General features: G+C 40.5%; 1 protein-coding gene across 1 annotated transcript; it reads left to right on the top strand.

The window, feature by feature from the left end:
* Nucleotides 1-33,179: 33,179 nt before the first annotated feature.
* On the top strand, nt 33,180-65,651 carry cpeb4b (cytoplasmic polyadenylation element binding protein 4b). Its single transcript, XM_046058221.1, has 10 exons — nt 33,180-33,670; nt 34,463-35,700; nt 45,779-45,869; nt 50,978-51,028; nt 56,890-57,060; nt 57,288-57,377; nt 57,837-57,955; nt 58,129-58,243; nt 59,309-59,490; nt 60,953-65,651. The coding sequence occupies exons 2-10, from the start codon at nt 34,510-34,512 to the stop codon at nt 61,178-61,180; spliced, it is 2,238 nt and encodes a 745-aa protein (XP_045914177.1). The 5' UTR covers nt 33,180-33,670; nt 34,463-34,509; the 3' UTR covers nt 61,181-65,651.
* The last annotated feature ends 6,438 nt before the right edge of the window (nt 65,652-72,089 follow it).

Below are 72,089 nucleotides of genomic sequence, written 5' to 3'. Positions count from 1 at the left end.
TCCCTTTGCTCCTTTCAGCTTCTTTCTAATCTTTTTACGCAGAACAGAAAGAAGCTGACAATAGGGAGGGACACATGTCTCAGATGCACTAATGTCCATGTCAAAAGGGACAGAGGGGGCAGATAAGAGTTTGTCTTTGATGTTTCACATCAGGCGTGATATCACATGAGAGAGAAAGAGAAAGTAGTAGAGCAGATTCTGCTGTCGGCTGTCAGCCTGTGCTTCTCACTTCCAGACCTTGGTCAAAGAGTGTCTGCAAGTGTGTTTATGTGTGAAGGGGACCAGTGCCGAGACATTTTCAAAGCTAATTTAATATACTTCATGTGATTGACAATTCACTTGACAAAATGGGAGTCACACTTAACCAAGCATTTTATCTATTAATATCACAGCTGTTTGACTCTGCCGTGAGGAGCAGCTTCTGATTCTGTCTGACATTTGTGCATTAAACTGAGAGACTGATAATTGCTGAATATTACAGTAGGCCTTGGCTGACATATCCCTTGCCTATTTATAGGTTTGGACTTGCACACGTAAAGTTTCAGTGTTTTGACACGGGGGAACAGGGGAAGGGTTTTAGCTTCAGCTCCAGGGTCTGAGTTGACAACTTAAACCATTATTTTGCAGGAAATCGCCCTGCTTCGTTTTTGGCAGTGAGGCTGTCTCTGGTTAGTTATATAAGGGAATTAACACTGTCATATTTACACCTTAAATTCATGCCTGGAAAATCTCATGTTCTTCTTGTGCCTAAATGAAACATTAATTGATCTGCTTACTATTCAAATGAGAGGATCAGGAGTGTTGCCAGTGGATTAAAAATGCCTACCTTTCCCTGAGCAGCTGACACAGAGCCTCAAGTTTCCACCATGAAAGAGATGTCTAACAAATGCTCTGCCCAGACTCTAAGGAAGACATTCCATTAGCAAAAAGGGATGACCTCTTCTCCGTTTGGAGGCATATTATCGTTTTCTGAATCATTTACTGTGAGATAAGCCATCTGTAGCATGGGCAGGCCTGTGCCGTCGAGAAGAATTCCCCTGACAAGCTGCACCGTCTGGCCCAAACAATGAAACAGATGCCTCCTCCTCAGAGAACTTGCGATAGCACAGGACATCAATGAGGCAATCAGGGAGACTGCGTTCAAGTGCTCCTTGGAAACTCCATTTCAAGTTTGGGAGTCATAAAATTGAATTCAAATGCATCTTAACAGAAAATGATGTAAATGGCAAAATCTAGGTTTATTAAGTTAATAGCACAAGAAATTAATTTGGCAGATGCATTTGCCCAAAATCCCCACCCACATACAGAACACACATATCAGTGGTTGCTAAATTTTCAACAGAGGGAGGCAGGATGTGAACACCAATTATGACCAGTCTGAGCAACCACCTGAGCTACTGCTTCCCTGGGAGGCATTTTAATTTTTTTGCCACGTGTCCATCAACTACACATTAAACAGAGTGAACATGAAAACATATATCACTGCCATTTACACAAAATGTTTCTATTTCATATTCTACTTTCTTTGCTGCTCTGCTTGTATTTCTGATATTTATTTTTTAATTGAAATGCTTTGCAGTTGCTGCTAAGCCTTTTCCTTCTTTATGCCATTCAGTGCCTTTATGCCTATGCTCATGTTAAATCATTACCTGCCTTTACTACCTTTTTATTATCTTTGACCTTTTTCGGAAGCATTTTTTTCCCGGTACTTTTGAGATGGCATACGCACAGTATACAGGTGTGCATTTATTGTATGTACATATGTATAACCATTAAGGGTTCAGTTTCATGTGCTCTCTTGTGTCAGGTTCCTAGCTCCACTTTCAATACAAAAGTATGATGGGATGGAAAACATCTCTACCAGTTGCTAGACAGATAATGATGAAAATATTCTACACTTCTATTTGACATTTAAATCAGTGTAACCACCTAGTCTACTTTCCACCCATAGGTGTCGCCAAAGCTTTCTCTCGTTCTGTTTTTCTGCTGGAGAAACTGCCAGTGAGATGCATACAGGACATCTGAAAAACATTATATAAATAGATTTACTGGAAGTATGTTTAAGATAAGATAAAACTTTTATTCAGAAAAACAATGATGACAGCACTGAGTTGGTTTGTGTATTATGTGGCCTGCGCCCCCTAAATAGATTACACTTGATTCATTGAAGCAGGTCTGCATACATGTAAGCTGCAGAAGTTTAATAGGATTAACATTTAATATCTCCCCAAACTCAATCAGGGAGTTTAGTGTGCCATCACTGTGGCCAAAGTTTGATTCATGTGTAATGGTGCCAGTGAGACTGCTCAGGGACATCCAGCATAAACAACATCATGAATCAGTAGACGAAAGTTACAAAAAATAAATCAGGTTTTAAATAAGGTCAAAGGCAACATAGGGCAAAACAAAAGTAACCTGTAGAATATTGTTTCTTATGTAATTGTTGAAAGGATGAGCTGACCTATGGTACTATTTCTCTCAACCCTTCAGGATTATATTAGTTTGTAAATCAGTCATCACAGATTAAGACAAGAATAAACCTTTTTTCCATGTAACAGATTTCCTGTATTAGAATGTCAACTATTTCTGGTTTATGTGGAAATCTAAGTTTATCCTTCTATTAATCTGTGCTTATGTTGCTTTCTTTAATATTGGGCACAGCCAGAATATTTTTTTACAGTTCACATGTAATTCTGTCAGTACAATAAAGTATTGTACGCAGAGCCGTACCTACTATTGAAGGTCATGTCCTCAGTATTTCTTCTGAAGACTTGGGGTTTTAGCAACCCGGGGGGAGTTTGCATTCTACACTTAAAAGTAGGCAAACACTTGCATATTTTATAAACTGATTCCAGTATATTTTAGACTTCATATAATTTGTTTACTTTTAGGCAAACAAATAAATACATCAATAAAGGCTTCAATATTTTCCCACCACATTTTGATGAAACAAGTTTATTAAATAGGATAAACCCCTTGAGATGAACCATCTTGTTTTTGAGTGGTTTATAAATTTTCCTGGGGAGGAGGATTTAAAACTGCATTTAGAACTTCATGTTAGGAAATAAAATGTACATATAAATGAATCATTGAATAAATGTGAAAATCCAAATAATAAAAAAAATTGTTAGGGCCTCTCTGAATTGTCTAAATTTCAAAAGCTTTATGAAAAAAAGTTACATTCTGTTAATTTTACAGAAGAATTATTTTACCTTACCTAACGGTATTATCATGGGAAAACAGAAAAGTGCAAAAATGTGCAAGGGCGGTGGTCATTGTTCTGTACGACCAGCTCGACTGGATTTGTTGAAATATTGCTGTTAATGTTGTGCTGTTGTCCCCAACTTTTGTCCATCTTTCCCTAAAATGTAGCCTACAGTTAAGAGGCACTAAATTCGCTAAATTTAGGGAATAAAAGGATCTTATCTTGTTTTTTGCTAACTTGCCTCATTTATTCTGCAAATGTAGTAGCACAATACCTTTTTTTCCTGGAGCAAAGCCCTGCTTAAGTTGATATTTACATAGACAGACTTAAACATTACTCTGTCCTCGCACATCTCCAGTGGTGGAGAGAGCATTCAGATCCTTCAAGCACCGACTCGCCCAGTACGGGGAAGGACAATCAATTTTGCGCAAAATACAAGTGAGAAATCCATGTCTGACCCTAGTATTTTTTCACCCTATCCATGCAGCACACCTCTGTGAAGCTAGGAAGCTCAGCCAGAATCTCAAACAAACCATTTGTATCCATACCAAACACACATCAAACACCAAGCGTCTAAAAGAGCTTATATCACAACATAAATCGCTCTGTAAACACTATACATGGCTGCAGTTATTGCCATCTAGATATCTCTCATCTCATCCTCCATCTCTAGCTCTGATCAGCTGTGTACTCATATCACTCAAATCACCTAACTCACAGATAATAATGATAATATAATAATGCACCAACATCAGACATTCGCCTGGTGTATTTTTGAAAAATTGTGTAATAACTGTTGTATATTAGTTTCTTTTCATCAGATTTACAGTTGTATTTAGGGATGGGGATCGTTAATTTTTATTGATATCCTTATTGACACTGCTTAATGATCTGGTTCTTTATCGATACTTTATTATTATTTAGTGATGGTTATTTGGTAAGACCAGACCCAATGAGGTAGGCCTGCACGGTATGAGGAAAATATTCAATGTGCGATAACGTTATATATTGAGATGACATATCACTTGCGATAAATAAACATATATTGAAGTGTACAAATGAACTGCCTGGTTGTTTTTAATTTGATATTTTAAATATAGCTAAATGTTGTTTCTAGAGCAGCAACATTAATGTTTACAACAGCAAAGTAACTCAATAACTATGTGACATCACAAGTAGTGAGTGACGTTTAGAAAGAATAACATCAGTCTGTATCAGTCCCTCCTCCTCTCTCGCTGGCTGCAGGTAACGTTACCAGGTAGAAGGAGAAGCGGCTGGTTTGTCTCAGGCAGCAGCTGGGTTTTTAAGACTACAGACCAGTCTGTGCTCCAGATAAGACAGTGTCTGGAGCACAGTGTTAGCTAGCTTGTATAAAACATACAGGATGAGATAATGATGACAGAGATGATTAAATTAACCATTTCTTCATTAACGTTACGTTACCTTAGAGACAGGTGTATTGATAAAGTATTGTCTTTTTACTTGCGAAGGTTTTATTGCACGTACTTACAGTAACGAGCGTAGCTGTCATCAACTAATGTCACAGTAGTTTGGAGCTAATTTAACCCTCACCATATTCCACCGCGATGGCGCAGCCTCTCGTTCTGCTGCGCGTGTGTGTGTAGGAGCCGACAGAGAGCAGGCAGAGACTGCAGCCTGATGATTTTCTTAGCCATTGGGTTGCAAAATAAAACCAAATTGACACTCGAGACATAACGTTACATCATAGGACCCGCAAGTCTTGATAGCAGTATCGATAAGCTCCAACCTTATTGATTTTTGGGTTTTGAGAAATTTTGGAATCATAATCCCCATCCCTAGTTGTATTCCAGGTGTATTAGAAGATATTCAGTTGCATTATAATCTACAGGATGATGGTTTTGATGATGATATTGCTACTAAAATTAAAAACTAATAGCGCGGCATTTCAATTTTGCGGTTATCGCAACAGCAACAGTTATTTTAGGCACTTTTCCTGGAAATAGGGGTCTGTTTCCAAGAGGTTAAGTAAAAGTAGCAATACCACACTGTAAAACAGCTGTCAAAATTCCCTATTTTGTAGTGGAGTAAAGTTTCAACATATTCAAGTAAAAAAGTTATTTGAACTTAATGTAATAATTGGATATTTTGAGAAATAAGCTTTTGTACATTCTTGCTGACAGTTAGATGAGACAATTGATACCACTCTCATATCTGTTAAATGTGAATATTATCTTCGCTTAGCTTAGTTTAGCAAATAGCAGAAACAGGTAAACTGCTACACTGGCTCTGTCCAACTAGCACCTCTGAAGCTATAGTAATTAAAACATTTTATCTGATTTGTTCAATTTTTTAAAATGTAAAAGCAACAAGTTGTAGGGGTTAGACTGCAGGTAGTCACTGCACTCTGACAGAAAAATTGGAACATAATACCCTGCAAAACTGCGGCTTGTCATCTTTTTTTCTCATTACGTGGTAATCAGTGAGCTTTAGAGTGCTGGTAGGCAAATTCTATTTTACTTTTGGAATGAGGACTTCCCTTTTGATGATAAGCTAAGCTAACTGGGTGCTAGCAGTAACTTCACATATAGCATATAAACATGAGAGTAGTATCAATCTTCTTGTCTAACTCTCAGCAAGAAAGCAAATAATTATTTCTCAAAACCCAAAACTATTTCTTCAGGTGCAATAGTTGAGGAAATGCAGCACACTATTCAAATCGTCATTTTTTAAGCAAAAACATTTCATGGTTCCAGCTTCATCTAATTAATTATTTTAATAGTTTGAATGAAGTGTTAATAATGTTGAGGTTTGGACTGTTGGTTGGAAATAAGCATTATGAAGTCGTCACTGGGCTATAATTAATTGTGATGGCATTTTTCACCATTTTTTAAGAATTCTTTTACAAACAATCGATTGATGAATAAAATAATCAGCAGGTGAATTCATAATGAAAATTATTATTAGCTGCAGTCCGATACAAAATAGTTCAAAATTAGCTTAAACAGTAAAATCCTGCTTTCACATGAATGCATGAGTGATAATACAGTCACAGGGGAAATTTTCCTGCATTGAGTACTTTAACAACATTTTCCTGATTCTGCTTACATACTTTTTCTTCAGAAACATTTTTAATGCAGAGCTTTTTGTTGTGGGGGCAGCCCGGCTGACGGTGAGTGACCTGTTTTTTTCTCCCTTTTTGTCTGTGGTTCTGTTTTTTCCCTGGTTTTCTCTGTTCTCTGCCTGCCTCCCCATGTCTCCTCCCCTGTGTGTGCTTTCTCTCTCTCTCCCTCCTCTCCAGAGCCCAGCCAACGACCCGCACCTGCACCTCGTCAGCCACATCCTCTGCCTGCCACACCTGCCAGCGATCAGCCTCATCTCCCACAGTATTTCTACCCCGGCTCTCCACTCTATCCTTGCTTGATTGTTGTTGCTCCAAATCTGGTGCCACTCGACCTCTCAAGCTTGCGCACGCATTCAGTAACTTGTTTATTTCCCTGTGCTTTGTCCCCACAGTGTCACTAACCCTGACTTTCTGTCTGTTTCCCTCCCAGGTTCACTCACCCTCGTCCTCCGTTCTGTTGGCTGGGCTCACCCTCCGGTCCTCTCCTCTCCAGACTTCCCCCACGGCATCCTCCCTGTTCTCCCTTGCCTCCTCACTTCCTCGGCCCCAGTGTACCCCGGCTCTCTGGTCCCAGTCTCCTTGGTTCCCCGTGCCCGTGTCTCCCCAGCATCCACCTCTCCCTCCTCTCCAGTCCCTCACCCCCTTTTTCCTTCAATAAACATCCTTCCCTTTGAGCGTTGCGTTTGGGTCCTCTCTGCCCCCACACCACACCATCGTAACAGCTTTTACATGTAACAGAGTAATTTTTACAGAGTGGTATTAGTACTTTTACTTAAAAGGTAAAGGATCTGAATACTTCATCCACCACATAGTAAATGTACTTAGTTATATTCAATCATTGCACATTTCCCCGTAATCAAATACAAACCAGCCCTGATTCAACTGGAGTGAAGAAAGTGACTGTAACTGTCATAGCAGAGTGAAGCCTAATGATCTCATTACATAGCTGCATTATGAACCTGGTTGCAGGTGTTCTCTCAGATGCATTTCCCCTGGTCTGAAAGTATCTTAATGGGACCTCTTCAAATCTTCCCAGGATTTTGTTTTTGACTTGACACTTTTTTTTTTTACTTTTCCTCTGTAGACGAAAACTGCCCAGGTGGGGGTTTGAGATAAGATGAGGTAAAATGACCTAATCCCCAAGGAAATATGACGCCAGCTCCTGCAACAAAAATATTTGGCAGGATAGGGGAGGGTGACGTGATAGTCCACTGCTGACGTAAGAAAGCTATCAAGGCAGGTAACAAATGGGATATGTCAGTGTTCACTTTATTATGTTTCACAGCTGCTGATCTGATACGTGCAGCACCCAGGGTGTGGGGGATCTGTGGAGTTGGCATGCAATCTCATTAAAAGTCCCCTTTAAGCTGATAATTGACCGTCTGAAAGCCAGAACAATGTAGCTTTCTTGATCCAGGCAAAACTTTCATTTATTGAAGAGTCAAAATTAAATCAAAATTTCTAATTTTACAGTGACAGCCCACTAATTTAAGGTTTTATGAGGCGGACATTCTTGGACATGTTGTTAAGAGAGGCAGGAAAATGTGAATGTGCATCTTAATTAGAACGGCATTAAGCTTGCTAGAGGACTTTGCTTTTGCGCACATTAATTTGGGCTCTTGCCAATCCTCTCCAGATCAGTTGACTAATGTGTTGACAAGTGGAGGAAAGTTATCGCAGAATATCAAACAGACCACATTTGCCTTCTGCAGCAGCCTCTAGCACTACCAGCAACAGCATGTGTGTGAAAATGTTTTGAATATTAATTAAAGGGTGCAGGATTTGACTGCAACCCTGGGCTAAAAGCAATAGACATAGATATCAGGCTGCAAAAGGATGATGAATGTATTTCCCTACTTGAGGTTCTTAATATGTATTTACATTTCTAATCATATCAGTGAAGTCAGAATCATATAACCTTTTTCCCCCCCTTTTTCTAATGTAAACCATTCCAATTTAAGAGGCTAAAGCTTCTTATGAATTATAGAAAACACATTTGAACTCTTCTGAAAGCTGAACTGTTCCTTAGCGAAAAACATCCCCAGCCGTGCATGTGTGTGTGAGTATATTCATGGATGTGAGATTTCAGATGCTTTAACTGCAGCTTCTTCCTTCAGAAAATCAATGAATTTGTAATCAAGTGAAAAAAACGGACTGTGCGACAGCCTCACAAATTCCCACAATGGGATAGCTTTTCTCTTTTCATCCCCCCAGCTTTCACTTGTTAAAAAAAATCTGCCTCTCATCTCTTCTTCCTTCCTGTGTTCTTTTTGCTTTCTCACATTTTCTCAGATTTACTGAATAGCAAGCCCTGCGCTCTGCCTGTGGCCTCTCATCATTTGAGTCTAATCTTTCTATCATCAGGTTGCATTTCCTCTAACCCCTCTTAACCCTTGTCTTCATTTCAGACAGTCGTACCTTCCCTCCAGTCTCCACACTGTTCCCCTAATCACCCCCACCCTCCTCCACTTCCTCTTTCCCTCCAGATTTAGCTGTAATCCCTCATTTCTGGTTGCTACATCTGCACAGCACTCAACAGCTGGGGACACACAAAAACAGCAGTAGACTTTGTGCCCTGTGTGTGTGTATGTGTGTGTGTGTGTGTGTGTGTAGACATTTACATTTGCCCACACTTCGGGCATCTGGTCAAAACTTAAGCCCAGGAATAGCTAATGCTTGTCCCCAAAAAAGATGTTGTGAGTATTTATGTCAGGCTGAACGATCAGGATGTTGCAAACTGACACAAATAAATATCAAAAGAAACTGATAGTACAGAAAGCTGCAAAGAGAGTGCATCTTGTCTGGTGTGTAAACAAATCTTAAAAATAAAATCTGATCTAAAGATGTCTTGTTTTATTACCAGGATCTTGGGTTTCTCACTTTTGATTCGCGACTCAAAAAACTGTTCTCTTTCAAAGTTCAGAACAGAAGACCGACATCACTTCATGACACCTCGAGCTTCAGACAACAGGAGACCGTCTTTATAGTTCAAATGCAAGTTGCCAAATGTTTAATATTGATATGTTATATGTTATATGTTAAATGTTGGTAATTGTTTTACTAAACTGATGCCAGCATTAAAAAAACAATACTCATTCAACTTATTTGGATTGAAAGGTAAACAAGCATCTACAGCCATGCTCGCACCTCTGTGATAAGGTGACCAGATTTCTGAAATGAAAACCAGAGACATTTTTGATTTGGTGGTCAGTATATCTTAAAAAATATATTGTAATTATATATGAAATTAAAAAATGGGGACAAATTTGGTTTAATAATCTGTCAAATATAACTCTTCTCAATGAAATCAGAAGTCATTTTGAGGCAGAATCTACCTTTCAGTTAATAAGTACAGGCTGCAGTCACTTTCTGGCAAGTGGAATACTGCATGTTATGGGTTGTATTGGTCATTTAAAGGTATTTCAACAGGTAAAAATGACTGGATTGGTTGGTACAAAACAAGTAAAATAATGTAGAGTAATAAGGATAATTGCAAAAGATATCATGTCTTTATTTTATATGTAGCTCAGCAGTAAGTCATATTATTATGGGCTACATTCCGTTTTCCGAATATAAACAAGCATATTAGACATAGGCCTACCAAACACATTTTCCATCTGCAACAACGGGCTTCAGTAATTGCCTATAATCACATAAATGTCACGCCTGTAAAGGTTACGCTATAAACTGCAAACACTTATTTGGCCACAATTGTGATATTCCATTAAAAGTTTCACAAAGACATACCTATTACCACGGACATAAAGTGATGTTTATTTGCACATTATGTCTGTTTGATCCAAAAGCAGCTGTAGTTGTAAAGAGACTGGGCGATAATGTTACGTGCTGCGCGCACTCCTGCGGGCGGCAATCAGTTTTAGACGTTCACTTTTCGGCACGACACCTGTATGCTCTGCTGTCAAGTTTTTCTGGCCATGTAAAATATGATTTCAGTTCTATTAACACCTTTTACAGTCGGAAACATCTGGTCATCCTACTCTGTGAAGCTTAGACTTTGAGCTAAATGCTAACCATAGCATGCTAACATGCTTACAATGACAATGCTAACATGCTGATGATTGGTAGGTATAATGTGTACCATGTTCACCATCTTAGTTTAGCATGTCAACAGGCTAACATTTGCTAATTACTTAGCACTAAACACAAAAGGGACAGCTTAGGCTGATGGACGTCATTTGTTTTGTAGGCATTTGGCCATGAACTAGAAGTGTTAATAAATAAAATAAATAAAGACCTGGTGGTAGGTGAAAAGTCAGGGGATCACCAAAGTCATTAGTATTCATCATCTGGGCACCGTGGACAGTTGTTCCAAATTTCATAGCAATCCACCATATAGGGCCTATTTGTCAAGACCTTTCACAAAATCAAAAACAAATTGTCAGTTGGCTGTATACTCTATGGACCATGAATGTCTGTACAAAATGTCCTGCTAATCCAAAGCAGAAGTTTTTAAGATCATTCATTCTGAGCCATAGTGATGGACCAACCAACACTGCCATATCTAGAGCCAATGGTAAAAACATAAACTCTGATGTCCAATACAAGCATAAGATTTTACAAATGAATATGAATTAAATTGCTTAAGATCATGTAGCATGTTATATTTAATGGGGGATTTTTAGTTGAATGACACAGTAGTTTTGTCTACTAAACTTTTCAGTCTGATGACGAATAACTTATATGAAGGGGCATTTTATTAAAAGGTAAAGCTTGCTGCACTTCATAACTGTATTTTGTACCTTGTTTAAGCATGTGTCAAATCCACTTACTTCAACTGACTGCTTCAGACGTCATAAGGTATCTTGACTCATCTCCCACGGGGAACGTTTTCCCAAATGTCATATTGACAAACTAATTTTGCAAATGCCTTTCAGTTTAGTTTTTTCAGTTTTCAGTTCTATTTTTTGCAGCCTTTGATGGAAACTTAGGCCGACATATTGTGTGACTTACAAATACACATTCAAAAAGAAACGGAAATATGGATACCGATTTCATGAAAACATTTAGGATTTCACAAACAATCTGTGTTTATAAGTTGTCAGTTGTCATCGTGCCATCATTGACAGCTATGCAGTGGCTTAAACAGAAAACTATTTCTTATTCTGGAGCATAAATAATCTTTGAGGCTGAAGCCAAATACCCATTCACAGCACATAAGACTTGTGTGAGTGCCACATTACACCAGCAGGCTGCAGAGTGTTAATGGCCACAGTGATAGATGTGATGTTGACACAGACTGGTGAAGCTTTCAAATGAAGTGAAAGAACAGACTGACAACCCATTTCTAGAACTTGAATGTGTTGGAAATACACACATTAAAAGTTTTTTTTATTAATCAGCCATATAATCGAAAAGTAACAGTCTTTTCATAAGTATAGCTTTTTTTTTACAATGAGTAGCCAATAACATTTTTTGTAAAGTAGGACTGGCAACATCTATAGATGTAGTGTTTCGCAGTGTTCACGGAGTGCATTGCATGTCGTCCTTACAAATTAATGTTTTTTCCTCAATACAGCATGACTGTTGGTTGGAAGCCAGCAGAGGTCTAGACTTTAAAAAGCTGTGCCTGTGCCTAATCAAACCCCTGCCTTTATATCTATGAGTTTCAGTGAACACTGAGGCTGGGACTGAAGTGAAGAACAACTTTTACTTTAAACCCTTCATGTAAAACTGTGGCACATGTGGTATGTTTCATATGGTACAACCATAGACTGTATATAAAAAGGGTACAACCCCTCCAAACTCTGTTTCTGCGTACTGTGCCAGAGGGCTTTATATAAAACAATTAACCAATAAAATCAACGCAAACATTTAACAATCACTCCCCTCAAACCTCTCCTTAACTGATATCCCACTGGTTTACACTTTTGAACAATGGATCCACTCCAACATTTCGCAGGAAATGTAACAAACTAAAGGAGATAGAATGGGTTGACGTGTTGAATGGTGCATCAATAAGGACAAAGTCTGTCCAGTCGGGGTTTTTGTGGGTGGGAGGGTCATCCTGTGGGCTACTATTCCCTTCTGTAGCCATCCATCTTAAATGTAATTTCATTGTGAACAATAGCAAAGCTACAGCTTACCAGCCTGCAGTCTTTTTCCTTCAACTCTAAAAGTGTCCATAATGTTGAATCAGAACAATGAGACGCAAGCAGATGATTTTATGGCCTCAAGGCAGGTCAGATAATAATAAATATTAAGATTTTTTTTATAAATCTCTGTTATACTTTGTCAACAAATGTATTGCATATACAGTATAAATTTTAGATTTTATAATATTTTATTAAAGGCACAGTACTGTGCAAAGAATAGCCCACTTAAATGCTCTATTTGGCACATTAAATGCTCAACACACTGATCAAAAAGCTTATCAGTAAAACAGGACTGTGGCCATCCCAGCCTGGCTTGCATCTCCGCAGGGTTGGAGGTCATAACAGGTTTTAGTGTCAGATTCATATTAATAACCATTAAAATGGGTTGTAATCCCAATCCCTCCCATTGCAGCATTGATACAGCTATCAGATTTCAGATTTAATTTATCTTTATTTCTCTGTTTGCATATCCACTAGTTAACAATGCTGCATTGTGAGTGCCCTCTCAAAAGAATGTGTATACGGTATGCAAGTGTTGAGGCAGCATTTTAAAGCCATCTCTCATGTGGAATAATGTTTCTGAGAACCTGATTTGTTTAACTGTAAAAAGTCATTTAGCAAATGTTTTTCACCTACAAAGGCTCAGTCTTTGATTTGCTCACTGGAAATTTCTATTAACTCATTCAATAACATCAACATGTCAAAGCTGTCAAATTAATTGTGACACCTTCATATGATTAGACAAATTAAATGACGGAAGAGATGATTAACAGCTTGTGTCTTACATAAGTTGTCAAAATGAAGGCAGCCCTTCCCATAAACATCTTTGTTTCCTGTCACGAAGGATGTTACTACTTGTGCATGTGTGTGTTTTCTTTCCCTTTCCCTTTTTCTTCACCGCTTTCACTTGTTCCACCAGCAGCCATTGTGAAAACTTTGAAAGCATTGGCAACTTCTATCCAGAAAAACTGAGATCTCAAAAGTAATTTTCAAGATTAATTGTTGTTAAAATGGGAGTTTGCACTTTTGGCAATCTCTGGATGGCAATCTCTAATGGATCCAGCATATCTTATTTCACTTTTATATGAAGGATGATGATGATTTTCAAGTATTTCTTATCCATTACATTTCCATGCAATTTAAATAAAAGAGACTGTTAATAGAGAGCATGGGACTTTTCATGTTCATTTCCCCTTAAATGACCCAGAACAAACCTCACTCCCACTGTGGGAGGTCCCAGAATGGGCACGAGAGTCGATACTGACAGACACTGATGACTGCAGGCACAGCCTCAGTTTATCCCCCTACCGCCTTATGCTGCTATCCCCAACTAGACCCGATTAACAAGAGTTTGAGAGCAGTTTTTAATGAAAAACCTAGATGTGGAGAAGCAGTGATTAAAAGTGCTTTATCCATATCCAACTAGCCTATATGTTGTAAGTCCGCAGTCATGACCTCTGCCCAGATATGCATAGTGCCAAGCCCTCTTAGGCCCTCATGTTGTGTTATGAAATACCCTTGATTTCACTGAGTGGGATCAAATGAAGATAAAACTTACACACATATCTGCAGCAGTTTGTTGTGCTTTAAATCTATAAATAGACATTGAAAGAGCAAAGGAGGTAGATGAAGGATGAGTAAAAAAAACCGACATGTGAGATGTGTCTGTGTCAGCGGGGGCTTGTTTGAGTGAGTTGAGTGCAAATGTGGATGTGCATGTGTGTGTGTGCATGTGGATACATGCTCAAGGCAGTACTTATTCAACAGAATGAAAACAAGTCAGAACATGGTTTCATGGTTCACCTGTCCTGGCAGAGCTGTTACACAATCCCTGTTCGGGACTGGAAATGACACAGGCTTTCTGTAGATATTTTCTAAAAGTTATTAGTCTTATTCATATTAGATCATTTTCACTTAATTAGGGTGATCACTGGTAGTGGTAAAGCAATTTTTACAAATACCCCTCCTTTAATTGTACTCTTATTTGTGTTATTGAGGCAAACTTGTCATACTCTTGCCTCCACCCACTGAGGGAGCAGATGATGCCTTCAATTGGGGCTTTGTTTATCGTGTTGATGCAAAGATTTACTTGAACTACTCACTGACAAGGTATTCACAATTTCATAAGTAGAAATTTTCTAATAGCTACAAGTTCATTGGCTATGACAAACACTAGTACCAAAGACAACCGATGCTTCTTTTTAAAATCCTCTTTGTGTTGTTATATACTTGTTTGTTGTGCCTAAACTTGAAGATAAAAGGCAAAGAACAACAAATAATTTACATTAAGAAAAACATCCCCTACAGCTACACAGACCTGCCCAAAGAAATGACAAGGCCCCTGAAAAGGTCCAGTAAATGGGCCCTCTGTAAATCTGCTTTACTCAAGTCAACGCATGCTGTGCTCTCTCTCTATCTCCTACATAAACACAGACATGGCCTGCCGCATGACGTTCACTTTTTATGTTCTGTCATTGTGTACAACAAGCATTACTCATACCATTTTCAGGAGAGGGGGTTTTCATTATGAAATGGGCTATATTTTACCAAAGAAACATTAAATAAATTATATATATATTTTTTTGTAATTTTAATAAGTAATGGTGAGTATTTTGGTTCAAAATACAATTTGGTTATCTTTGCTTATATTTACGATGAACATCATTAGTGCTGGACTGCATGGGCCCCCTTAGCAGCTGGGCCCCAGAAAGCTTTCCCCTTTTTGCAGCTACAGTGTTCTCAAAAAGAGAACTTTAATGGGAGGGAGATTTGCTATCATTGTTACTTTAACCCAGGTACCGTGGTTTGGTGTTATTAAAGCTTGGTCATTAAACATGTATGAACCCCATTTCCAGTTTTTATGCTACACTATGCTAACTGGGTAACTGTCTGGCAGTAGCTTCATATTTAGCACACAGATATGACATTGGTATTGATCTTCTCATCTAATTCTCAGCAAGAAAGTGAAAAACTATATTTCCTCATAATTTTGAACTATTTCTTTAACTTTGGTGAATGTTCCCTCGTGATTTTGAGCCCTCTGACAAACTGCAAAACATCTCTTTATTTCTGACTTTGTATGGATTGGAACAGAGTGAAGTGAAGAGTCCAAAATGGAAGAAGCTACTGTATTAGCTGTGTCTCAGAGCTTCCAGCACCACCTATTTACATTATGACACGTGAATTAATTTAGCTGGGTCACTTTCGGGTGTTACTTGGCAATGACTCAGCTCTCCACACACCTTTACACTGCTGCTCCAGACAACAGACTCTGTTGCAGCAACATCTCCAATCCATTAATAGCAGATTCCCAGTAATGAAGGTCAATCAAAGCTTCATAATACAGACTACCCCACTGGCCAACATGGATACTCCGGTTAATCCTTCACTAATACAATTTTTCACTGGACAGTGAAATTTGCCAATTGAAATGGGATGATTTAGAGCACCAGACTGGGCTGAGCCCCTCATATCTCCTGAGATGAACATAGCTTACTGTATGTGCACTAAATCCTCCTTGAAGCCCAGTGGAGGAAATTCAAATGAGATCACATCATCATCAGATGTATCCATATGTATCAGCATACCAAGATGTCCAGGAGAGGCTGCAAACAGACCATCCAGCTGTTGTGCCAGTTGTGTGGTAAACACAGCAGGGATTAGCCCCTGCTCTTAAGCTCGGAGATAATGATTTGAAATGGCCCGGGGTCAGAGGTTGATTGCATGTGTGCTGTTCTGTGGGCGGCATAATATGCTCCCTGTATCCTGTCTACATTCAAAAATAGAAAGACCTCTGGTCCGGGTCAGTGCCTTATTATCCACCATCACACCACAACTGCCAGGCTCAGATAGACCTTTTGGGATCACAGAAATGATAAACTAATACATACGGTGGAGATCCCATGCACAAGCAAGTAGGCACAAACACAAAACTCACACATAATTAGAGTGAAAGGGAGAGACCTTACAGGCACTCATAACATCTGGATGAAGTGTATAATTCACAGCAGGTCATAAGAGGTCTTTCCTGGCTTAATGGACATTATTGAATGTTCTCAGCTCAGCTGAGTTGAGGTCAACTGATGAATTTGACCTTAATTCCCCTCAAATATTAAATACTATTGCACAATATCAATAGACTGAAAAGACTCCACACTAGCAGTAACAGCTACAGTTATTTCATAGGCAAATTCCACTTCTCTAGAGCTCAGAGAAATACATACAAGGCTATAATGCACCTTTTGGAATCAGGGCTGTAAAAATCTGCAGCATTTGTTGATGGTGATTCTGTCCCAGAATAAGACATGTCCTGCTTCAGTGACATACCTACTTTCATAATATAATATGTGCATAAAAATAAAATAATGACAGTTTTAAAGGATTGGGTTCACAAACTGATGACACTGTTAACTGACCACATCGTGATGGTATAATAGTATCTGCAGTTAGCTGCATTTAGTTAAGTTTTATTAGATTAATGCTGCACTACCCATGTCACATTACCACTGACAAAATTCATTCCAATCCTGACTTCCTGTCACAAACTACTTGTCAGTAATCTGTTTTTTAGCAGAACATTTGTTTTCTGACTACCTTCAGCTCAGCCTCGGATCGAAGTGGTTGTTGAATTTCTGTTTCAGGTTATGACAAAACTGGGTCCACATACGCCCTGCTTTAAGCTCAGCAACCAGCTGTGATTGTTTCTGTGAATTTATCATCTTGCAATTATTGTCACCGGTGAAGGGCTTCAATGCAGAAAGCTACTGATTCAGTGGTGATTCAGTATTCTCAGTTCAGCTTGTGGATTCAGTGATTCATTTGTTTGTGTATTGAACACCACCAGAATGCTAAAAAAAAGGGTCAATTATCTCTTCTTGAAACTAAAACAATTCCAGCTCAAGGTCTATGTACTTGCTTTTTCTTTTTCATCTGTGGCTGTAGTGTCCCGGGTTGTCGTGGAGATGGATCTATTGACATGCTTGCTCAGTTGTTCAACATAATTGTTCATGTAGGCCTAAAATCCAGATCCATCTCAGTGATGAGGGTCATCTGCTTTAGTTGAAAACTCTGGAAATAGAAGACCTACTAATACGTTGGTTTATGACTTAAACCTGCAAAACTGATTACATTTTCACCAGCCTCAGCTTTACTTTTGTGTTTGGTGAACATAATACACATTATACCTGCTTACAATGAGCATATGAGTATTGTTACTGTGACCATGTTAGCATGCTGACATTAGCATTTAGCTAGCTCTGTACAGACTGTCCATACAATACATGCGTACAGCTTCACAAAACTGCTAGCAATGCCGTAGACCCTTAGTCTTGTTCAATATTTTTCTCTCTACCTCATACTATGTTTTTCTACATGTTACATTGCTCTCTCTTTTTTTACTGTTGATGTTCAGACTTGTTTTGAGTTTTTTGTGTATGTTAAAGGTTCAGTGTGTAAGTTTTAGTGGCATCTAGTGGTGAGTGTTGCGAATTGCAATCAGTGGCTCATGGTGCATTCACATGCTCCACGGATTGTCCCATTCATGAGTTGTGAAGTTGTTTTTCCGACTTCAGTGTGTGTTCATGTGCTCTTAAGTCGGAATGTGGAATCAACATGGATGCTACTACACAGATGTTTTGGATTAGCATTATCGGAGCATATAAACAACACGCAGACATCGAGGTCCCTCTACATGGACAGTAAACTAACCGTTACAACCATGTTACAAATTACATGTTTGCAAAATATGTATATGCGATTTTGCACTAATCAAAGTTCTGTATACTTCTTTATGTCCCACTTTATTTATCTTTTTCCAATAACGATTTAAGGAGGAAAAAAGATTCATATTATTCTGACAACCCATGAATGCAGCGCTCACCCCTCCCTTTCCAATCGCACAGGTGAAACTATGGTGGCTGACACGCTCTGTCGGCTCTTGTGCTAAATAATAGGTTTGGGCCTCTGTTTGTTCAAATTTCTCTTGTTTTCTTACTTCTAATAAACCAGTCGACTACTAACTACTAACATTATTTTTTCTTCTTTGTACGTATTCAACGTAGTGACATAACACTCTCTGTAGAGCCGTTTGACCATTTGTGCTACTGTAGAAACATGGCGAAGCAACATGGCAACGTCTGGCTTATTCTAAGGGAATAAAAACATAACTGTTCATTATTTAAGGTCTTTATACACCACTGAAAACATAGTATGGATTTATTGCATTTATGGCTTTTTAGTCCATATGGATAGTATTGCGGGTGGCGCGGTGATACAGTGGTTAGCGCTGTCACCTCACAGCAAGTAGGTCGTGGGATGGATGGATGGATGGATAGTATTGCATTTCTGTGAATAGATCCTCCATAAATATTACACACTGAACCTTTAAAGGACCTCCGTAAGAGCGGCAGAATTTAGTGTGAATCCTATTAATCCTATTAAAAGAGCTATTCAATTAATTAATAATCAAATTCAGATCATGTTGTTTCCAGAAGCTGCACAGCACATGGGAGTTAGCCTACACCTCTTCAACAGCAATGACAAATGGAGGATCAGATGAGCTCTTTGTCAACTCTGTCATGTCCAGTCACTTTCTTCTGAAAAACCTGTTCAACAGACAGGACGTCTCTCATTCCACTCACACAAACAGCTTTCCCTGCACAAACATGTTTATTTTTAAAGAGTCTCCTGTTTCCCCTGAGCCAGTAAGTGAGCATGCATATTCATGACTGCTGCATGTATTGTCATGTTACAACGAAAAACAGGAGAGCAAGTTCCCACTAACCCTTCCCTAAGGGCTTAACAAACACAAATTCATGATGCATAGAGGTGAGGATGCACAGGAGGCCATGCAGAAAGATAGAGTTCGACAATAATGGATGCGTTTTGCCAGCAGGAGAATGCAGCCTGTTTAAGAATGATAGCTGAAAGCCAAGCCATTTTATAGGGGCAGAGCCGTAATGCAGAAATCCCAAAGGGCAGCACCTGCCTGCTTATACAGGCATGAACACACACATTTCTTTCCCCTGCACACACATACAGCATGCAGGGCCAGTGGAGGCTGTTGCTGCGGTGGTGTGAGGTGCAGAGTGGGGCCTCTCTTGGGCAGAGGGGCTTTGTTCCTCTTTCATGGGCTCTGCTTCCTTCTGATGATGGGCCCATTGTCCGTGCTTCCAGTGGACCTGCACCATTCAGGCCTGCTGATAAAGCCCCCTTTCACAAAACCAAAGCAGGGAAGCAGAGAGGGAAAGAGGGAGAAAGGGGAGAGAAAGGCAGTGATAGAAGTGTGGAAAGGCAAAGGAGATGGGAAGAAGAAATGCAGGGAGAATACGAGAGGGTTAAAGGCAGGAAAGAAAGGGTTGTGATGGAAGAGAGCCTTCCCGGAAGGGTGAGCAAGTGTGTGAGATTTTTAGAAGCTGGACTAAAAAGCCATCAGTTAGAAAAAAGAAAAGAACAAAAGAATAACTAGATTGGAGTGGAGTATTTTAAAATGGATGAAAAAAAAAAAAAGGTTTTCACTTGCTTCCCTCATCTGCTGATCTGAGATTAGCTATCAGGCAAACAGAAGCTCTTGTCTCTCCAGTTGTTTCCAGCCTGTTAGATCACACACTGTGCAGTCAAACCCAGCACACATCCGCGTTGCATTGCATGACCCTGAATGTTTTTCCATTTTTCTGAACTTTGGGGAGAGCTTTGCGCCACCCTTAATGAGAGCTAACATCAGTGCTTGACTCGTAATACTCTTGGCTGCAGTTCAGCGAAACACTGTTTACGTAATTATTCAGATTTATTTATTTGTTGTGTGTAACCATGCGACTGAACCAAACATGCCCTTTTTTGCTCTGAAAACCAGGGAAGGACGAGAAAAACAAGGAGGAGGAAGGGAAGGCAAAAAAAGTGGCCACTGTCACTGTCATGCAGAGCCAGAGGGGATGCTGCTGAGAATGTCACACAGCGTTCGGTCATACTAGCAGGGCTTGGCCTTGAGGCAGCCCCTCCCCTTTTTCCTTCACAGGATTAGAGGGGTGAGTGGTGAGCACTCATCATGGTCATGCGTTTTTCACCAGCTTGCTACATAAGTGCACACAGGGAAAACGCGAAAACAGTCAAAACTGGTAAACAGTAGCCAAGTACCACAGGAAGACATGGATTGGGGCCACAGGCCATAGAAGGACAAGGAAAGAGTGAGGCAGCTGGTCACTTCCAACAGATAATGATCCAGTCGCCTTTCACTCTCACTAAAAAGCAAGAGGCCAGAAATAACAGACTTGAGCTGAGAGAGATATTAAAGCATTTACCCCTAAGATTTAATGAGATACTTCACCCATTGAGATCATTTTTACCAAGATGTCCATTAATCTGCCCTTAAAAGTAATCATCTAAAAATAGTCACTCTAATGATGAGAATATGTCAAACTGATTCTGTGTACTATTTTAGAAAAAAGCCTAGTGATGTGGTGCATTGCAGTGGAGGTGGTCATCATAACATAATCTGTACTGAGCCTGTCCGGAATGTTTCATGTCAAAGTGCAATAGCTTGAACTGAGGCGTCACGCATTAATGCTTATGTCTGACTACATAAACATACTCACATTAAATGTAAAATAGGAGAAGTGGAAGAGACCTCAGAGGGCAAACTGATCTGTGTCAACACATGATGAAGATGCCCTTTCAGATACTGTAAAAAGTAAGTTTGACAACTCCAGCACTCTTATTTTGACTTTTAAAAGCTTAAATGTTGACCACATCTGTGAGATAAAACTAACAAATTGCTTTGCACATCCTCATCAGAGGGAGCTCAAAACAGCTTGGTATGTCATGGCATTTAAGGTCATAATAAAAAGTGAACTTTTTATTTTATTTTAAATATTCAGGGATGATTACAAAGCACTGCCAAAAGTCTCCCAGGGTACATTAGTGTGCCAAAGCAATGAGCCATTTCAGAGGCGCAGTGTCTGTAAAGTTTACATTTTCATTCTGTCATTTTAAGCCACTGACTGCACCCGTTACATGTCTGATATGTCACAGACGAATGTGTGTGTGCAGGGTCATTGAAAAAGCCAGAGTAGATTTGACAGGTATAAGTAATAGAACTGAGCAGTTATGTAAGAGACCCACTAAATGAGCATTTGCATAAATCCATATATAAATAAACATTATCTGAAAAAATGATAACCTTCATCACTCACAGTCAGATAAAAAATATCCATTTTGTGAATGGAGAGAGGGTTGCAGATCCATAGGTTACAATGGTAATTACAGGCGGGCTAGAGGGGGAGACAGGAAGCCCTGAAACTGAGCGGCTAGTAAAGCCACAGGGAGGATATGTTTTTAGAGGAGACATGGATGTGCACAGGACTTCCATCCGCACAGCAACAGGCACTGAGACAAAACAACAAGGAGAGAAAACAAGAAATGTGGAGGGAGGAGATGAAAAATCTGAGTGTGAGAAGGAAAAGAGAAAAGACAGAGAGGAGCATGGAAGATCTCATGTGTCTGGGGACTTCAAGGTCATCCTGACAGTTGTGGTACTGTGTGCTACTTGCATTGTGTGCAACAAATAAGGCCCATCCAAAGTATATTTGTATATAAGTATATACATATATAATGCATAAGTATAAGTGGAATCAATGCAAAGTATAGAGACAGAAAGATTAATGTCATTGGAGCAAGGGAGGTATAGAGAGATGGGGGAAGTTAAGGAAGGCAGAGGGAGAGGGACGGAGCAGGAGGGGTAGGTTAAGTACAAATTTGGAACCACACAAGCCAACCACACGCTGAAAGACTGTAATTTGGATTTTCCCAGAATAGCCAGTAAACGAGGGAGAGAGGAGGGACGGAATAACATAAACTCTTTAGCAGCACGCAAAACGCACAACAACAACACACTCCCCAGGACAGTCATCATATCTCACACATATTCATGCCAGGTATATACAGGCGTACATATAAGCAATTAATGCATCACTGCACTTATAAGTATACATACAACCACATGGATAAGGATTACAAATGTACATATGCAGAAACAAAACAGTGTATGGTTACTGTGAGTAATATTTCAATATTTTGAGAAATAAGCTTATTCACTTTCTTGCCGGGAGTTAGATGGGAAGATTGATGCAACTCTCATGCCTATATGGTAAATATGAAGCTACAGGAGAAGCTGGTTAGCTTAGCTTATAGCACAAAGACTGGAAACTGGGAAACAGCTAGCCTGGCAACAAAATCTGCCTACCAGCCCCTCTAAAGCTCACTAATTTAATCAAAAACCAAAGCTCAAAACGGCATGTTTTACTGGGGACCATTTCTTGGTTGGTCACAGTGACTTGACTCTAGGAATTCCCCACAAATCATTTTTATACATTGGGTTTTGAACAGACTAAACAAATGATTTATAACTTGTTAATTAGTGAGCTTTAAATGTGCTGGTAGGTGGTTTTTGTTATTTTTGAACAGTGCTAGGCTAGGTCATTATGTTAACCTAACCACTGCCAGCTTCCCTAAAATAATGACTTCTCTTGGTATGAATGTATGAATTAAACAAATGAAATATATCTCGTTAATTAGTGATCTTAAGCGGTGCTGGAAGGTAGAGCATGCTAAGTTAAGCTAGCTGCTGGGTTGGCTGTGGCTTTGTATGTAGTGTGAAGAAATGAGAGTAGTATCAATCATTTTCATCTAGCTTTCATCACGGAACCATAAAAGTATATTTCCCAAAAGGTGAAACTATTCCTTTAATGTTTACTTTGTCTTTTTTGGCTCCCATCAGGAGATCAACCAAACGCTATGCTTGATGCTAGTCTGCATGTGTTGTTGAGATTTGGGAGGTGAACGTGTTGGCTCTTCTGCAGTCCTCTCCATTACACCCATCACTTCATAAATCCACAGAGACGTTTGCGTGGATTGTCAGAGAACCGTATTTCCAGCCTTATACTTTCCAGTGTCGGTTTATTCTTCAATATTCCAGAAATGTTCCCCTATTTTCTTTGACTTTTTTTGCTGTGGTTATTGTTGTTCTTTACTGACACAAATGTCTCTGTAAGGACACTTACTAACTAATACTTCTGGTACTTTCTAAAACAGCTGAAACCAATAATCTCATCAGCAACAGCAGTACTGTTGCTGTAGTGTCATAGCTGATTTATGACATTGCGTTTAACACTTCTACACTGGCCTGCAAAGTACTGCACACAGTGAGCGCTAGATATCCGTCTCTGTGGAGGTTATGTCCTTGTCAAGACAATTTCAGCTGCATGTCAGTTATGCAGACGATGCACAGACGTGTGGCTTCCAGCAGCCGTCTATTGAACATATACTTTTTAAATATGCATTCAGCATAACTGGACACAGATGTTGTGAAAAAGTCGATAGGATCTGACATGCTGACTAAAAAACACTAACATCACTGATTGGAGAGAAGTATAAACAAAGTGTTATTAATCATACAACACTGAAAAAATAAATCATCTTATATGTCAAGCCCTTCCATATCTGTTTTACATGCAGCTTTACGTCATTATCATAGCAAGTGGATGTTACAATAGCACGATTCTGAGTTTCAATTTTGCTGGGAAAGTCTTAATAGGGGAAAATTTAAAAAATGATCAAAACGTCTCATTTTGATTTCAGTAACTACTGCTAACGTGCCCTTGAGCAAGGTATTATTGTTTAACAGAGATAGGTTACAGGTTAATGAGGCAACTGTGTAATTAAGGCAAAGCAGCAAAACAGTGGTAAGCTTTGCTCCCAACTGCTTTGGGGTTTGACTCTGCAATGTGATTTCTTTTAAACTTCTAGACTTTTCTTTATTCCACAATGACCCCTCAAGGAGGCATAGGGATAACAAAGGAGTCAGAAGTAAAGTGAGTAGAAAGCACCACTTGTTGCCCAGTATTTCAATAAATTAAAAAATGTAAAAAAATTAATGAACAAATATACAAATGAGGAAAAATGCTCTTAGTGCTGAATAATAAAACTGCCAGTTCCATACAATCATTCAGCTACTATGTTTCTCTCTCTAACTTGTAACCTTGATATCCTGTCATAAATAAAATCTTATTTCCCTGGAACATAATCACCCAAATATCTCTTTTTTGAAAATAAATTTAGACAATTAGTTCTCTTCATAGGGCTAAACAAAAAGAGAATTTTTTCCACAACAAAATCAGTCTTAAACAACCTAGAGTAACCGTAACTGAGGGTTACTATTAACTTCATCATGCCAATCTTGTAGATCTACATCCTTGAGATAACCTGAAATTAAATGTCCTCATGCGTGCCATAAATGTGAATACACACATTCATTAAGATGAATATACAGCCTGCTTGTCTTTTTCCATTATATGCGTTGGCTTCACATAGCCTACTGGCAGTAACATTTTCATTGTTGTGCTCTCTCTTGTGTACAACCTTTTATTTATTTTCAACTTGTCTGACTTATTATGCATTAACATCTATTCACTGGTTTGGACAGAGAATAAAAACAGGGAACAAAGCTCACTGCGACTGTGGCAAGGCCAACAGCCCTCCGCACTTCGTTCCTTCACAGCAGGTCAAGCGGAAGATGTAGGTCTGCTGTTGATTGAAAGTCGGTCACGTTGGCCTATTGCTGATGGCCCTCAGGCCAGCCAATGTGGTTATTGTGGCATTAAGTGTACACTGCCCTTATTAAGAAACAATAATTTTCACTCCAGGATTATCACCCTATGATCCTACTTGATGACTTAACCTAAGTGTGATTTTGACTGTAAAAACAAAAGACTTGCTCAAGGATGGAAATAATTTACATTTTTAGATTTTAGGCATTTAGCAGAAACTCTGGAGCGCATCTCTAGAGAAAGCTTCAATTCCTAAATCAGCAAAATTATATTTCATCTTGTGCTGAAAAAAGGTTAAAGATATACAGTAGTTTATGTAAATTTAGAAATGTTGTTTATTCCATTTTTGGCCAAGAGATGAGAAGAGTGATACCACTCCTACATCTGCGCAATATGAAGCTACAGCCAGCAGTCTTAGCTTAGCGTAGCACGAAGACTGGAAATGGCTAGCATGGCTCTGTCCACAGGTAACAACTAAGTCTTTCTACAGATCAAACATACGAGACATAACATATTGGTGGACTAGAGAATTAAACGTGTTAGTAGGCGGATTTTGTTACGTGTGGACAGAGTCAGGCTAGCTGTTTCCCGAGTCCAGTCTATGTTAAGCTCACAGGCTGCTGTTTCATATTTACTGGACACATGAGAGTGGTATCAATCTTATCATCTAACTCTCACCAAGAAAGCACGCAGTTTATTTCCTTAAATGTCAAACCACATCTTTAACACAAATGCTAGAGGAATATTTGAAATGATAATCTGGACCGTGTCTGCCTCGAGCTATGATCATCATGCAGTTCAGGTTGCTGCTCAGATGCCCTATTTCATTAATCGGTGACTTCAACCACTAAGGAAAGCCTTCCTTCTTGTGGGATAGTATTCACTTGCTTAAACACATTTGTGATTTTATTGGCTCGGAGTGAGTGTTATTACCACAATGATCTTCTCTATGGTTTCTAAAAAAGCAGCCTGAAGAGCTAGTCACTGCTGAGATGAGTCAGCTCATCAGAGAAAACCAGTATCACCACCAGCAATGTGTCATTATGTATTCCCTGAACTTTCCTGCCATGGCTCTATCTCTGTCCTTCATGGTGTTTCCAGATTTTGAAAGACATTCAACACATCTGTGATTTTCAACCTTCATTAGGTAAAGCAAATAACCTAAAGGTAGAGCAGCAGGGCTACACCACAAAGATGAGCCAGATTTGGCTTCATTTGTTTTGTTTGATTTGATGTGAGATTGAATTTCTCACCAGCAGTAAACAAGCTGGAGGGCACACTTGGCCGGGGAGTGTGTATATATTTGGGGGGGGGGGGTTGTCATAACTAGTCATGGAGATGGATTTGATGGCATTGTTTTGCAAAATGCGTGGGGCATCATCAGCCAAAATGTTTTTTCGGTTCTCCATTTCTATGATGATTGTTCTTTTGCCATGACACCAAAATTGGTGAGGGGGTGCAGTGGGTAAGCTACATCATATTGGCTTTCTGTTAGTCATTTAGGTCACATTGTAGATTTAATAGGGGTGACATCTACCCTAATTGTTACTGAGGACACTTTGTTTCCATGTGGGACATAATTCTCTTCATGTAGATTTGACCACATAATTTTTGCTATCTGTGAATGCAGTGGCATTTTGTTCTTCAGCAAATACAAGTACCCCATACACAACCAATTATTTCAGTTCCCAAGGTCATTTCATTCTTCAATCCAGAAATAAAGACATTTTTGGCAAGCCCTGAACCATGCTTGGATGTGAATAAATCATTTTAAGAGTGCACACTGACTGTCAGGATTTTTTAGTGGCTTTCATGCAGCTTTGAGCCAAATGTCCAGGCTAATTACATTTGATCCAGAGATCTCCTCATCACATGTTTCTCTGCTCTTTTGAAAACAATTGTGAATAGCCCTTGATGAAAGATTGTTATCAACAAGCTGAATGTGCTCAGGTGTGTTTGTTCCGCCAGCAAAGGTGCTGCAGGCCATTAACACGCCCATTAAATGTGCACGCATGCAGACAAAGCAACATTTAATCACACGAAATGTGCACACATGTTCATACACAGGCCTGTACGCACACACACTTTGTCTACATTACATAGAGGCACATGATTTATTATCAGCCCCTTTTTAAAAACGCTTTTGCTTATATCAATAAAGTTTCAAATATCTCTTTGCTGCAAACTGTTTAACTGGTTGAATTTCAAATCTGTCACAAAGAAAGAGAATATTCTTGGCAAAGGAACAAAACTGCCTTAATTTTTCCACAAAACACATACAAATGCATCACTTCCAAACTGATCTCAAATGTCCTGTCAGTTGCTTGTGTCCTGGTCCTGTCCTGCTGCAAGTAACTGTTAGCTACAGTCACACCCAGCACTCTCACAAAATCAATATCGACAGATGAATTGAACCGGATTTTGAAACATTTCTATCGTATTTTTCTTTGGCTAACTCCCTGCCACAGGCGGTGCTGAGTACTTTTAATCTGATCTTCTCTGTAATATGTCAATAAAGTTTTTAAAGGGTTTAAAGAATAAATCAAATCCAGGAAGGCCTGGAGGATCCTTTATCCAAAAACACATTCTAGGAAAAAGGCTATTAATTGATGCCTCATCCATAAAATATGTACAGAATTTTCTCTGGCTATTCTTCCTAAAAGCATACTGATTGTTTTCTAAGAAGATTGCACATGGACTTTCCACTGATATTCCAGGAGAGTCCATTTGTGTGTTTTTTTCCTAGTGACACCCACATGTATTTTTCTGTTAAAGATAAACCAAGCCATTTTGACTGTATTTACATAAGTTGGTTTTCAGTGTTTTGTGGTCTTTTATGTTTGGTATCACATAGTGAGTGTTTTGTTTTAGCATTTGTAATGTGGTCAGCACTCACACGAGAGACATGTCCGGTAGAGGGTGGATTGGTGATGTTTGCAACCCTGTGAACTAAGCTGGCAACAACTGTACAACTTGCAAATACAGACAATATGATGATGCGCTTAGAGTTGTCAAAAATGTATATATCTCACATTTCTAAACACATGTGCCTCTGCAGTTCTAGGAAGGCTTCTCTTACTTTCCTGCCTCTCTTTGTCTTTCTCTTAAATTTCCATCTGCATGTGTTTGTATATTTGCATTGGAAGAAACCTGGGAAGGGCCAGCGTCTGGACAAACCGTGCAGACAGACGGATGAACATGCCAAGAGAGAGGAAGGCAATGTTAAAAACAAGGGAGGACAAGAGGAGGAAAAGGCAGAGAGAACTTGGACAGTAGAGAAAGTGGAGAGAGACGGGGCCCCTGACCTGACCACACTGACACACTCGGGTCTCTCTCTCCTTGCCAGCTGTGCATTGTGGTTGACTCCGAGAGGACACACTCGCACACACATATACTTATCTACGCATGCTGGCGATGAGGACATACTTGGCCTGTATGCATGTGTCTGTGTGTGTTTGTGTGTGTGTTTGGATGTGACAGCTTATCCATGCGTGCTAAAGCGAGCACGGACGCTACCAAAAATCCTGCCGTCTGTGTTTGTTTTCCTTCCAGCCTTTGTGCCTTTGTGTTCATGCCCCTGAACCTGTATGCACATCTGTGTGTGTATACGTATATTTACATGTCTGCTGGAGTGTGCTGGTGCTCATTTCCATCTGTTTTTCTTGCTCTGCAGCTTGAGCGGGCAGAATATTGGAGTGTCCCCATCTACCACTCCATCATCTCTGCCTCTTCACTGTGTCTTCACATGTGTGTCACGTCTGCGAACCATTAGCAATGTTGAGCACAAATGGAGTAATTAGGACTAAGTGCTCAAAGGTGCAACAGTTAGACCCCGCAACCCCCCAAAGATCCCTTCCCACAATGCTTTGCCGCATTCTGAGGCTGTCGTTCCCACAACTGGAGCCTGACTGTTACCCAACGCTCACATCTCCGCAAATAGAAATGGTGCTGCTAACAGGCAATGTGGGCACCCTATGTTTTCAGAGCAGGGCCCCAGCAAGTGCTGACTGGCCCTCGAAGGGGTTATTTTTACTGTGTGTGGAGTTCTGTTGGATTGGCAGCAGAGAGAGGTGCAGGAAATGCAACATGGTCAAAGAGTCAATGAGTCAAGGAGAGGAAAGTTCCCTCTTTGCACAGCAGTTTGTCATGTCTGTGTATCATTATGAGTGTGTTGTTGTGTACATGCTTTGTGTTTATGTGTTTCTGTGGGTGTGTATGTGTACATTACACTGTAACCAAATGCGGGTGGGCTTTTACAGTATGTGCGGAGCTGTGTTTAGGCAAAAAGAACTGTCCGTGTGTTTGTTTGTACAAGCGTTGTGTGTGTTTGTCTCCCCATTTCTAGGAAACAGGCTTTCCTTGGCAAAGCAGGCAGCCAGCAACTCTACAGTAACTTCTGTAACTCCCACCCACCACCACCATCATCACCACCACCTCCACCCTTCCTCACCCTCCAGGAGAGAAGCTGGAAATCGATTCTCCGCAATCTGAGGGAGGTTTTGGGCATGGAGCGTCAGTCAGATTCACGCGCATGTGAGCATCCAAACATTTACACATTAACACACATGTTAATGTTTTGCATGGACGTGGGGACTTCCCACACAAGCTCATGACATCTTAATTCAGTGGCAAAGTGCAAAGCGGTACATAGCGGGGGGAAAAACGAAATGGAAAAACTGTATCGCTCCAGCTGAGGTCAGTTTTGGAGAGAAACCCCTGGTTGAAAGAGCACAGCAAAAACCTGAAATATGTGCCTTAATCGTTGTCCTCACTCTGCCCTCCAGCGATACGTGCTCCTGTCTGAGTCAAACAAAGGACGAAGAGGGAAATCAGCACAAACATATTTGCATATGCTCACAGTTTACTCCTGAGCGAGTGCAAATGTTGTGTGGAAAATGGAAAATGGATCTAAACAATCATATGTGCAATCTAATTAAGACAACGTTTTTTTGCATTGGTTGCAAACAGTTATACATATAAACAAATCTCCTTGCTATGCATAGATTTTATGGATAAACACACCTACTCACACACACACACACACACACACACACACACACACACTCAGTCATGTATCTTTTTAAACAGTCGTCCTGGCCAGCTACCCGGCGGAGACCTCTTTGGCTTAATTAGTATAGAGACCCCAGGGAGAGCACAGCAGGGCAAAATACACTGGACGCATGAAGGATGTGAAAGGTCTCAGGCTGTCAGAAAAAAACTCACTCAGGAGAGTGAGTTGCTCTCTAATATAAAAAGTGAAACAAGTTTTTTATTTATAATTCAAGTGATAGTATCAATGATTATAAATGATTGATTAAGACAGATCATTATGGCTATGGTAGAAAAATTGGAAAACTGACTGAGGCTCTGCCATATCTATCAAGTCTTTGAGCCTTTGTATGTCAAGATTACCAATAATAGTGTTGAACATAATTGCAACACAACTGAAATTGTTGTCTGAGACATTTAAAACACTTCCAAAACCTAGATAATCTATGTTTTAGTATTTCTTACCAAGAACTTTCATATAGGAGAGTTTACTCACATGTATCAGGTTATTTGTTTTTGCATCCAGCCCTGATCATTATTTGCCACAGCTCTTTTATCCTCCCATCCACCTCTCATATTTGCTTTTTGCATCATCTAATTCACCCCCAACCCCCTACCCCCCAACTTCATCCTGTACCCAGAGGTCCTTATTGTGTCTCACAACCACCCAGGAGCACGTCCACACCATTTTGTTAGCAGCATGTACACTCTGAATATTTCATAGGACAAACACAACCCTACAACAGCACATCACGAGGCTTTTTACATCGTTTAAAAACCATCCATCTTCCTCAGACACCATACATGCAAACAGCTACATAAATTAAACAAATACAATTGCTGTCAAGTCAAAACCTTGTGTTTCCCAAATGCCAACTTGGAAAACAGCCATGTGTTTAGATGGATCACAATGCATTTTTTGAGTTTTTCAGTTAAATAAGTGAGCTTCACAAGCTGTAGCAAAAGGGCTGCAGAATTTTCTCTACCATTAGAGCAGCAGGAAATTGTTCAAATTGAAATTTTAGGATATAAATAATCAACATTTTGCACTTGGGCACCTCTGTGCACTCATACAAATGCACACTCGCACTCGCACTCGGCACACACACACACACACACACACACACACACCCACACACACACACACACACACACACACACACACACTCTGGGAGGACTTGCCCAATAATTATGCCTAAGGTAAAAAGGCGATTAATTTTTTAATGGATTCAATGTTTTATTCATAGCACCTATCCAGTCTTGGATGTGGCAGTACACACACAAAACCATTGCCAGAATGATAACACATGGTAAAACTGGCTATTAGCTATTTCACACTGTAGACGAATTACATATCTCAGTAGATTTGTAGTAACATTTTGGGCTGTGAGTGTAGACATATAGATTCCATAAATAATTTAATAAATAGGTATGCCATTTCCTCTGTGTGAGTGTGAGAATGAAAGGCAGACAGAGAACGGGACAGAGGGAGGAGAGGGTGTTGTCTCCTGAATAAGGCCAGTAAGACCGGTTATTCTGTCCTAGAAATCCATTGACTGCACCAACTGTGCCTAATCACCCACCTCACTGTGAGAGGAATACTCTGCCCTACGCAGGAGGTACTGTAAAGCTGGAGGACATTTAGGACTAGCAAATATTACTCCTTCCTCCTGCTGCTTCACGCCCTCCAGTATGTGATTAAGATTTCACTTGAACACTTTTGTTTGTGGAACAGAATGGATATGAGAAAACGAGGATAGGAAATGGAGGACACAAATAAACCAAATATAAAAGAAATGCATGACACGAGTATAAGTAAGGCTGGACCCATTGACTAAAAAGCAATGCAGGGATAATGATTATTTTTAGACGATAGCTGCTGCATTATTATATCATTATCATTAGAGAATTAAAAGACTAATTATATTATAGCAGAGAAGATAAAGAGGACAGAATATTTTGCACTCTAAATTCAGAGGGTAATAATTTGTCATATTCGGAGGGAATGGACACATTTATCTGGGAGTCTTTTTTGTTTTATCTGGTAGAGTGGTAGAGCTTTGGGCTGATGCTGCTCCATTTAAAAATTGAATCCATCTCCAGTGAAAATCACTTGGGTTCCCTATTGTGGTGGACACAATTGCAAAAGTTTGAATTCCTTACAGTTTCCAGTGCCGTGGTTAAGGAAATTGTAAAAGTAAAAGTAAGAAAAGTGTGACATTAAAGTTTGACGTTTGTCTTCTCTTTTAGTTAGGTCATTTTCTGCTTCAAATTATAACTGTCAGATTCACTTTTGAATCTATTTGCCTACAAATTCTATCGCAGGGGAGGGTATTTGCACAGCTCGCACCAAGCTTTGCAAGCTAAATGTGAATAGTGTTACTATCAGACATCTGTAATCTATTTTTTAAATCGGATTACTTTAAGCCGGTCACTCCCTAACCCTGCCAATACCTGCCATCCACCTCCCCATCGCCAGCTCATCCTTTCTGTACACACTTAATAATGCAGAGCCCCACAGACTCCCCAATTTATCACTCTCTCCCAGCTGGACTTGAAGTGACAGATTTATTAGATAGCCATTTGCAGAGGCATGTAACACTGCCAGTTGAGGGTCGGTGAGACAGGCAGAGTCAAAGCTGTTTGATGACCTCGAGGTGATAATGACCATACAGGAGAGAAGGACACAGAGGAGGACAGAGAGGGAGATAAAGAGACATGGCTAAGAGTGTGGGCGGGTGGAGGAAAGAGATATGAGCCTTCTTGTTTCAATTCCACATTTACGATGCAGCAGGATGAGATCAAAAAGCCTGGGCCAAGGATGCTCGTTTTCTGAGGCATTGCCAGGCATTTCAACGGGGGGTTGGGCATCTCAGTTTTCTCACGACCTGATACCGGCTGCATCGTGAAAGGACAGGACCGTGGTGGGAAGTTTTTTTTTTAACGTTATTTATTTATTTATTTTTATCATTGCTGACCTCAGTGGGCAGTACTTACGGATGGCATGGTTGTGTTATTGGTGCATGGCCGTTAAATGTTGGAGAAATTGGGCGAGGCTGCCGGTCGTCCGGCCAATCGCATATCGAGGTGTGGCTCTCGGAGGGCGTGGTCACGGTGGAAAGGGTGGTGCTAGAAGCGGAAGTGTGTCTCGGCTGATCTCTCGCTGTCATTCGGCCACGGTCGGTTCCAGGAGAGAGGGGCAGCCAAGAAGCATACAGGAATCGGCTGGCTCTGTAGGAAAAGACAGTTAGCGAGAAAAAATATACTGAAATCAAACGAACAATGAAACCGATCGAATAAGGCTTGTGGAAGAACAGCTGCCGGATATATTTCACGCGTTGCCACGTTAACAAAGCTCTTTGATTATAACGTTACAGTCCAGATTAGAGGCAGCAGATAGAGAGCTGTGTCATTGAGCAGGCAGGACACGTCAGGAGAAGGGAGAAAAAAAAGCTGACCGACTGCACTGTACGAGTCAGCTATCAAATCGCCTCCGAAAAGCTTTGCCTGACGTGCTGATTTTTTCAAGGACACAACCTTGCTCTCAACCCGAGGGAAGGATCTCGACAAAGACATCGCCGAGGTCGAAGGTGGTGATCAGAAGGTGAAAAGAGATTTTATTCGCCTGTATTCAGCCTGTCCAGCTAGCTAGCACTGGTGCTAACTGTTAAAAGCTAGCTAGCTAATGTTAGCAACGGATGGAAATGTTAGCTGGCGAGCTATCATATCCAGTTGGTGTAAACCGCTTGACTGTCGACTGTTAACGTTACGTCAAGTGTAAAAATATAATATGAACAATCAAAGTAAACAAGGGTATGACTATGTGATTAATGTCGAGGTTGGACGCTCCATAGATAGACTGACAGCTGTCAAACAAGGTCGAGTATTTCTTTTTGGACGTTATGTCGATTATTGTTAATATATTCAACATTCACTGGTATTTTGTGCTGCTGTCTTCTCTTTAAGGTCCGTATGTTTGCGTTAGGAAAACGTCTCCAAATAGAGAATTTGTCGGGTCGACACAGCAGTGTTTCGAGCTATATTAGTGGCTGCCAGCAGCTCAGCTGTACACTTACAAGCTGGCAACGTCACGGGGTTATAATTAGCTAAAGATGTAACGTCAACTGGTTTGCTTTTGTCAACTTCCCATAGTAATAAGGGTAGATTGTTCAGGGCAAGAATGAGCTCATTCATGACAATGTTGTGTGATTATCATATGTCTGTGAATTCTCTGAGGGAGTAAAACACACCCAACAGAAAAAGAAAATCTTTTATGTCACTAGAAAATGTCTGTGGGCATCACCTAGTTGTTTCTAAATCCCTTGATCTCTAGTGGAATGAGAGGGGCTGACTGCTAACTCGGTGCATGCCATCCTGTGTGCTCTTCTCTCAATAGGACCAAACGATCACGGGATAGAATTTGTGTGTGGGGGGAGAAAACAAATGGGGGATTACGGGTTTGGAGTCCTAGTTCAAAACAACACTGGCAACAAGTCTGCATTCCCGGTCCGAATCCACCCGCATCTGCAGCCCCCACACCACCACCAAAATGTGTCGCAGAGCCCTGCTGCTTTCATAAACAGCACCACAGCCGCAGGGAATGGCACCACGGGAGGCTCTCCCTGGCTCTTCCCCCCCTCTGCCACCCACAACAGCGTGCAAGACGAAATCCTTGGGGGCCCAGAGAAGCCCAAAGCACAGCAGCAACAGGAAATGCAAGAAACGCAAGAAAAGCAGCAGCAGATGTCCCCTGGGAGTCACCAGGAGGGTGGAAGTGGTGGTGGGATCATTTCAGAACTGGAAAAAGCCCGGTCAGAGGACGCCAAGACGGACAGCGGCGTGTCTGAAGGAAGTAATGGAAAGGAGAAGCAACTACGTCTTGAGTCTCCTGTCCTGACGGGTTTTGATTACCAAGAGACATCTGGTCTTGGGGGAACTGGCCCGGTCCAGTCCAGTACAACCTCGTCATCCCTCACTGGCTTCAACAACTGGTCAGCTGCCATTCCGCCGGCACCATCAACCATCATCAATGAGGACGTCAGCTTCTTCAACCCGGCCTCTGCCAACAATGGGCCCCTACTGTTCCAGAACTTCTCACACCATGTCAGTCCCGGGTTTGGTGGGAACTTCTCCCCCCAGATCGGACCGGCGGCGGCCTTGTCCCAGCACCACCCGGCTCCCCCACCACACCCCCACTTTCAACACCCCCACAACCAACACCAGCAGCATCGGCGCTCCCCGGCCTCTCCACACCCTCCACCGCCCTTTCCGCACAGGAATCCGGCTTTCAGCCAGTTGCCGCATTTGTCCAACAGCCTGAACAAGCCCCCTTCCCCCTGGGGTCCAGCCAGCTACCAGAGCCCCTCTCCCTCCCCCGGCTCCTCCACCTCCTGGAGTCCTGGAGGAGGTTATGGTAGTGGTGGCGGCGGCTGGGGAGGGTCTCAGGGCAGAGATTATCGCCGAGGGCTGAACGGGGGGATGACCCCCATCAACTCTATCTCTCCACTGAAAAAGACCTTCCCTAACAACCATGTGGCTTCTCAGAAGTACCCCCGAAACAGCCCTGCCGGCTTTAACCCCAAGTCTTGGATGGATGATGGAGTCGGGCGCAGTGATAACATCTTCCCCTTTCAGGTCAGTTTGCCTGTGATGGTCTCGTTGTATGATTTAGCAATAATTCTGACATACTATTCCTTTTATTTATTTACTTATTGTGCTGTCTGTTTCTGTGTGTTCATGCCTTTGTATGGTACTATTTTTTTTTCAGTACTGGCCGCTTGCTGCCTGAATGATTAAACATCAGTGTGTCATTTATGTTACCTGTTAATTTTATTACAGTATGTGGAATAGCTATTTTTAGACATGGTAGGTGGGACATCGATTTACATGATGCATTTGTTACCGTGTTAGCGTCGTTGGGCTCTGTACTACCACAGCTGTATGTCCCTGATGATGACTAATGTTGCTCTCTCACTGCAGTGGTGTGTGCCACGTAGATGAGCTGGGGGGTGTGGATGGAGAGAAAAAGATGGGGAGAAGGATATGGGGAAAGGGAGTGAGGGTGTGAGGAGAAAGATTGCAGGAATGGACAACTGAGACTGAAAATCTTGGTACACAAGAAGACATCATCATTATCATGGGATTTATTTTATTATAGCCAGAACCCCGCCAAAAAAATAACGGACGTCATACTGTAGATTGATGGCCTGAGCCTAATGCCTAATGATTTTTCAGGATTACGCTTTATTAATCACCCTGCCATAGCCTAGCAACTCTTTTCCCAAATACCAGCCAGTTCATAGTGTAATTTTAATGGCTGGTTCCACACAAAATGAAGATTGCTGGAATAATTGTATTATCAGATGTAGAAAATAGCCGATAGGATTGATGGTCAGAGGTAAAGGGAGTGTGGAGATAAATTAATGTTATTGATCTAGCTCATGATTGATTGTGTCAGTCGGTACAACGAGGCGGGGGTTTAGAGAGGAAGGTTGCTATAGGCCCATCTCGGTCTGATGAAGCGATGAAAGGTTTCTTTAAGTGCTATGCATATCATTTGCCTCGTTACCAATCGACAGTGTTCCTTTTGCTCTCTCAAATAAACTTCTGGTCAGTCGTAAGTACTTGGTTGCCATCAGTTCCCAATGTCATCTTGGAAATAGTAGATAGAATGATTGCTTGCCTTTGTTGTCAATAGCCTAACAGCATTACTAATTGGTCTCAGAGACCACCGGCGAGGGGCTACTTTATTCCCTGGCCATGTTCATCTATAATGCAAGTGTCAAGTCATAATCTCTGTTTTCATTAAGGCATTTTTTCTTCTTCTTTAAAATGCTCCAACCAAGCAAATTAACCCCTTTTAAAATTTAGAAAATGTTGCTTTCCAGTGGCCTTTCCAGGTATTTCCTCAACTCCACTTGCAATAAATGACTCACAGTGCACCAGAGGCCAAACAGTAAGGATTTTGTTCTGACATGTCTTGGGTAATTTTTGCTGAATAAGTAGCGAAGCTTACGTCTAGGCAGCTATTTATCAGTAGCTAACAGCCTAATTGGTGTAGGTAGTCACGGGGTCAGTTTCATATCTGACCTGTTGTAAATCATTAGGGGCTAATCCTAATTTTGGAGTCGTAGTAGTGAAATCAACTCTTACAAGCAGCATATTTCAATAAACAACAGTAAACATTTGTAGATGCTACATAAAAAAGGTATTATGCAACTTGCACTTAACTCTGTGTGTGGATTCTCCATCAGAAATGTAATTCTACGTCCATTTTGAGCGGTGGAAGGTCCCTTCTGTTACACTCCCATGTCAGATTTAAGCTAAAGCTAGCATTAGTGTAGCCGCAGTATGTTGTGGTTGAATCAGATCAGCCAAAGTAGCATTGTCCTCTTGCCCTTTTGATACTGCAAGGGCAGATGGAGGATGGGCATAGAATGGTCTTACTGTGTGTGTGAGACTGATTATGTAAGTGTAACCCATTTACAAAGAACAAAGAATTGATAATATAGGCTTAGATTAGGAAAAAAAAGTGAAGATGGCTGTTAAGCAATGAAATAGGACATCGATTATTAACCTTTAAACTATTGGATTTGTAATCGATTGGTGTGAGGTGATATAAAACGTCACAATAATTTGAGCACCAATGGACAAGTTCCCCGACTAACAATAGAGAGATTTACCGGGACAACAAGCATTGTCTCTGTGTGTGACGTCTCAGCCGGACTGATAAAAATATTACTAGGTTTTCTTCCAGAACCTCTCCTCTCTGCTCCTGTATCAATGCATTTAGATAGCAAAATTAATGTTTGCTCAAGGTTAATTTTAAACTCAAACAGATTCCGTTTTTCCTCACATCGAGCTGCTGTATCGTTTTGCCTATGTTCACATCTTCCAGTGATGTCTGAATTAATGCTTCTAAATATTTCTTCATGTTGTATAATGCAACTGATAGGAAGCCTTCACCACATATACTTTGGAAACCAGGGTTTGATCTAACTAAGGTGTATGTTTCTTGCTTGTAAAAGAAAACTGTAGGTGTGTCAAATAATGAACCATACATTATGTGGTTTCCTGAGTGGACTGTATCGTTCCCCCCTGTGTAATTGAATTGGAAAATGTGTCATTTTGGTGTGAGCATATAGATCATGTTGCAGTGTTGAAGCTGTCATTATACAAAACACGGGCGAGTTATTACACTCAACCAAGTGTCAAGTTTATTTTTCAAAGGCCTCCTCGGTGTAGTTACATCTTTAAGATCTGTAAGCCATTTATTTAGTCATTGTCTTTTCATTCACTCTCATTTAATTACATTTTGCTCAAGAATTTCTCTAGCCAAAACCATTAGAACAATAGCTTTTGCTTTTTTTTGTTTTGTTGAGATGACTGATGACACACATTGCCTTACACAAGGCGCCCCCAGGTTTGGTAATTGAAATACCGTAGCTCTGAACTAAACGGACCCCATGAGGAACTGTTGTCACAATGTTTTACTGTAAGCTTTCTCCAACTGCCTCACACAGTTTCCATTTTAACACTGACACAAGAGACGAAGGATTAGAGGCTTTTGCATTAAACTTCCCAGTGTACAATCAAACTTAGTTTGTCATAGTGTTAGTTTCTTTGTACCCTTTTGGATTAGCTGTGATTGTAACACACGACTTTACAGAGACAAAGCTGGCAGTTAACTCGCATAAAGTAGCATTCCTGTAACATTTAGATGCTATTCAGTAGAGAAGAACACACATTAAAATAGGAATATGCCTCTGGCCCGGTATGTTACAACGTTTAGCTGCTAAAGCTAAGATCGCTCGCTCTGCCTGCATTCATGGAGTTTGGCATTATCTTGCGATTCCCTTGGGCCGTGGCGTTCATTTGTGTGTGTGTGTGTGTGTATATTAGCTAATTTGAGAGCAAGGCCTTTTGCTATTTGGTGGATATTTTATCCACAGCATCATGGCACGCAGAGGGAGAAAATGTTCCGGTACTGTGGCTGTTGCTGCAGCAAGCAGGGCCCCTGCTTTATTAGAGCAGCTTTAGTATTTGGGATGGGCTCCAGGCCAGGCACACTGCTGCTAACTGCTAACACACTGGTCAGCTAGTAACTAGCCTCAGACTAGAAATTTGTGCCTTTTTAAATGCCAGGTACGCCTTCCCTTTTATTCTCCCTTGCTTTGCTTTCTTTTCACCCATCTCCCCACCCTCACATTAACTTTGCATGCAAATCCTTGAGGGTTGCAGGGGGACTGGAGCCAAACCCAGCTGAAGTTGGAGTGAGAGGTGGGGTACCCCCAGGACAGGTAACCAGTCAATCACAAGGCTGACGCATAGAGACAGACACACACATTCACACAAATGGGTAATTTAGAGTCACCAATTAACTTAGCTTGTGTGTCTTTGGACTGTGGGACCCATTCAAATGTTCTTTTTTTTCCTGTTCCCATATTCCTCACCTGCTGTTGTGTCAGGTGTACTGCGCTGATTCGGATTGGTGAACTTAGCCAGTGACCTGCGGGGCCTGCAGGCGAGTAAGCCAGAACAGGATATTGTCTCAGTAAGCTCCTTGGGTAACTGTTGGTTACAGTTCCCTCCTTACTGTTTGTGTAGCTTAGATATACTGTAGCCTTTTCAGCGCTGTTATATGAAAGTACATGATTAAATGACCTCTTCAGGCCTTCGGTGGAAACAAATGTTGAGCACCTGTTGTCTGACTTGAGCATTCTGCCTGTGTTCAACATCTGATTCTTTGAAACTAATCCATGTGACAGGTCTTTAGGCAAGGATCAGTTGGAAAACATATACTGTCAGTGCCTGCGTTTGGCATGAGTCCTCTGTGATGAGGACGGGATCATGTTGAAGCTGACAGGATTACTTTGAAGGACCAAGCTTCATGCTTTTAAGGTAACCTTCCTTTCCATGTTCAGGATGTGTACATGCAAATTCTCTTGCGTGCACGCACATCTACAAACCAACAGTCTGAGCCATTATGCTGTCGAAGCCCAAGGTTTCAGCCATTACCTCTAGTCCTTGTTACACTGGTGTTAAAATGAGAGAAATGTTTTTTAGACTAATGAATGGCCTGAGCTGTGCTGGCAAGCACATAACTCTGCTGCTCATACAGCCTCATTGTGCCCTTCTCACACCCTTGACAGATGCTCTGAAACAGGAAGAAAGAGAGCTTGTGTGCATGCGTGTGTATGTGCACATACCCATGTGTGCATGAGCCCTAATTAGTCCCTGGCCTATGTCTTCTGCACATGTGTCTTAACAAAGGAAGAAGACAAAGCAGAGTCTATGTGAGGTGTCATAGTATATTTAGCCTAGCTCATTGCATACAATAAAGGAGTTGGTTATGTCTAATCCCCCAAGCAGTGCAAATATTGCCAGAACCCCTACCTCTGTCACTCCTACTACGCCCCAAATGCATGCATGCACGCACACGCACACGCACACGCACACACACCATTCAGCCTTTCAGAAAACACAGAGTAATAGGTTGTTTTTGACAGTTGGGGGTATTTAATGTCAAAGCAGGCCTTTGAAATACTTCGACCAGGAAGAAATATAATCACAAGCATCAAAAGCTCAACCTGCTTCCCTTTCCTGCCCTCCTTTCTTGTCTTTTTACTTTGCCATACCTCACTGCTTGCTTTCCCTCTCTCTCCACCATCCCCTTTCTTTCATCTGCCATTTTGCCCCTTCCCTTCTTTGCGTTGGGCTTCCTCTCTCTCTCCCCGTTGTTGTTTTCGGGGATGTGATTAGAGACACAAAAAATTAGGGGGAAAAATGGCAGCCTTCCCACCAATAAAATGTAAGGTATATGTCGAAATAATCTCTTCACCTGTAAAAACCTAAAAACAACTCATACTGCAGCCATGTCCATTACCATTACTTTCTCCACTCTTTCATCCTCCCTCAGCTTCCATTTTTCATTAACAGGCAGGTGACATGGAAGATTAATGTTTCCATTAATCACCCACTCCACTCTGTATTTAATCATTCTTCACTTCCCTACGTGTCAAATCTGATGTAGGTTGTCCTTTGTTTTTGTGGCCTTTAAGATCAAAACATATGTAGAGTTGAGAGACTGGTCCATTTTGTTATTTCAACCTTGTTTTCACTTTATAGTTAATCGGATGCAGCTTTAAAAGTTTCTATTTTGTTAATATTTAGGTAGAGTTGTACAGATGCGCAATACCATCATCTATCAACTGTTTTTATGACTAAAGGTGCAGTATGTGAAGTGACTCTGGCCTAACACTAGCTCGTACAGTCAAAGTGACACTCATTTCATTTCTTCTTCAAGTCTTAGCCCACAAAAGCAACAAAGTTCAGTGTGTGGCATGCACGTCAAATGACTGACGTGTGATGCACCTACACTATACAGCAGGCTCACCCACAGCACCCATATTAGCATTTGGTATTCTTCAAAGTTCAGGTAGCATTGGCTAAGTGGCAAATTAGCATTTGGTGTAACTCCTGGTGAAGGAGGTGGTCTCACCCAAAAGTAATTTTTCAGCATATTCCAAAATGGTAGCAGTTCTATGTTGTCATGTCTTTGACAATAGATGAGCTGTAAATGTGTATGTGCTTTGGATTGACCAGAATGTGAAAAAGTAACACTAAGTGAACCTATAGTTCATGGTAATTGAATTTTAAAAGCCCAGTTTTCAGTTCCATGCCTCCTACTACACCAACACGTTATGATTCATCAGATTTTCTTTTGAGTGTTTTTTATTTTTTTGAACCACTGAGCAGACAAGATAACATAAGATAGATTATTAAGCCCACACTAGGGAAATCCACCTGTTACGCTTCCTTTTTGAAAGGTGATGATTCTATATTTGATGATGCATCACTGTGCAAGTAGATCAGTTCAGTATATGTTTGTTAACTCAGGGTCAAACACTCAGAAATGACGACAAGACTCGGTAGAGGCCACTCTTCTTAATGAAAATCAATGCATCATGCTGGCTTTTTTAATTCACAGTCGTGGTAAAATGGGGTGTCTCTCGCTTTTTAATGCTTAATGAACATGCTTATTCTATTTTTTGTGTTTATCCGAGTAGACTGTGCTTCAATTCACTCTTCCCTGCAAATATTACAATAAGTCATGCCATGGCCTCTGTGTTTATAACTAAGGCCTTGGGTTAGGGTGGGCAAGCTTTCATAGATGCACTGACATGGACTGCACTGTAAATTGTGTGTGTCTTGCTTGCAGCTAGCGTGTGCGTGTGTGTGGACGTGATGAGTGACTATGACTGTGTGTGCACGCCCTGCAATCTGGGATGAATACTTTGCTGGTCAGCTGGCCAGTTGTTGAGAGAGAGAAGGATGCACGATGCACAAATCTGATGATTAATCGCCCTCTGCACCTCTCCAGGCTAATGCTTAGCAACTGCAGAGCGCCAGACAGGCCTCCTGTCCGCCATACAGAGTCCGTCACGGCCACAAAATGAATTCCTATTCTCCTGAAACAATATAATAGGATTACCATGCGATACTCAGCCAAAATATTACTGTACCAAGGAGATGGTACAATAAAGAAGAATGGCACCCAATGAAAGCATAAAATCTTTGAAGCACAAAAGAGCTTTGGCTTACTGCTCCTGCTCAGTTATCATAGTATAATACAGAAATGCCATAAATGCAGTGGGTAATGTGTTGTAGTGTGCTTGCCTATGCAAGAGGTGTGCACCTCTGCTTTCTGCTTCCCTTGTCTTTGAATGTTTGGTTTATTTGACCTAAAGCAATATCAGTAAGTCCACATAAGATACTGAGGCGGATATGAGAAAATAGTAGACATAGTCTGGCCTATATCCCTGTGTTGATATTTGTTTTGAGGGACAGAGTGTGCGCTGGGTGTGTTCTTCTATCTCTCTGTTTTAGCATGTTCCTTCAGTCAGTGTGGGAAATTTTCAACCAGCCAGAACGCTGGTGAAAATTTTGACTACAGCTGGGAAGTTTGGCTGTTTCACCAGCCAGCGTGGCAGACATCCAGCCACGTCTTTGGTGGATCAGATAGTAAAAGTAGCCATTGAATTTTGGGAGCCACGGCAGACACTAGACAGTAGCCTGTTTGCCCAACACTTGGTCAAATGCATCACTGACTGTTTTTCTCAACTCTTTAGCATTTGACCCCTGTTGAGTTCCTGGTGTAACGTAGTATCTTATGAGCTTTTCCTCCCTTGGTGGTTTTCCTTTTAGTCTGCTCTCCACAGACATTGGGCCTATAGTTTTTTTTTATTTTTTTTTTGCGAGGGTGTGACCTGATTACTGGGTAAATAGGTACATACTAGAGAGGTTAATGGAAAAGTGGTGAATGGAAAGAGTGACTGACTGTACAGATAGGTTACTTACAGGTTGACAGACATGTTGGGTAATTCTTGTTGTGCAAGGACCCGTCCTTTATCAGCGAGGTCGAGGGCATGAGCTGATCATGTGGTGTCAGGACGTTTTTCAGACTTTTCAAGAGAGGTGGATTAGACATAAATCTGATTAACAGCCATTTATTCCTATTGTTGAATGTTTGTGTTATTTTTAACCTAGCAACATCGGCCCACAATTGTCACCTCTCACTTGCTGTTTACTTTGAGACAGACTGTAACAGACAAATGACATCTCGTTTTTCTCAGCGTAAGCTGTTGCTGCACTTGACTGGAGGAACGCACCACTTGCAGGGCTGACCCTGGTCTTTGCTTCTGATTTCTAAACTTGAAAAATGGCAGCTATTCACATGCACCAAGTGAAGTTTCTGAATTAAGTTTGGGGGGGGGGGCATGCTGAATCTCTGTTATCTACAAAACCTTATTGTTCACAGGAATTGTACGTTTCAAGAGACTGAGTCATGTCATCATCTAAAAACTCTTGTCAGCATCTTGTCAGGCTCCTCAATCAACTCTTTCGGGAGACATTTTTCCAGACTTTAATCTCGTAGCAATATATGGGCTCATGAGATGTATTCTCAAGCATGTATCTTGACAGTACAGCAGGCTCTCCTTCTCCCTATTGTGTTAAATATGTATTACGCTGGTGTTAAATGGCTTGTGTGTATTTTACAAATTACTCCATATATCATATATCACTGTGTACATAAAATGCTAATGACTGGCTTAGAGTATTGTTTTGACAGTATCTTTGCAAAGAGTTAAATAATGGATTCTACAAATTACATTATTAAATTTTTTTTCCCCACAGCTGTAGGCTACATTTAAAATAACCAAGCAGTTGATCACAATAGCTATGATGCAGAACGTAGGGGGAAAAAAAAGTTTATTTCAGTCGTGACTGGACATTTAAGAACAAAACAATCATGACTAAACATTTAACATTCAAGAGTCACTGGCTCTGTGCAGTATGAGATCTCTGACGCATAAATGAGGAATAGAAATCTTTTTTTAAGGAATTTCTGCTTTTAAGGTGGCGTGCTTGGAGAACGACTGACTGGAAAAAATGGGGAAGAGACAGAGGAAGGAATGAGACAGTGTTCGCGTGATGTTGCGGGGACACGAGCCCATTCAGCACCATTTCTAAATGTAAACATGGAAGAAAAAAGTTTCATTTAGCGGTTTTCAGGAGCTTTGTCCGTCTGAATTGTGGTTGTTTTGGATAGAACGAATCTGAAAGAATTTCAGTTTAACAAGTTGTTGTCAGAGGCTACATATCTTATTTGGCTGGGGTAGAGTCAAGACAGAAGCCTTATCAGCATGGCACTTGTAGTATATGTGTGTGTATTGATGTGTGCGCATATTTCATGTATACACATTGTATTGGGCGGGCGGGCGTGTGTGTGTGTGTGTGTGTGTGTGTGTGTGTGTGTGTTGAACACATGTTGTTTGTGCATACAAACATTTCCAGTATGGTTGGTATGGCAAGGATGCCCCTGTTGTAGGTGACAAAGCTGACTCTGAATTCCATTATGCTGCCTTAGCTGATTAATCAGTTCATTTTGCAAGTAACACAGCAGTTAAACGCACAGTAACCAGGTAAAAAGGGGAACCCTGGTTAGAAATGAGACAAAACCAGATCAAATGCTGACGACAGAAATTAGATTTAATCAACAAAGTAGTGTCTTGTTAAATATCCTCAAATGGTTCACAATGTTTTTTTTGACCTCCTGTTTGGTGGCTAGAAAATAAGAGGCCTAGAAAATTCAAGCAGTTTTGTTTGTCACTGAGGCTATTTAGACCATTGCAGACAGTGCCAGAATCTTAAATTACGTAACCGTCAGGGATTTAAATCCTCACAGTACTTTGCTTTGATAAATGCGATACCAAACTAGGAAGAAATATGTATTGACACAAATTAAACAATCCGTCATGTCATGTCATGTCATGTCATGTCATAAGGGCAGGCCAAAGCAAGAATGAAGTGAGAAACCCTTCATAAATAACTGGGAAAGCATCTGGGTGCTGCCTTTTTATTAACAGCTTATGTTGGTCCCGAATGTGTTTGGAGTTTGAAGGTCAGAACTGCAAAAACAATATATTTTCTTGTGTCAATGTCAATTAAGATGAGTCCTGTTTTCTCCCTTTTTATGTGTGCTCTTTGGTCAGCTTGGGTCAATTGAGGTGGTGTTATATTAAAAGATGTAGATAAATCTAACTGCTCCAGTGGCTCCCGTGGACCTGTTCGATGATAGTCCACCGTGGCTGACACTGAAGCAGGCAAAGAAAAGTAAACGGTGTTTCTCCTCTTACTCTCCTCTCTTTAGGAACGCACCAGGTCCTTTGACAGCTTCAACATGAACACGCTGGAGAGCTCCCTGATCGACATCATGAGGGCTGAGCAGGACACCCTGAAAGGTGACAATCTTAGCTGTCATTCAAGAACATTAAACACTAAGCAGAAGGCTAGCATTTTCATTTTACACTCTGTTGACGGCATAGATACTGTGTATTTTTAACCCACCGGTGATGCACAGACAGTATTAAGTCACCTCTTGCACACTTAAAGATGAGACATATTTCCCTACATAATTATTACATTATTATTAATATTATGAGTGCCCTTATTGTTGGGCTAGTACATGGCTAGGGTACAATTCACATCAGTATGTGATAGAGATATGTGTGTGTTACAATTGTATCTTATTGGCTAAGCATCCCGTAGGAGCGTTACATTTTAGAAGTTAGAGTTGATAACCGTTCCACACACTTGATCACAATTTAACACCTCGGTTCTTAGCAGAGAAGTTTCACTTCCTCCTCAGGTCAGACAACTTGACAGTGTGTCTTGTTTTCTGTGTTATGATGAACAGTAATAAGAAAAGTTAGCCCGTGTAGCAGTCAGCTCGTCACTCTGTCTTCCTCTTCCTTCTCACGTCTTCCCACTTTAAATAAATAATAAAAAAAAAGATTTTGTAAGTTGTGTGCCCGAGGATGACCTCTTTCCCATGCATTTTGAGAAGGCGACGCAGAGAGAATACGGGGCTGATGGAAGCTTAGGCTTTGTATTTAAGAGGGGATTTGTGTGGGAGAGATGGAAGGACTTCCCACTGATCTAAACTGAAGTAGTTGGGCCGTCATTAGTTTCTAATGATCACAGCTGCAGGGCTTTCCATTTTGAAGGATGATAACAATTTCCGACTAAATCTGAACACGATGACGATGCACGGTTGTTTCTGTCCAAAAAAGTCTGGCATGTGGTGTGAAAACGTGTAAATAGGAAGCATTTGGCTTGTTAGCGAACAGAGCTTATAAAGTGATGTAGGCTATATGTGCAGCTTTCAAGAGGTACTTCTGTATTCCTCTGATCTTTGAAACCCTCTACTGAATGTGGATTTGATGATTACCGTTGTGCATTTTTACACACGTATACTCTCAGCTGCCAGTTTATTACGTACACCTAGCTAATGCAGTCTAATATTCTAGTCTAATACAGCATTCCTGCAATAAATCCAAGGTTAATGAAGGTTATAATGTTTAGCTTTTGCTGAAAGTGTTTTAGAGGTGTTGATTCCACTGTCCGATCACTTTGTTGGGTGAAGTTTGTCTGTTGTCGTTACACTGATGGGTGTTTCTGTGATTCAGCCTACCATCATTTGTATAAATGGGTTGGACAAAATAATAACAATAGATACACCTAACTAGTTGTAGAACTGACAAATGAGTCTATAGGCTATACGTTACAAAGTAGGAGCTGACACTTACATTGGACTCATTGATTGATAGAGACTAGCCAATGTCTGTTATTGGCTGACTGGTGTTTGGCAACACTGGTCATTGGTAACCTAGAAATGGGTTATTGAATACAGCAGGAAGCCAGTTATGTATTGGTTCAGAGGGTGTAACTGACAGTAATTACAGATAGAGAGGGCTTAGCTAACCAAAAGGACGTTGGCCAATATTAGCTGTTGGTCAAGAGGGAGCTTGTAGGAGTAGTTCTGGTAATGATCATTGTTTGAAAAGAAACGGAAAAACTGGGGCTTGATTGGTTATAGACTAGAGTTTAAGCTGTCGGCCACATTTCTTAGTATTTTATCTCACCGGAAGGCTTAATATAATGACTACTGCACAACACATCTTTTTTTCCTTTTCTTTTTTTTTTAGGTCATTGCAGTGTAATGGGCTGAGTACCAGGAATCAATTTACTTGGATTTCTGTCTGAGCTTAAACCTCAGTACAAAAGATGCCAAACTGGCTGTGACGAGATGTTTTTTTTCCTTTCCTGGTCTGCATGTGCAGTACATCTCATGTAAATGCTTTAAAGGTCACTGTGCAAAAAAAGAAAATCAAATGTAGCACATGTCCCCAGTTTAATCATATTGAATGTAAATATTGCTGTGGGCTCTACAAAGATGGACCAGCCGTGTAAAACGCACATACGTACCAGTTTCACTACCAAAATAACAAAAAGAGGGAAAACTCTGAGCGCCAGACACTTCACTATCACCTCGTATTTATTTCAGACTCACACCCACTGGGCTCAGCCACATCCAGCTGTGATGTAATGTTCTGCTGTCAAACCAAAGTAAATCTTCCCTCAATATTAAGAGAGAAAGACTGGAAGGTTACCTCATTAGCCACGTTTTGGTGTCTTAGCTCCAGCCACGCTGGCACGGATTCCTGCAACTGTTGGATCCAAGAGCTTGGCACCAGAAGACAAAACAAAGCTTTCTCCTAAATTGAAAACCACAAGCTTCTGCTTCTTTAGAAATCAAACAATATAGGGTTTTGAAATTATGATGACATTACATATAGTTTAGCAGAAGTGTTGTTGACCCCAACTTCCTATAATAGTTGAAAGTGAATCCTCCATTTGTGTTACAGCTCTGTATATCTTTGTTGAGGCAAGATAGACCTGTCTGGCAGTGCTTACACATGATGCAGTAAATTCATCTTTCATCTTTTCAGGTCATTCTATGCTATGCTGTTTATGTTTATTCTTCCACCCACTCCTTTCTTTAGCCATCCTCTTCATTCCTTCTGCCTTCACATGAAGCATCACACTACATCCCATCCCATATTCCTTATCTTTTGTTGTCTTGTGGCCCTTGTCCTGCTACAAAATATTATTCAATTTATTGCTCGTTTTCATAATTATAGTCACTGTGCCAAGTGTAGCAGTGACTTAAGCGAATCCTTTCCTTTTTCGCTCACGGCAAAATAAAAAGAAACATAATTACAGCACATTTTCTTTGAGCGCTAACTCCTCTCCGGGCTGACTGTCTCTTGCACTCTCCTCCTCTCTGTCACACACACTGTACATGCGTGCACACACAAACATAATGTGCACAGACGGTGTGTGCGCACAAGCACATTTTGGTACGCGCAAGCAAAGCGCAAATTCCGCACTCCAGCAGAACATATTGAGCAAAGTGAGAGTGATGAAGCCGGGGAACGGGCGAGGCAAAATGTCTACAGTAGAAGTGGCTTTGAATCGCTTCCAGCATTGTCCTGACTGACAGAAAGGATCCCTCTGTTCAGCCACCGCTCACACACACACACACACACACACACACACACACTCACTGCCTTGTGTGTGCTTGTGTATGCTTGTGCATGTATGTGGTCTAACTGTTACTGTGCTGTCCATGCACACAGCCAGCAGAATGCAAATAAGGTTCACATAACGGGCACGCACATCCCTGCAGACACACAGGGATGTGGTGTGCTGACGTGCCTGCACACTTGTTCCTTGGAGACGATAAAGGCTCTTAAAATCCAATATGACGGGTTGTGCTCAGATGGACTGTGGGTGGTGCACCTATCAGCACATACTGTATATTACTAAGCTAAATTACAGAGGCAGATAAACTGTTGATTTCTGAAGGGCAGTCTAGAGGAATTGAGCTTCTGTGTAATCTGGTTTGGGCTGGCACCTATTTTTTACTGACAGTGTGTTTTGATGCAGACTGTGATGAATGTGCTTGAATGTATAAATCTATAGTATAGTAGCTCCCAAAGCCATGGGTGGTCCGTTCTGGTTTTGGTGAGTCCTGCACCACATCCACAGAGTACTGTGGGGGGCTCGATAGGCGAGGTGTGGGGGAGGGGCCAGCAGATTTCTGTGTGACCGAGGCATCGGAATGCACCAATCACTGTACTCTTACAACAATGGTTGTACTATTTCAGCTCTTTCATCTCATTATCCCTCTGCAGCAAGCGGGCCTTGCATAACTTTGAAGCTTGTTTGGCATCATAATGTGTGTGTGTGTGTTTGCACACGCAGGACAGGCCTGGCTCAATGTAAAATATGATTATATGAGCCTCAGAGCGAGAGAGAGAGGCACACATAGGGAAATGGAGGTCAATGAGAGGGAGAGAGATGGTTGGTGTCCCACAGATGTAGTCTGTAATGAGATTGATGTGGAAGCAACACTCACTGTGCTCATGTCTGTTATAGCCTCAGCCTGTTCTGTATGGACACTCTTAATGAACTGTCTGAAGCAGCTAGTGTTTTATATGTTGTTCTGTACAAATCAGATCAATTTTCAAATCAAAACCTTGCTTTTTTAAAAAATATGTCCTACATTGTGTTCAGAATTGTTAATAAAAAAAACCTTTTGTCACATTACGAACTGCTTAACTGATTGTAGAGCTATCTTTCTCTCAAATTGTTTAGCCTTAATTTCATTTCTGTGTTCTCCACCAGACAAGTTTCTGTTAAAACTCAAAATGGGCTTTAAAATGAAGATTAAAGGGTAACTTTGGTAATTTTTGACTTGTAATTTTACTTCTCAGGACACAGAGTGGGGCTGTGACAGTTTGTTTGTGTTATTGTATGACTTTGGGGTTTTAAAGGGTTAAAAACACCAAAGTCAGACAATAACACAAACTAACCGATCGAGGCAGCGGTAGACCAGAGAGGTAAAATTACTGTTTTTGTCAAGGGAGTCTGGTGGCTTTGATGAGAGATATAGCCACTGTTTCTGGATAAACAAAAATTATCTTACTCTTTTAAAAAAAGGACCATCTCTGTAGGGATCTTTTTCCATAATATTGTCTGACACTTAATAATAATAATAATCTGAGCCTGTCAGTGGCAAAAACAAGTACTTTAGTGGATGTAATTTGGCAGGGCGTAATGGCCCGCAAGGATTAGCCCTGTTTCGCTACTGCCAACTGCAGCAGGCTCGCTTGACCAAATTTAAAAAATGTCCAAATTCATCACATAGATACAAAAACATGAGAAAATAAGGTCCAGGTTGAAAAAGTTACCCTTTAAACAATGATCACTTCATCCATTTTCTGGAGAAATTCCTGTAGTAGTTTCCTTTTCTTCATTCCTACTGAAACAGAGATATTTGTTTAAAATAATCCATCATAGCATAAAACATCAGCCTGATATATTCAGCCTTAATCCATTTGTGGACAGACTGACACAGAGGTTAACTTCTGGATTTCTTTTCATGATTTTAAAACTCTTTCTCACCGTGTTAAATATCTCTGTTCTGTGTCTCCCTGTGCAGGTCGCCTGGGATTCCCCCATCCAGGAGGGGACAACCCTCTGCCCCTCAATGGTATGTAAAGGACCTACACCGGTTTTTAAGGGCCCACTAACGTAAAAAATACAGAATAAAATCATAAGGAGTTTGTGTGCAATATTTAATTGAAACTTATTTTATCAAATTAAATCTAAAAATGTTCTTTAAAAACAATTTGATTAAATGCCAAGCCGTTATTCATTTTATGAGGACATCACTTTTTAAATGTTGTTGTCCTTGGATCTAAATTAAAATCGCTCATTAATAGGAAAATATGCGCCCACCTGGCAGGCTAAACAAAAAGTATGATTCATCCAATTTTAGTGTCACTTGCATAAAGATTTAACAAAGAAAAACTTGAGTTCTGCTGGTGGAGATAGTTGGTTAGTGTGAGATTAACCTTGAGTGTTTGTTTGTGTCGAGTGACTTTGAAGCCTCGTGTGCCCTTGCTCGCCCGGGATTGAATCCAACCAAAACATTTTGTGTCTCTCCTCATTGCCACACTGCTGTGTAAACATGAAATAAAATTTCTACACCTGCCCTCCTTAACTGGAGTTTTAACCAACAAGCATTTCTCTTGATGACCTCTCGCCTAGTCCCTAAAATAAACAGATGGATGAAGAGGGGAGAGAAAGAGGATGAATGGACAGAGAGAGGACGTAGTGGGTTTTGACACCAGGAAAAAAATGGATGGATTGAAGAATCGTATGAGACAGAAATGGCCTTGATGAGACAAGCTGTGTGTATGTGTGGCTAATACCAAAACACTGTTGTTGACTGTCTTTCTGAGTATAGGGTTTTATGTTTGTGGAGTCGATTTGAGGTTGTTTAGGTGTTTTGCTTTTGTTTGATACATATAGTAGCGATAGAGAAACAGACAAGAAATAGATGTGGGGTGACCTGCAACAAAAATCCTCCTGCTGGATTCAAACCAGGGATGTTGCGGTTATGTGCTATGTTAGTACTTGACATTTGTTTTTGTGTTATTCTTTGTACTGGTTTGTTCATTCATTTACTGCTGCGACATGCACATTTTCACCAGAGATAAATAAAGAATGTATCTGTCTGTTTCTCTCTGTCTGTTAGAGCTGGGTATTGTTCAAATATTTTCGATATCGATATGATACCTCGACTTCGATACCGGTTCCTGAACGATACTTTTTTCGATACCAATTTTATTCTCAACAAATGGAGAACCATTGTTGTTTGTATAAAGTAACTTAATTATCACATTATTATCATTAATAGTTTATTTTAATAATTGTTCCTTTGAAAAATGCTACTGCTTTTCAAAACCAAGACATATTTTCAATGTAACATAGGCCTATATTGTGTTTTTGTTGTTTTTATTCGTCTTTCTTTAGTCTTTATAATGTAATTTCATTGTTTATTCATTATATATTTTTTTATTGTTTATATGTGAATTTGTGCTCTGGCAACATTGCAACCTAAACATTTATGGCAATAGGCCTGAGAGAAAGAGAGAGAAATCTCTCATCTCATCTCATGGAAACAAGTTTCTGCCACTACATATCCAAGTTTCCTCCTCACTAGAGGAAGAGGTGGCCAGGCAACAACTATCACAATAGAAAGCAAACTCAGCCGCGCGTGTCTTTAATCCCCTGCAGCAAAGTTGCACACATCAGCCCAAGGATCGGTACGTGATCACATCACTATCACACGGAAGCGCTTTAGCCGGCTGCACATACAGGTCCGTGTGTAGCGGTGGCGTCACTTAATGATCCTTCAGAAATACTTGGGAAAACGTAGCGTGTGTAGAAGCTACCGCGCTACTCGGTCAATAAAAGAGCTTTGATTTGATGCAGAAAACAGTGACACTACCATCAATCTACTGAGAAATGTAGTTAAACTAGTAACTAGTAAGTACTTGTGGCGACGCTACTGCTCAACACTGCTTGTATGGTGGTCATGTTGAAGCAAGCTCGGTGGCAATAGAGTGCTGAGACGATGACTGCTCTGTCTTCTTGCAGCAAAGACGGAGCAACTTTCTGCTCCTAAGTTTATTCCATGCACAGTCAAGGGCTTCACCTGGTTTGACGTGTCGCTGCTCTTATTGCAAATATTGCATCGCGCGCTGTTGCATCAAGCCACACTTGATTTTCTCCACGTCTTTTACATCCACGAGCCACGTCTCTGTGCGTAACCGGCATGAACTAGTGTTTACATCACCACAGCCAATTACAATCACTTTTAGATGTGGGCACATCAAGAATGCTGCATGCTTATTGGCTCATTGGCGTTAACAAGAACCTTTAGGTATCGAACTTTGGTACCGAAAGACAAGGCATTTTTTGATACTCAGTGGTATTGAGGCAATTCGGTCGGTACCTAAAAAGTATTGAACTCGATACCCAGCCCTACTGTTTGTATCGTATTATGTTTATGTAGGAGTATAGTATATAGTGTAGTATGTAGACTATGTATATTTATGTAGTAGTATATCTGTCTATGTGTTGTATCTATCAGAAAGCCTGCCATGACACCCCTGATTTCAGGGTCTTTGATGAAAATGTGAGACTCTTTTTTTTGTAGTTTAACTTTTTTTTTTTTACTCTTAACTATATAAAAAAATACTATGACGGTTGAATAAAATCCGGCCAAATCCCTTTTACGTGCTAAAGTTTGTGCAACAGCAGTTTCATATTGAGCTACCTCTCCCTTGTCCTTGCGCACCTTCATTCCCTTTATCTTGTGTAATTGTGTTGTTGTAGCTTTTGCCTCCTGGTCTTGGGCCAGGAGAGGCCAGTAGTTTCTTCACAAGATCGCTGGGTCACATGGCAAGATCACATGGTCAGGAGCCTTGTCAAGCCCTGAGACAGATGGTGCCAGCAGATAGGCAGGATTCATAGGTTGCACACCAGCTCTGTCTTTCTCTCGCTCTCTTTCTCTTTTTGTGTCATAAGCATACACAGATTGTGTTCCTCATTCTCTTGATCTGTCTCTCGCTGACTCTCATTTTCTCTCACCCTGCACAGCTTTGTCAGCTTGTTTCTCCATCTCTTCCAATCTATTACTCACTCACTCACTCACTCACTCACTCACTCACTCACTCACTCACACTCTCTCACACACACACACACACTTTTTTGTAGCACTCTCCGCTCTCTTTCAATCTGCTTTCCTGTTTTTCTCCCTCTCTCTTTCTAGCTCTTGTTGACCCCCCCCCCCCCCCCCCCCTGGGTTGGAAAGTCCACTGAGGGAGTTGAGGATTATTGCTTGTGTGTCGTCTGAACACTTCATCTTCATCCCGCGTATGTTCTTGTAGTTTTAGGTGGCCCAATGCTTCAGTCTCTCCTGCATCCGCGTGTGAATTCATTTCCCGGTGAGCGCGTTAGGTGGAATGACTAAAAAGAGCATGTTCTTGTGTACAGACTGTGCCACGATGAACTGTGAAGGGGTTATTTTACGTTCACAAAATGCAAATGACTGGTCATGATTCACATCCTACCATCAGCCCATGTGCCCTTGGGATATATTCATATCTTTTTAACAGAATGATTTCAAATGTGAAGTATCGCTCTGTAAAGCAGCATCCCGTTGTCGTTGATTTTATTTGTGCTCTTAAGTTGAATGCTCTCTGGTTTCAGGACATGCTATGGTGGTTAAAAACATTGTTTCCATCGATGTACCTCCTGTGGTTGCCATGGTCACATGGCTACCGTGGAAAAGTTAAACAGTTATCAACATCGCCAACAGAGAGAGATAGCTGCGCACCTCTCCCCCCCCCTCCCCTTGGTGTCTCTGCTGCCTCCTTTGACCGCAGGGCTGCTATTTATTGTGTTTAGACCAGAAACAATGGAGGTTGCAACAGTAGCCACTCGCTGTCGTCGATGCGTTTAGTTTAAAGGTATAAAGCTGACTGTAAGAGAGAAAAACACATATTGTGAAATGGCTGACCATATCCAAAAAAAACATACTGTCACTGCCCTGTTGTCACTTCTGCCAGTTGTATTTGGTTTATGGTGGAAGAAAGTTTCGCTCCTCCCCATTGTTGTTAGCCATACAGTGCTTCCTCTGGACTGATATCAGCAACAGGAACAAACAAACTATCTAACAAAACCACTGCCACAGAGAAAGTTTGGATTATATAGATACACTTGATAAATTTCCGTCTTGTGTTCTTGCCAGTGAGACTGTAATGAATCTGCTGTTGGTATCAGGGTTGTGATTTGATCTTGTTCAAATCTAATGCAGATGTGAGTGCTGCTTGACCTTGATGGAGCATTTAATGCTGTGTGGACTCATCTTGGTTCATTGTTTACTTATCACTATCCCTGATTACCTCTGATCTGCCTCAAGGTTCAATCCTTGGACAATTTCTTTCCCTTTCCTTTCGCTTCTGTATGACTCTTCTCTTGTCTAATTGTAAGGCAGGGCCTCTCTCTTCGCTCTTCATGCATATATAATACGCAGTAATGTTTTTCAGTCCAAGCTAACTGAACTGGATAGGTTGTGCAATTGTTTAGCCAGTGTACACAGACCTTTCAAATGTAGAATTTCCTTTATACAACTTTAACTTTATAGTCTAATATTGATAAGTAGAATGCTGACAGTTCCACAGGCTGAACAAACAAGTGCATGACAATGGAACATTACTGTCATGAACCACCTGACACTTTTATTGGTACATTGTATTATGCATCTGTATCACCCACCTCTTTGATTTGTCCTTATTCCACATGCAGCCAGGAATTATAGCAGGAGACGAGGTAAAATATAATCCTGGATATATTATGTCACTTTTCCAGCATTAAGTTAACTCTGCAGGTCTCAATATTTTGACTGGTGTTAATCTGTGCTGTTATGATTGTATTTGTTACGGGGCGTTGGTTGTTGAAGGAATGCTCTCTAAAGTTTTGAATGAATCTGCGCTTTGTATCCGTGACATGTTTGTCTGCATGGTTTTCCAAGTGTTGAGCCTTGTTATGAGCCTGTGGAGTGATCTTGCGCATCTTTCCTTTTTAGTGTGTGTTTCTCTCGTCGTGCTTGACTCTGCTTGCTTTTTTTTCTCATTTTGACACACGCACCTTGCAAGATTGTTAAGACACACAACAGTTGTCAGTGTCACATTTAGCCGAAAGTTAATGAGGCAGAGAGATACACAAGAGTTTAGTATGTGATTTACACACACTGCAACAGAAGCACAGCCACATGGCCAGACACACACACACACGCGCGCTCACACACACACGCGCGCGCGCTCACACTCACAGCAGATACTGTAAGCTCAGGCTAACTCCCTTGCATAAATCTTTATAAAGCAGCTCAGGGCAGGTTATATGGGAGCAAGGATAGGCTAGGGAGGGTTTAACCTCTACAACACGCGCACACACATACACATACAGTCCACTGTTAAACTGTTCAGACTTTCTCACTGAGAGGACGACGTGTTTGTTTGAGAGAACTTTCATGCATGTTCAGCTGAGACTATTTATTTGTACTTTCAAACTTGATCATGTGTATATTTGTTTCTCAGTTATAAAATGATTTTTTTGTTAACCGCGATTCCCTACTAACCTTTGTATGCTGTATGTGTTACCCTTTGCTCCTACTTTTCCTTCAGACGGATGCATATCTGCAGATGTTAAAGTGGTCTAGAAATACCTGCAACATTTCTTTCTCACCAAATGTTATTAAATCCACTCAGTACAAAAGCAAATAGAAATATGTTTTAGTGCATACCTAGTAATGTGCATGACGTGCTACTAGCGCAACTAAATGACGTGGTAAGTGTTGTTAGATCAACAAAGAAAAACTAAATGAAATACTTCTTCCCCTTCCGCCCAGCGCCAGGTGGATTACAGAAAGCTGTGAAAAGTGATTAAAAACTCTCAAGAAATGAGCTGTCTTCTTTGTTTTCTTTCTTTCTTTCTTAGGCCACTCCTCTCTCTTCCCCATGGAGGATGGTTTCCCTGACGATGAGCGTGGCGATCAGGGTCTCGCGGGCCTTGGCTCTCCACACTGCTTTCCACACCAGAACGGAGATCGCGTCGAACGCTACTCACGCAAGGTCTTCGTGGGAGGACTGCCCCCGGACATAGATGAAGGTAAAGTGGTCACATTAATGTCATAAGGGCCATTTCAGTTATAACTTGGAAGGAAAGGTGTACCATAAGACAGAAAGTTCAACCTGCAGCTTAACCGCCTTACTGAACGCTAAAGATACCTTGCAGTGAAATCTGTGGCATTTCCTGTAGATCTTCTTCAGGCCTTCTTTTAAAAAAAAAAACATCTGGACTGTCAATGAGCATGCGTTCTGTCTGCTTATTTTCAGATGAGATAACAGCCAGTTTCCGGCGTTTTGGACACCTGTTTGTGGACTGGCCTCACAAAGCGGAAAGCAAATCCTATTTTCCCCCCAAAGGTGCGTCAAATTGTCATCACGGCTTCTTTATTCTCTGCTGTATTGTAATTGTTTGTTATTTTTTTTGTTTTTTTTTACATTTATCATTACCAATTCCTGATCCAGTTAATTAATACAAAATAGGGGTTTAAGTTATTACGCCGGCGTCTCTGTCTTTCTGCGTGAGATAAAGGGTTGTATGTGTTTTGGTAACTGATTTTAGTATTATTCCTAGCCACAGCATTGTGTGTCAGCCTTGTGTCTGTGCTGTCTGGCTATGCCTTAAATTTAAGCTATTATGTGAAGCATTTTGCTACCGTCTCTGGACTGTTTGTCTGTTTTCTCTGTCTGTTTGTAAAGGCTTATGCCCTCCTGCTGTGAATGCAGAATGTCGTGATAATCGTACTAAATTCCAACACGACTCTTTGTCAGTACCTCGCGTCCCCGGCAGCACGAGTAACCCTGCTGTGTTTTGTGTAGGCTACGCGTTCCTGCTGTTCCAGGATGAGAGCTCAGTGCAGGCTCTGATCGATGCCTGCATCGAAGAGGACGGCAAGCTGTACCTCTGTGTCTCCAGCCCTACCATCAAAGACAAGCCGGTAAGTGTTAACACACGAAACGCACCCATCTGCTCACATCTCTTGCTATTTCCACTGAACTCAGTGAAGCCTGTGTTTATGACTTCCGCTTGACTTTACAAACACCTTGTTTTAAACTATACTTAGGTTTCAACTCTTGGAATAAATTGCGCTGTTTGTTTTGTGCGCCACAGGTCCAGATCCGCCCCTGGAACCTGAATGACAGTGATTTTGTGATGGATGGATCTCAGCCTCTGGACCCAAGGAAAACCATCTTTGTTGGAGGTGTCCCTCGTCCGCTCCGTGCCGGTATTCTTCTTTTTTTTTATCTGTATCTTTTTTATACAAGTCCCTTTTACCACCAGGTGAATTAACAACAAATGAGCGTTTACAATCACAACACTTATATTTTAACATATATTGTGCATACTGGTTGAACCCTGTGTGTTTGTTATTGGCTCTTTCCCATATTTACTGTCATTTATCAAAGGCTTTTAAAATGTTCCCAGTATAGTACATTTTTGTGTTCCTCTGCATTGTATCCTTTTGCATGTGCTTATACTTTAAGTTACAAATAAGCAACACTAAGTAGCCTTCCTTCACTTCTCATGTTTAATTTCTTCCCCATGGTTGAAGTGCCAGCTAAGCAAAATTCTCCTCTCTGTAAGACACTGCAATGCGATCAGCTTTGTGTTTATAATAAACATCAGAGCAGCTAGAGAGGGTAGAGATAAAAGAGGCACTGTGCCGGTGAAATCGGCTTTGACCTACGTCGCTGGTCCTATGAGAAAGGGCTCTCTCTGAGGCACGCAGTGCTGTGTAGAATATTAAATTCCTTTTTTATCCTGATAGCAATGTTATGTGTGCTGCTTGTTCATGTGTTCTGCACCACTGGTAGCTGTGTTTTAGACTTCAGTGCTGTGGTTGTGGGAATGACCAAGGTCATGAGTCCTTGCACCATATTAAATCATTTTGACCCTGTGTAATAATTTGGGTCTAAATTTACTTTTTTCCACAAATTTATCATCTACATATTTAAAAAGAAAAACTGCCATTTGAGTTTTGCAGGTTTATCTCCCCCTAATTTGCACATTTGATCACTGCTGTTAAGAAAAACACAATAAAACTGTTGGGATTTTTAGCAGCCTGACTCTCATATTTGCCCGATCAAACTATACTGAACTTTAATCCATCTGTGTTATCAGCTTTAAGCTCTCAGATCAGCAACCCTCATCCACTTGGTGTGCCGTGTGTGTTCACATATTAAGCCTCTGTGTGTGTGTGTGTGTGTGTGTGTGTGTGTGTGTGTGTGTGAGAGAGATAGTGTTCATGTCTCTTTGCTTCCGTGCCTCAAACCTGTTTTGTGCTATGCAGTGGAGCTGGCCATGATCATGGACCGCCTGTATGGCGGAGTTTGCTACGCTGGCATCGACACAGACCCTGAGCTGAAGTACCCCAAGGGAGCGGGGCGGGTCGCCTTCTCTAATCAGCAGAGCTACATTGCTGCTATCAGTGCTCGCTTTGTACAGCTGCAGCATGGAGAAATCGATAAACGGGTGAGTGGAAAGAAAAGAGAGCTCAGTGTTTTTCTGTATCCCCTCTCGGCCCCCCTCTTTTCTTCATTTGTCTCCCCGCACCTCACTTCCTGTTCTCTTTCTCTCAAACTCTCTTCGCCTTTGCCCCATTTCTGAGTTGTGCTAGAAGAATCTGTTTAGGAGGGGAAAAATGCAGCACTAGATACAGAATGTGTCTGAATTAGTAGAGTAGAGTAGTAGAGAGTCATAATTGTTAATTCATTATAGAAGATCAGAGCATGTAGCAATACTTGTTTCAACTCCCAACCAAAATGTCAGGAGCACAGAACAGTATCAAAAAGACTGTTGTAAGATTGAGATCATATCCAAAATAACAAAACTTAATTAATGTGTCTTTCTTAGTATTTATTTTGTACAGTACAGGGTAGGTTGGATGAGCATACATGCTTATTTATAGCAGTGCCTTGTTAGCAGTCACAGTGAGAAGTAAATAGTTGTTAGTAGAACAGAATAATAAAATGCGGATTGAATTAAAATAGTTAAACGCAGGTGAGGGGTGGTTATATAGGACAGTCTCACAGTGTTCAGTCGTGTGATGTGTTTACCACTCTCGAGCTAAGGCTATCAGTGACTTACCTGCTGTTGTCAGCAGCCGAGGAATTACAGTAACGTATCTTACAGTGCCTAATTGGCTCAAATGTTATTCACAAGATGGCATGAGCTGAAGTCCAACAGAAATATCTAGTGAGGAAGCAACATCACAATATAAAATACTGGAATTATAGTACGCTGCTTTCTTATTTGCATAATTGGTGTGCAAATTTTGCAGACGGGATGCAGTTGTGACATTCATTTGCTAATAGCACAATCCCTCATCACTGAGCAGTTGGAAAAGCAAGTAAATGTTGTACTGCATGGCCTGGAAAGAGAGTGTGAAATCCACAAATTTCAACATTAGGAGCCAGTCACATGCAGTTCTTCATCTAGCAGCTGACTGTGGCGGGTTTTTCCACTCCTCTCTGCAATATTTAAAACTAAACTGCTGATAAAAATGATAAAAATTGTCTTCTTTTGTGGGCAAAAGTTTTTAATTTCCTGTTGACTGCTTCACAATAAGAGCCACCCTGTGTTTTGCAAGTTGAAATCTTTAAATGTGAACAATCGGCAGAAACTTAATACAGCTCTGATACAGCATTAGGGGAGTGAACAGTAAAGACACTGATATCAATGAGAAAAAATTAAAAACAGCAACACTAAAAGAGAAGAGGGTTTATTCAAAATCTAAAGGATTATAATTTTACAGAACCATACCAATAGTATATTTGTTACATCAACAACATTTTCAACTTTCCAGGAAGCCGTCTGTTTCATTTCCTGCTAATCTGCTGATAAACATCTGGCAGAGAAAGTAGAAAGTATACACAAACAGATATCTAAATGATACAAACATAATACAAATTCAAATGATCTCGATTGATTACAGGTGGAAGTGAAGCCATACGTGCTGGATGACCAGCTGTGCGATGAGTGCCAGGGAACTCGTTGCGGTGGGAAGTTTGCGCCGTTCTTCTGCGCCAACGTCACCTGTCTACAGTATTACTGCGAGTACTGCTGGGCGGCCATCCACTCGCGCGCCGGACGAGAGTTTCACAAACCCCTGGTGAAGGAGGGGGGCGACCGACCCCGTCACATCTCCTTCCGCTGGAACTGAGCGGCCGACAAGAGAGGGAGAGGCAACAGGGGAGCAGGAGGGCAGGTAGTGCAGGAGTCGCAAATCATTGTACAAATAAATGCACTTTTCTGTTGCTGGTTCCTTTTTGCTCTAATTTCACTGAACCTTTTTCCTCATTTTTATTAAGTTAATATATATCTATATTTTGAAGATAGAAAAGAAAAACTGGAATTATATCCAAATATGTCCAGCAAGGAAAAAGATGTGTAACATAATTTTATTTATGCGTTTGATTTTTGAAATATTTTTATGAGTTCTCAAAAAATACATATATAGGAAAGTTTGAGGTGTGATATGGTACTCTGCTATTCAATTGGCATATTTTTCTAAACAATGTATCTGATTTTAATTTTGATACAAGAGGCCCCAAAACAAATACACTTCATTTGACATTTGATTGACTTTTTTTGTAGCAGAGCTATTGCTTTTTATTTAGTATCGAGTCTCCGGAGCAAAATGCTGTTGGGACAGTATATCATCGGCTTTTTGTTTCTGAGAGGTGTGATTACGTTTTCTATTGATACAAGAGGCTCCAGAGCAAATGTGAATTGAAAAAGGTGTTGCTGAAGAAGAGTGCAATTATTTCCAATTTAAAGAGTGCAGATCCCGGTATACGAGACCCTTAGCAGTTAACCAAAGCTGAATCTCAATTAACTTTGAAGAACAGAGAGGGCCCACTGCAGAACGAAATGGATTATTTTCCCTCCCATATCAAAATGTTTGAACCTCTCTTTTTTTTATGATTTCCCAGATCATACAAATATTTTGATGTTACTTGAAAACCACAACAAAATTTTTAGCAACACATATTTGATCTCCATTTTGACATGCAAAAACTAATACCTCAAACTCAGCTGCTAATGTGCCGAATACAGTTTAAAAAAAAAAAAAGAAAGAAAGCAAGCAAGAAAGAAAACATCATCACCCGCTGGTGTTCTCCTTTCCTTAGAACGATAATCAAAGGGAAGTGATGCAACAGGCAGAGTGTGATGTGACTGGCACAGTTTTGTACTCACTTGCTTCATCACCTCCTTATTTTTGTAATCAAACCCAGGGTTGTGCTAGGGACAGAGCAGAGCAACGTACAATATACAGCGTATTAGGGGAATGTATGGCGTAGAGGCTACAGGAGAGACAGACAGGCTTACTGGCAAAGAGCTAAAGTTCAGCCCCACTCCCCCCTCCTCATGTCTGCCTGCGGCCTCTGCTGCTACGCTAGCAGCTAACAGAGGATAGGGCCTTGTTCATGGATCCAAACCTGCTTTATGTGTCTGTACACAGTTGGGGGATCCAGGTCTTTCAGGACTGAGGTTAACGTAACTAAGAGAGAGAGAGAGAGAGAGAAGGCTGGTCAAGTGGCCACCCTTTTTATTGCAGTTTTTACGGGCCTACCACCAAACGGGGAAGCTAGCCTGTCTTTGTTCGATTTTCTTTAAAAAATGCATTTGTGCAATTCTCCCAAGTCTTTAATGAAAAAAAAAAGTTCTACTTGCATCCACGAGTCAGCTACATTTAATGAAAGAAGCAATTAAAGTTTATCTGATTTCCGAATCGTCAGCACACATTTGAGTCATGGAGGGATCTGCCCTTTCGGCGAACCCTTTATCCTTTCTCCTGCCAAGCTAATCCAACTCAGCATCCAGTGTTTTTGAAGCATAAATGAAGATAGTCTCTGCAGTGTGCTCTACTACTACACACTTGTGACCCACATGCAGTTTGCTCTTGATAACAGCCGGTTGTACCCAGTTTTGGGAGCCAAAGATGGCTGTGCGGTAGTGGGTCATACTGTAGCTCATTTCTTGTTTAGGTTTTTATTCTTGTTTTCTTTCTCATTTCTTCAAGGACGTTTTTCATATAATTTTAAAAAAAAATCTGTCACTTCTGCCCAGTTTTGCTTAACTGTCAAGCCCAGCAAACCAAAGATTGGCCTTGAGCATAATATATTTATATATATATATATTTGACAGTGCAGTCAAAACCTATTAGAACACCAGTGGAAAAACAACAGACACACACACACGCCCACACACACACTCATACACACACACACACACACACACACACACACACAAGGCCTCACACTCTCCATAGCTCAAAATGGAGGTGCACGCTGGTAGGCACTAGATCTTTTTATCTCAAATAGGTCTGCGTGTTTGAGAAAAATTCAACATAAAGTGCACATTCACACAGCAAAAGTTAAACTAACCCTCACATTCGTTTGACATTTTTAAGTTACTCAGTGGTAACCTACTAGCGGAATAAATATGTCAGGGAGTTAGTACAGAAACTTGATTATACACACTAGTGAGAAACGTATCCTCATATCGGCGTGGTGTCGCTGCACCAGTTTTGCACCCTGGACATTAGTTTTGTGGGTGTGGTGGGTGAGCATTTTAGAAGTTAAAACACTTTGTGAAGAATTTGCTGTTAAATGAGATGAAAAAAAAAGATTATTTTATACATGGCCTGCTGATTTTTGGTACAGTGTTTTCTAGCTAAATTATTTTGTCATGCACATATAAACATTTATTATGCACTACTTTTCTAAATATTTTTTCTTTTTCCAACAGTCATTTTAGGCACATTTTTCACAAATGGGGAAACTCCTTTTTGCAATACCTCAATTTTTCACATTGTGAAAGGTAGCTTTTGTACTTTTGTTACTGAGAGATCTGCATATATGGAAATGTTCATTTTAAGAAAAAAAAGTTGAGTGATTTCAATATATATTATTTTCAATTATGCTTTTTATACATTTCAGTGCTGAGGAAACTTTACAACTAAGTGCGCACTTGTGTTGATGCGACTTCAGATCTGCAGAGGAGAGACCAAAGTGTATTGCTCTCTTGGTCTTAGCTTAGCTTTTCGTACACTAGATGTTTCCAGTCAATCTGGTCAATAACAGCATGGCGAGAATAAAAAAAAAAAAACCAAGTTGTAATTTGAAATCGATGTTAATGTCTCTAAACATGGCTATACTAGTTGGAAAATGGTAACTTCTGTCTTGGTTTCCTCTCCATAGATGGAGCATAACTTATTATAAGGAGAATGCAAAATTTGGTTCACGCTTAACGCTGAATCTCGTATCACAAGAATGGATGTTTGGTGTTTAGATATTTTAATATTTGAAAAAAAAAGTATATATATATTCTTGAACTTGCCAACTAGCACCTATTGTAATCCTTAGCATGCATGACAAAAAAAGAGAAAATGACAAGTACATGAATTAGTTATTAAAAATTAATTGTTGTGGTGTGCACCAAATGTTTCTCAACTATTAAGTTGTTAAGGACACCCCAAACCCACTCTCACCTCACCCCCCTCCCCTCTCCCCACGTGTTGATCTCCTCGCTTCCCCATTCGCAGACCTCTGCAGGATGCACATAAGAGAAAGAGAGAGAGATTAGACGAGAAACAAGACAGAAACAAACTTTTAAATCGATTTGGCAGTGCAGGACTTTGAGCATCTTTATAGAACACTGTTTAAAAGACTTGAGAACTCATCCCCGCTGTCTGTCGAGGTGATCTTCTATAGACCTATCTGGAGGAAGGGGAGCTTAAAGACTTGAATGTGGTAAATGTTGCAAGTTAACTTCAAGTTGTTATGTGCAATACTTCTTTTGAACCTTTTTCCAGATAAAGACTCTTTGCAATGTAATTCTTTAATGCCATTTTTAATTGCAGACATTTAATTAAAGAAGATGTTAATATGTTTTTCACAGTCATTTTCTACTGTTATTGTAATCCTTTTCATGCTGGTGTTTGTAAAAAAGAAAAGAAATCAAACTATTTGTACTAATATAAATAATTGAAGTTATTTTTAAAACATTAAAGGTTTTGTGCTCATTTGCTTATTTTGTTTATTTTAAGCTACTGTGATTGATTGCATTGTAATTATTAGGTCAACAATGTATTTAGCTGTTTATTGGTATATTTTTAATTGGAATGTATAATTGATTTTTATAATTTTGATCAGATTTTTGTTATATTTTTGAGGTGAAGCTTTTAATATGTTAAAGTGTCTAGTTTTTACTAATTGCTATATTGTGCTCCACAATATATGGTTCACATTTTCTGAAGGAAAATAAATATTTAAATATTTGTCTGTTAATGATGTTACTTAATGGCAAGATTTCAATAGTTTTTAACTGTGTATGGGAAGGTTGTTGTATTTATTAATAGCATTTTTTTACTTAAGATATCACCTTAATTTTTATTGTCATTTCACTTTATAAGTTCCTATTTTTGTATTTTCCTTTCTAATTAAGTTATGTAATACGGATATGTCCATATTTCTAGGAGTTGGTCTGTAGAAGTGCTAGTGAAACGAAAAAGATAAAATCTAATGTTATTTAATTGTTTGCAGCCAACTATTTATAACAGTATGCATAATTTTTAAATATTTGTAATGTGAAATGTTGAATGAAATAAATCTTAACTGTGATGAAAATATGTGCTTGGTGTGCTTATTTATGTTAAGTCTTGGATATTTAAAGCTGTTATGGGATAGTCTTACTAACTACCAGATGACCCTGCTCTATTTATCAACATGTGTATGAGCAACATTTTCAATGTTGTCATGCTTTGAAGTGGAGTAGTCAAATATACATGTTTGGCCTTTAAAAGCACAAGTAGAGCAGGTTACCATTAGAGCCTCCAACTGTAACTGCTTGTTTAAAACTGTCTTTGATGCAGATGTTTGATAACTTAACGGCAGGCTAAGAAATGGTGTTTCACTGCTTTGTACCTTTGACCATACAGCGATGATGCCATGATGTACTGACCGCACTCAGCAGTACACTATACATCACTGCAGCGCTACAAGAAGTTAAACCACTGAAGGTCGGCAAAACTAAGATTTTCAGCTGGTGAAGTTGCTCTTTAACACTAAATACAATTTTTTGAGACAATTTATTATACCATCAGTTAGAAAGTTGTTGAGAGTCAGCTAAGCTAGATCTGAGGAGGTGATTTTTGTTATGTTCATTTTAGTTTGTATACTCTATGTAGCATTTGGCTATAGGTTAGCAAGCATTTTCACATTCTGGCCCCTTTTGTAAGTAGGTTTCTGTATATTATTAGTCTGGTATCCTAACATGGGTTGCAAATGCACTTGCAAAAACAGCTACAGTCTTTGCCAGCCAACAAAGAAATAACACCACTGGCTGCATGCTTTAAGATGGATTGACTCTTTAATGGACTTGAATTGAATTTTGGGTCTAAGGATATAGAGGTTGTCCTATGCTGTACAGATTGTGAAGGCCCTCTAAGGCAAATTTATGATGTGATATTGGGCAGTATAAATAAAATGGTCTTGACTTAATAAGTTTGTTTGATTGGATACCAGTATGTTCAGCAGACTTGGGTCAGATGTATCATCTGTTTAAATTGGTTTGGCTGAGCTTGTAGCTCATACCCCTCAGCTGTGACTTTCTCCCCTTCTAGTTACGTGGAGGATTTCTACAAAACTACAGTATATCAGACATGCTATATGCCAATTAAAGCAGGAGTGCTGACCCGGTCAGGTGTTTTGTTTTCTCAAATTCCAGGTAAAACTGAACCAACTGATTGACAGCTCACTAACACCACCAGCTGGTTACATCTTGCACTGTTAAGTGTGACATCACTCATTGAAACATCAATTTGCTGGCAATGGTATATTTAATTTAGCAGCTACAGAAGAGAACAATTTTCTTTCAAAAATTGAGAAGATGTCACTTCTGGCATGAAGTGTAGGCCATATGACAACGCTTTGAGATAGAATAATAAGGTGCATCCTGCCTTTCCAGGTGAGAGAACATAGTGGTTCCTTTAAAAAGAAAGACAGGAATGAATGGGTAACAATCAGGATACTGGATTAACAGAATACGGATCTTCTCTTGGCCCACTAATATGAATGCAACCATGACACTGCAACCACAAGATAGAACATCTCACTAATATCTACTTAAAGGTTACAAATCAGCAAGACATAAGCACAATTTTCATAAGCAAACAAGCTTGTCAGATTGTGTCAAGAAATCAAATTAAGTAAATCCGCTGCATTACCATATAGTGCAAAACAACCAGAGAACGCTGTTTAATGCATGTTGAAGCTTTAAGATTCTCACAATGGCAGATAATGCTGTGCTTAAAAATTCAACGTCTTGTGTTCTGCTTATAGTCAATTCTCCAAGAGCTGAAAAGGAGCAACTTCCTGAACATATAAGGGCATTAAAGCAAGCACAGATCCTGCTGTTGACATATGACATAGAGCAATGTGCCACATTTGAGCAACTCTCTTTAGCCACAGACAACAACAGGGTAAGCACCAATCACAACAGGTTGAAGGGTGGTCATGTCTAGCCAAACTTTCTAAACACTTAAGAGTAGCTAGGGCAGTGGCAAAACACATGGTAAACAGTAATCAGTCTTGCTCTGCAGAACATACAATGAATGTCCTTGGCTGAGACAGAGGGATTACCTGCATGTCTTGGAGGATGAAACCGAAGAGCACCCTGTCCTTAATTACCACTGCCTATCGGGCTGCCAGGAAGTTGTCCGATTTTCTTTGTGCTTCATCAGTGAACGGTTAGGTTCCATACTTTGAGATAGATCAGATGAGATGGATGGCCAACATGTAGTCATTTGGAAGGATGTCATGGTGTAGTCCATCACTCATCCAGAGACTGACCTGGACGGGCTCTGGCAAATTACCATAACTCATCAACCCAGGGAGGGACAGGATGGGCTTCTCTGTAGCTACCACTCTGTAGTCTCTGTCAAATAATCGCTTGGCTCAGGATGAAGGGCCAGGAGGCAGCAGCTGCTGGCAGCAGACTTCATAACCTCCAGGAGGTCATGCTTGGACACCAGTGGATGGGGGCCAGCGGAGGTACATGATAACTCTCTTGTGGAAGATAAAGTGGTGGTTCAGGTGCAGGAAAGAAGAGATGTGCACATGCTAAGCACATTTAGCATTGCTGGTATCTTCAACCAAGTCCAGTTGCCCTTGACTTTAACCTTCATCGGATAATGCCTGGTGAGTTTAAAATCCAGCAACTCTTTTCAGGGTGTTCAGCAGTCCTCTCTGTTACGATATAAACTACAAGACTGGCCCACCTGATTAAATCATTCTTGCTCCTACTGTATTCTTTTTTAAATTTATTTAGATTTTTGATTGCATTTGATTTGATTTATTTTTTGCGATGTTGCATTTATTTGCCTCTTTGATTCTTATATTATTATATATTTATATTATTTGGGCGTGTCTCATTCGCTTTTATGGATGATGAATTTATTCATCTGACAAATTTGCCTAACCACTAAGAACTTCACATCCTTTCTCGAATAAACTTCCCTCTGTTTCCCACACAAACACACACCTCAAGTGGTTTAAAGCCTGATTATTGATGTAGTTTTAGACATCAGCTCCTCTCAAACCTGGCTGTGTGTCACTCATTAAACCACCAGATGGCGCTGTGGGACCAAAAGAACCAATTTGATGGTTCATGGTTTATGCTGCTTTCAAATACTGTGGGAAATATTGATATTAATCTTGTTATTTGTTATCCGAGGGGGTTTTCTCTCTTCAAATTTACAGATGGAAAAGACTGGATTTTCTATGCATGCTGGGCTTTTGGGCTGTGTCATTTAGGAGGAACGTATAATTAATTCAATTAATAATTGTTTGAAAATAAAATAATAGTGTTATTTGTTTTTTTATTTGAATTCTAGTTACCTTTAAACTGTCAAATTTGAGCGGTCGCAAGATACATGCATATATATGCCCTAATTTATTTATCAGAACAAAAAATGAATCTGCAACAAGACATACTTTGACGAAATCATTTATCTTTGTATAAATACTTATTATTATTATTCAGATAAAAAATAAGCTCGGGTGCAGGAGTTTACGAGCAGCCCTGAAATGCAACATTAATTCGACTTCCACTTGAGCCAAACAAACGAGACTCCCGAAAGGATAAAAAAAAAAAAAGAATCCCCCTAGTGGCATCTCCTGCGGCTGAGTGTAGCAGCGCGGTGAAGAAGAGGCTGTGGATTTGGATTAGAGGGTTGGGCTGCCTGCTGGTAGGAAACCTGCCGCCAGACATCCAGTTTGTCTCCGGCGGTGCAGCGTTGCTTTCCCGCAGCATCAGCAGCAGCGACACCGCAGCGCAGCCTCCAGTCTCACCTGCTCCTCATCTGCGCTTCCCTCCGCCTCCGTCCAGACAGAAACACTGCAGCAGCACAGAGTAAACGGACAGACAAGGACGATCCGCTGTAAGTAACTGCTTTTTCAGCTTTTTACAGCTGCATACATTTTAGTTGTTTTTGTTTTGTGATAAAGAAAGCTGGGGACGATTCTGTTTGGTTTTAAGTCCGAGATATGTTTACATTTTACAAACAAGATTAGCTTTTTGTGTTTTGCTCTTTTTTTAATCATTCACTAAAGTGCACAATAAATATGAACACTTTATCAAATTACTGTTTTGTTGTTGAGACATGAAAATCGGAGCATGGATTCTCTCAACAACCCTTGATACCATTTATTCACATTTATTGTGTAGCTACCTAAAGGCAACAGTCAAGTCAAAATCTCATTTAGTTTCCTGTCATACTTGAATCTTCTTTAAATAGCCAGGCCAGCCAGGTTTCATTGACCTGAAAGGCTGCATGGTAAAACCATCCTTTTCCAACACCTCCCCTATTCAGGAGCAGTCTTCAGGGAAATAAGGGACTGTTTAAGGGCAGTGAAAGATGGTGAAACTGGGAAGTAATCTTCAAGACAAAGGAGCCAAACCTGTGAGCGTGGAGGACGGCTTTCAGAATGTGCCCCTCATCACTCCACTGGATGTTGGCAGCCTCCAGAGCCAAGCACCTGACAAGGTGAGAGACTATAGTGTTAGTTTGTACGTGTCAGTGTGTGAAAGAGAGAGTTTCTTCTGCTTGTTTGTGCATCTATCTGTTTTTCTAAATCACCATGTCTTTCTATTAGCTCAATGGTGTTGACCTATGTTGTCCTCAGATCCTCTTCTGCCGCCCCCCCCAACATACACATATACACAGCCCACAGCCGCATACACTTTCATTCACTCACACATTCATTCATCTCAGCTGTCTCCCAGCCATGTCCTTTGTTTTCCAGCTGAGATTAGGAGACAGATTTGGTGCCAGACAGACTGTCATTTATCATCTCGACATCCCATAGTAACTGCACCGCCGCTCGTTAATCCAGTTACCATGGTGGCAGTGCAACGATTGGTGTTTCTATGGGGTCGGGATAGAGAACTGCACTGTTTGCATATTATAAAAATATGGAATGTTATAATACGCCAGCTCATTGACACTCCTGGTACATATGAAAGCTTTATTATCGGACCATTGTGTGACAGTGTGGCTTGTTTCAAGGCAACATTTACAGTGTGATGATTTAATTTTACATTTGTAGAAATCCATATCTCTTTCCTGAGCTACTGATCAATCGGAGAACTCTAAGTATATCAATTTATCATAATATCATTGTACTAGTTAGTTTGCTCTCCTCTTATTGGGTATCGGAAGATTTAAAGTCACATTATTCAAACCTATTATTTTCATTTACAAGTTTATTTGACAGGGACCCTGCATAATAAACATGAATTGCAATACTTGAAATCTGGTGCATTATGCAGAGATATAGATAAAAGCTCGTTTTCATCCCAAGTCCCTGGGCAGGTGAACAAAAATACAGACGGCAGGACTATATGCTCTGCCTGATAGGGCTTCAGGAAATTCAGTTTGCAACAGGATTACTGTTTAATAGCTACTTTATATTAATGCTAAACAACATGGATTTCCTTTGGGAAATCCGACCCACATACAGACCTCTCTCTACCCTCACAATTAGCCTTTAGTTATACTTCGTTAACAGTCAGCATTACCTGCAGTGTCACTGGAAAAACAAGTGTACAGTGATTGAGATTTGACATTTGATATCGTGATTTGATATAGTAGTGACATCATCCTACACAAGGAGGCATAAGCAAAGCTGTCACAATAGAGATTAAATTATTAGTCAATTCACTGATTAGTGGATAACCAGAAAAGTAATTGCTATTCACTATTTTGATAATTGATTAATCATTTGAGCCATTTTTCAAGCAAAGATTCCAGACATTCTTGCTAGATTCTAGCTTCTTTATTATGGGGATTTGCTGCTCCTCTCTGCTTTGTAAATTTAAAGGAATAGTTTGACATTTTGAGAAATATGCTTATTGCCTGTAAAACCCAAATGTTTAATTTTTACACTTTGGTTTTTGGAGATAAAACAAACACTTATAACATGTCCATTTATGAGTTTTAGAGATACTGCTAGGCAGGGTGTGAATTATACAGTGACAACCGGGGGGTCAACTTTTTTTCCAGGTCCAAAAGAAAACGCAGTACAGCACAGACGCGGGCTTTAGTGAACTAAAATCTTACAATGCTTACAATATCCTTGCCTATTTAACTAGTGTCATCAGTCTGTAGATGATGATAAATCAAATTTATTACACCAGTTCATGGGTGCTCCATACCAGATGACAACTTTTGTAGGTTACCAAGCATTCTAGAGGAAAACTGCCAGCAAGTCAGACACACAACAGCAGACCATCATGACCGCTCAAAACAAACCTACACTGTGTTGATACAGAACTAAAGACACATAAAATACAGTCTACATTATCTCTAATTCCTAATTTTTATCATTCTCATCAAGTTTAAAGTTTCAACTTGCTCTTTTTTAGCAAATATCTCCTATCCTCTTGCTCATGTGGACTGTGAATGATGTAATCTGCGTCCAATAAAGCAGTCGTCTGACAAACACTGTTGTTGGGGAATTGGGAATTTTGGGGAATTCCAGAGTTAAAACAAATGCCATGTTTAT

The sequence above is a fragment of the Micropterus dolomieu genome, linkage group LG09, assembly GCF_021292245.1.
Source record: "Micropterus dolomieu isolate WLL.071019.BEF.003 ecotype Adirondacks linkage group LG09, ASM2129224v1, whole genome shotgun sequence".
NCBI classification, from domain to species: Eukaryota; Metazoa; Chordata; class Actinopteri; order Centrarchiformes; family Centrarchidae; genus Micropterus; species Micropterus dolomieu.
This window is presented reverse-complemented; position numbering and strand designations above follow the sequence as displayed.

Coding starts and splice junctions, on each gene's coding strand:
- cpeb4b (XM_046058221.1), top strand. CDS start 34,510: ATGGGGGATTACGGGTTTGGAGTCCTAGTTCAAAACAACACTGGCAAC. Junction 57,061..57,287: donor GCCCCCGGACATAGATGAAG/GTAAAGTGGTCA, acceptor GCTTATTTTCAG/ATGAGATAACAGCCAGTTTC. Junction 59,491..60,952: donor ATGGAGAAATCGATAAACGG/GTGAGTGGAAAG, acceptor GATTGATTACAG/GTGGAAGTGAAGCCATACGT.